The sequence below is a fragment of the Heterodontus francisci genome, chromosome 13 (genome assembly GCF_036365525.1).
Source record: "Heterodontus francisci isolate sHetFra1 chromosome 13, sHetFra1.hap1, whole genome shotgun sequence".
In the NCBI taxonomy this organism is placed as follows: Eukaryota; Metazoa; Chordata; class Chondrichthyes; order Heterodontiformes; family Heterodontidae; genus Heterodontus; species Heterodontus francisci.
The window spans coordinates 40538598-40610686 of NC_090383.1; positions in this window are offsets into that span (position 1 = coordinate 40538598).

Below are 72089 nucleotides of genomic sequence, written 5' to 3' on the forward strand. Positions count from 1 at the left end.
GCAAACGCGACATGAAATCGTGTGACATTGATCACAAGTCGTGGGAGTCAGTTGCCAGCATTCGCCAGAGCTGGCGGGCAGCCATAAAGACAGGGCTAAATTGTGGCGAGTCGAAGAGACTTAGTAGTTGGCAGGAAAAAAAGACAGAGGCGTAAGGGGAGAGCCAACTGTGCAACAGCCCCAACAAACAAATTTCTCTGCAGCACCTGTGGAAGAGCCTGTCACTCCAGAATTGGCCTTTATAGCCACTCCAGGCGCTGCTTCACAAACCACTGACCACCTCCAGGCGCGTATCCATTGTCTCTCGAGATAAGGAGGCCCAAAAGAAAGAAAGAAAGAAGAAATCTACAAGATGGATACAGATAAAGAGAGAGCTAAAGAATCTTTTAAGTCCAGGGATAATGTTACTTGAAACACCAGTACTTACAACATGCCAAGAAAGAATCAAGGAAGGAGAAGGGTTGGGTATCAGTCTAGCTGTCACTATTGCAGCCTGGAATAGAAAGGACCAGCACCTCACAGAAACACTTAGTAAAAATGATGTGGAAAAATGACTGCAGAATGCCGGAAATTCAACGGCTAGGCAAACACCAATGATGGGAGACTCTACATAATATAGACCAACACCCATGGCTCCAGACTTTGTCCATGCTTACAATATTAACCGAGGCCATAATACTATTAGTAAGAATCTTCATGCTTTGCTGTTTGAGGTGCCTTGTGCGACAAGTGCATTACAAGACATGAAGATTAGAGCTTGTGGCTTTTCTCAAATAGTAAAATAGTCAATGAGGGGTTGATAAGAATATTGTTATGAACACATGGTGTGACATGGGTGGTTCCCACTATTCAACACCCCACCTGACCTCAGCAAGTGTATTTGTATTGGGGTTTAGCCCTTTGGTGTTTTTTTATTTTTCAGCTAAACAGACAGTGACAGGTTTTCTTGTAGGTTTTAAAAATAGAAAGTCAATTGCTTATTGATCAATACGCCTTATCCCAAAATTGTTGCAACTGCATCCACTCACGCATTCGCTCACGTGCACACACACACAAGAAGAAGAAAGAGATAAAGAAGGGAAAAAGGAAGGTGGCTTTCAGTGGTGGGAAAGATTATGATAAAGCTGTTGAATTCTCTTGAGAATCAAGTTCCAGATGGATGCAGGCCTGAGATGATTGTAGATTTCTCTTTTGATTAAAGGTTCTGCTGAAGACAGTGGGTTACTTCTATCTCTACTGCTGTATAATTTAGATGTTGGATTTTTTCAGCAGGGCATGTGCTTTCTGGCTTACAGGAATGCCAGTTGTTAAATATTGCTTCTCTCCTGGATGAGTCTCTCTCTCTCTCTCTGGCTGTCTCTTTTTTTAAGGAAAAGCTGTATCTCTCACCTCCTTTTTGGATGCACTCTGGTTTCTTTCCTATGGTGATCACACAATGGCCCAGGACATGGCTACTTCACACCTCCTTTGATTCAGAAGAAGACATTCAGTTCAGGAATGTTTTAGGATAGGTGAAGGTTGGGTTCCATTAATACCTTTTAGCTTTGAAGATTTATCCTTTGTCTTTGTCAGACAATTTGAATACACAAAAAGCTAATCTCCTTTTTGTTCAGTGACCATTTTGGACTTTGTTTACCTTTTAAAATTAAGGTTATTTTTTTAAAGACAAAGTCTGTTTTTCAAAACTCTTCAGAGTTAGTCCATGATTGTTGTGTCATCGCACTTCAAATTTTGTGCATGACACGTCCCCCAAAAGGGACAAAATGAAATTCCTTGGATATCATTTTATGTTGTTGTTTTGGGGGGTTGAGAAATAGGGAAAAAAGAAACAGTCAGAAAGTTTAGTGTCACACCACTGTACACATTCATTTCATTCGTGCCTCCATCTTACAATTGTTGTGGTTGACATTATTTGTCGAAACCATTTGAGGTTCAAGTTTTTCTCATCCTCCTTTCATCATCCCAACCTCTGCATTTTTTCGGCCCCTCCCCCCAGAGCGTATAGTCCTTTTTTTGGGGTCAAAATTTCAGGAGGCGGGATCCTGTCCCTTTAAAGAATTATAGGGCCCCTGCCTCCAAGAGCAGCCAGCCAATCAGAGGGCCGGTAGCTCAGCAGTATCAACAGCGCCACCGGGAGTGGTGACCACTGCCGGTACTGCAGAGGTCCAGGTCCAGTGCTTGCACCCCAGAACACAGGTGGGTAAGGTGGGTCACCAAGGCCAGTGGTCATTTGGTCCAGGAGGATGGTTATCCCAGGGGGTACAGTTATTCCCGGTGGGGTGCCTCCATGGGCTACAAATTGCCCCCTGTGGCAGAGGCCCCCCCACTGAGGGTAAGATCCCAGCGGCGGCAGGAAGAGGCCCTTAACTGACTGTTAATAGGCCATTAAGGGCCTCAATTGGCACCTGGGTAGGAGGTTCGTGGTCAGCCTATCCCACCCCCGGGAAGATCAGAACTGGGAATCCCGGCATTGGGTTCCTTGGCGGGGCGTTCTTCTCCGATTCTCTGGATCCCCTCCCCCCTCCCCACCCCTCTCCCCCCACCCCGGCCATGAAACCTGCCTTCTGGAAAAGCATAAGATCTGGTCCGTGTTGTCAAATGGGGTTGTAATTTCTTTCACACCAGTTTGTACGGCTTTAGAAATGTTCATCTCCAGGACCATGTGGCTATTGGTGAAGCTTGTAGTATACAAATTTCTGTTACTGCCTGTTGTGAGGTTCCCTGTTTGTAGAAGCTTTCACCCCTTAACTACTGCTTCCACAAGACATGGGGTTAGCCATTCAGATGCTGGCACATTGATAGTTCTTATTTTTATGGTGATAGTGGGTGATAGATTCACATCTTCACATCTGTCTTCACCCAAGAGAATGAGGATGTAGATATGGAACTTGGAGAGAGAGACTATGAGCTTCTTGAGCAAATTGTCATAGGGAGTGACAAGGTTTTGAAAGGCTTAAAAGTGGACAAATCTCCAGGTCCGGACGATTTGTGTCCCAGGATGCTGTGGGAGGTGAGGGTGGAGATTGCAGGGGCTCTGACCCTAATTTTTAGTTCCTCTCTTGCCACAGGGGAGGTGCCAGAAGACTGGAGAACAGTTAATGTGGACCCACTATTTAAGAAAGGTTGTAGAGATAAGCCAGGGAACTACAGACCAGTGAGTCTCATGTCAGTGATAGGGAAACTATTGGAGAAAATTCTGAAGGAGACAATCTATCTCCACTTGGAGAGGCAAAATTTGATTAGGAATAGTCAGCATGGCTTTGTCAGAAGGAGGTCATGCCTAACAAATTTGATTGAATTTTTTGAGCATGTGACCAGGTGTGTAGATGAGGGTAGTGCAGTTGGTGTAGTTGACATGGATTTCAGCAAAGCCTTTGACAAGGTCCCACATGGGAGACTTATCAAGAAAGCTAATGCACATGGGATACAGGGTAACTTGATAAGGTGGATTCAAAATTGGCTTAGCTGTAGGAGACAGAAAGTGATGACAGACGGCTGTTTCAGTGACTGGAAGCCAGTGTCCAGTGGCGTACCACAGGGATCTGTGCTGGGTCCCCTATTGTTTGTCATTTATATAAACGACATAGATGACTATATGGGGGGTAGGATCAGTAAGTTCACGGATGACACAAAGATTGGCCAAGTGGTTAACAGTGAGGTGGAGTGTCTTAGGTTACAGGAAGATATAGACGGGATGGTCAAATGGGCAGAAAAGTGGCAGATGGAATTTAACGCTGAAAAGTGTGAGGTGATACATTTTGGAAGGAGTAATGTGACATGGAAGTATTCAATGAATGGCCTGACACTGGGAAGTTCCGAGGAACAAAGGGACTTTGGTGTGTTTGTCCATAGATCTCTGAAGGCAGAAGGGCAGGTTAATAGGGTGGTGAAAAAGGCAGATGGGACACTTGCCTTTATCAATCGAGGCATAGATTACAAAGGCAGGGAGGTCATGTTAGAGTTGTACAGAACTTTGGTAAGGCCACAGCTGGAGTACTGTGTGCAATTCTGGTCGCCACATTATAGGAAGGATGTGATTGCACTGGAGGGGGTGCAGAGACGATTCACTAGGGGATGTTGCCTGGGATGGAACATTTAAGCTATGAAGAGAGGTTGGATAGGCTTGGGTTGTTTTCGCTGGAGCAGAGAAGACTGAGGGGTGACCTGATCGAGGTGTACAAGATTATGAGGGGCATGGACAGGGTGGATAGGGAGCAGCTGTTCCCCTTAGTTGAAGGGTCAGTTACAAGGGGTCACAAGTTTAAGGTGAGGGAAGGAAGGTTTAAGGGGGATTTGAGGAAGAACTTTTTTACCCAGAGGGTGGTGACGCTCTGGAATGCCCTGCCTGGGAGGGTGGTAGAGGCGGGTTGCCTCACATCCATTAAAAAGTACCTGGATGAGCACTTGGCACATCATAACATTCATGGCTATGGGCAAAGTGCTGGCAAATGTGATGAGGTAGACAGGTCAGGTGCCTTTAATGCATCGCTGCAGACTCGATGGGCCGAAGGGCCTCTTCTGCACAGTATTATTCTGTGATTCTGTGCTTGATGGCCGGCACAGACGCGATCGGCCGAAGGACCTGTTTCTGTGCTGTATAACTTTCTATGACTACATTGTTTTTTTAGCCCCTGCAAGGGGCTGGGATTTCTTCCTTCCCCTTGTTCTTGCTGAGATATGCCTATAAATTGTTGGGTTTGATAGTTTTGGATTTGGAACCTGATCGGGTGATTCTTCAGTGGCCTCACTTTTAGTTTTCTTGTGATTTTCACAAGTGTAATTCACTCTTATGTACGTTACCTTCCTTTGCCCTTTTACTTCAGGGATAGGTGTTTCCCTGATCTGCCCCATGTCCTCTGGGACTCTGCTGCTCCCCAGGTGGTTCCCCAGCTTCCATTGCACTTCCTTGTGACATTTCAACTAGGTGAGGCATCTCCCTCACACTTGGCTTTCCTGTTTGGGAACTTTCCTCCTCCCTATTTAAAACTTTAAAAAAGTTTTCAGGTAACCATATCTCAGTTGATTTTCTTTCAGCTTTTGCGGTTATTATCTTAGCTTCTTTCAATCTTTTTTTGGCTCTACCTGGGCCCTTTTAAATTCTTCTGGCTCTATTGACCCTTGTGCGACTTCCAGAGCCCTCTGCAGTTGTGCAGAGATTTGTTTTCTCCCTTCAGTTTCTCCAGTCTCTGTGGACTGCTTTGTACTCTCTGGGTACAATACTGTGCTTCCTGCCAAGTCTTTGGCCAGTAATAGGTTTACCCCCTGCATGGGTAAGCTCAAAATGATTCTGACTGTCACTACTCCAGTGACCAACTTCCTCTGCAGGCAAATTTTAACAAAGGGAACTTTCAAACATTTGCCAGTAAGCCCTTTTACTAATACCATGCTATTTGTTCTGCTTTCTGGTGGCATTTCTGTCAGTTTGGATGCCAGTAGGGTTTGAAAACAACCAGTATCCCTGAAGATGGTTAGATCCTTGTCTGGTGCCTGGGACACAAAAGAGTAATTTTGCCTTTGTGCAAAAAGTTTTAATATGTGCTTCACTCTTGCATTATAATAAAACACAGGCTTATCAATTACAAAGCCACAGACACAGGCTTGACTGCAACACCTCCTGCTGGTTTTTGGCACACCAACAACTGGCCTGGACATGCCCAGATTTGTCACATTGGAAACATGTCGGGCAGACTCCTACTGGTTTATCCCTTCAGTTCCTTTTTTTATAAGTTGGAGACTGGTTGGGTTTTCCTTCCCTGCTCTCCTTGTCTCTCATGCCTATTTTGCATCCTTTGTATCCCTGCTATCTCTCCCTAGCTTGTATGAGTTACTAGACCCAAATTTATTTGGAGTTAGAGATTTGTGAATTAATTCATAGTCATCGGCCATTTTAGCTGCTTCCCTTACTCTTCTGACTCTTTCTTCTTTGATGCGGGCTCTTACACTACGTGGGATGCTATTTTTAAACTTTTTCAGCAACATCAAATTTTCATATGAGGGTTCTATCTTGAGAGAATCTATCCAACAATCAACAGCCATATTCTTTCAAATTCATCATAAGTCTGTGTGGGTCTTTTCCAGGTGTGTCAGAATTTCTGTCCATACGCTTCTGGTACCAGCTCATGTTCATTTAGAATTACAGTTTTAATTCGCTCATAAGCAGAGGAACTTTATTTTGATAACAGGGAAAACATTCACAAGCCCTGCCCACAAACCCACCTTTTAAGAGGAGAGTCCAAAATTCTTTCAGCCATGTAAGCCTGGTAGCTATTTTCTCAAATGAGATAAAATATGACTCAACCTCCTCCTCATTACATTTTGGTACTAGTCTTGAGTATCTCAGCACATCAAAGTTTTGCTCTGAACTGGGGGGTAATGTCTGAATGGCTGGCAGCATTTTAATTTTGGGTTTACGGCCTCTGTAACGGAAAACCTTCTTGCTGCTTCCTCTCTTTGCATCTCCCTTTCCTCTTTTTTCTTCTGAAATTGCATCTCTTCCCTTTTCAACTGTATCTCTCCCTTTCCTCTTTTTCCTTCTGAAGATCCATTTCTTTCTTTTTCATCTGTCACTGTATTTTAGCTAATTTTTTTTCAGACTCTAATACTACGCTTTCTTCTTCTTGTTCAGGGGTAAGTTTAAAATGGTTGACTAGACTTTTCACCAGTTCAGAATCTTTTGCTTTTTGTCTGAAACTGATTCCCACCTCTGTAGCTAAGCGTTTTCAATCTCCAACACTTAATTTGTTTGACTTATCATGGGATATCTCACCGCACTCTACAAACTCCTTAGCATTAAATGTGAACATCTGTTTTGTTTCTCGCACTGTTGAGACAATACAGAATAACAAAGAAAACTGTTTATTATTCCACAATTTTGTCGGTCAATTTTCCTCCTGTTTTCCAAATCTCTTATTTATCTGGCAGTTCAGATCCTGGCTTCAAGCCCCCAATTTTTTACATCCACCTGGTGTGACAATGGTGGATCCCAAAGTTAAACCTGACTGCAGCAAATGTATTTGTACTAGAGTTTAGCCCCTTTGTGTTTTATTTTTCACATAAACAGGCAGCAACAGGTTTTTTTGTAGGTTTTAAAAATAGAAAGTCAATTGTTTATTGATCAAAATGCCTTAACCTGAAATTGTCGCAACGGCATCCACTCACGCATTTGATAGTGCACAGACACACACAAGAAGATGGGATAGAGAAGGGACACTGATAGAGAAGGGAAAAAGGAAGGTTGCTTTCAGTGGGGGAAAGGTATGACTAACCTGTTGAATTCATTTGAGAATCAAGTTCTAGATGAATGCAGGCCTGATATGATTGTAGATTTCGCTTTTGTTTGAAGGTTCTGTTGAAGACGATGGGTTACTTCTAGCTCTCACTGCTGTATCATGTCAATGTCAGATTTTTTTCAGCAGGGCTTGTACTTTCTGGCTTGCTGGAATGCTTCTCTCCTGGGTGAGTCCCCCCCCTCTCTCTCTGTGGCTGTCTCTTTGTTTGAGGAAAAGCTGCTATCTCTCACCTCCTGTTAGGAGAAACTTTGGTTTATTTCCCATGGCGATTGCACAGCAGCCCAGGACATGGCTACTTCACACCTCCTTTGTTTCAGAAGAAGACATTTAATTATGGAATGTTTTAGGTTTGGTTTCGGATGGGTTCGATTAACACCTTTTGACTTTGAAGATTTGTCCTTTGTCTTTGTCAGACAGTTTGAATTCACAAAAGGCCAATCCCCTTTTTCTTCAATGGCCATTTTGGGCCATTGTTTACTTTCTAAAATAAAGGTTCATTTTTTTAAGACAAAGTCTGTTTTTCATAACTCTTCAGAATTAATCCATGATTGTTGTGTCATCGTACTTCTGGTGTGTATGGCAACACCTTCCCCTCAATTTAAGATTCTAAGATTACTAACCAGAATACTAATTGTTAAAATTTAGTTATTATAAACTAACAACTAACTTATTATCATAAAGTAACAATTAACCTTATTAGAACCCTTTTTTGTTGTATGGTAAAATGGGACAACTTAGGAAATAGGGTACAATATAGACAAGATGCCAAGGTAGAGGGATTCTGGGATTTTATGTCAAGTCTTAATAGGTCTACTTACTGTAAAATGGATGAGACCTTGAAGGCAGTCAATGCGAACAACTTCTGTAAGAATGAAATAAAGATTTGTCTCCAAATGAGATAAGGGAACCACGGAATGTAAAAGCATGGAGATACACTAGTCAACATAAAGGGCATTACTTTTGCAAATCGGAAAGGTTAGCAACAGCCACAAAATAATTTGCCAGTTCTGATGAAGGGTCACAGACTGAAATGTTAACTCTGTTTCTCTCATGCCGGACCTGCATATTATTTACAGCACATACTGTTCTCATTTCAGCCACAAAATAATTTGTTGGTTAAGGAAAGTGTGCTTGAACATGGGGCTAAAGATAATTGGGGAAAGGGAGGGATTAATTGGATAGTAGCCAGAATAAAAGATGCATTGTCTTTGTCTCTGTACAGCTGAGAGAACCTTTGAACAAACAAGACAAAAAAGAGAGTCAGAGAGAAAAAGCTTGAAGACCAAAAGCTGCTAGAGAAACTAGTCGTGCACTCTAGCTGTCCAATTCCTGACACAGGTAGTATATTCCATGTTAGTCTGTTAATCACTGCCTGAGTTTATGACTATAATTTATCTGAAAACTTAATAAACTTGTTCTTACCTTGTCTCAATAAAGTCGATTCAGAACAAAGCTTTGCTGCCAAGTATGTTCCTGCTTTAGAAGGGGGCATAAACCCCCGCTATCTTACAAACTTCATAATTTCTACAGTCACTGTGCCTATTGCATGCAGGTGTAAAGAAAAAAACTTACATTTGTAAAGCACCTTTCACGACGTCCCAAGTCACTTTACAGCCAATTAAGTATCTTTGATTTGTAGGAAATGTGACAGCCAATGTGCATACAGCAAGGTCTCACAAACAGCAATGAGATAATGAGCAGATAGTCTGTTTTAGTGCTGGTGGGTAAGGGATAAATGTTGACCATGGAGAAACTCATAGTTGTTTTGCAAATAGTGCCAAAGGATAGGACAAATGGAACCTCAGTTTAATGACTCATCCAAAAAAATGGCACCTCTGACAGGGCAGCATGGCCTCATTACTGCAATGGAGTATCAACCTAGATTACAGTGTGGGATTTGAACCCCCAGCATCCTGAATTAGAAGCAATAGTGCAACCATCAAGCTACAGCTGGCACCACTGTATACTTCACTTGGGCCACAGTTTCGGTGGAACTAGTTGGATTTCCTGTAGCAAGATGTAATTCTAACAGTCCCATTTCTTGATTGATATCAAGACGGATGGGGGCACAAGTCCAAGAATACCCTCTCAACACCTCCTTTGGAATTTCGCAACATTTAGCGAAAAGCAGGGAGATCCGGAGGAACTTGGTCTCATCTCAAGTTCTGACTGCCGTCACCTAACTTTCATCCTCGTTAATCCCTCCAGGCCAGGAATTCTGGGCTCTTTTTTATACCTTTATCGGTGGAACGGTATTTAATGTCTCTGTTGTTTTAAGCCTAATCTCGATCACCACCTTGATATCAAGTTATCCATCTATTGCATGCAATGGTTTTACTGAATGGTAGTTGATTAATAGCTTATATTATTTCTATCTACAAATATATTTTAATGTGCATTTTGATGTCAAATGTGAAAATATCACATATTTTTCTTCAAATAAAGAAATCATTTTGAAAAATGATTGAAAATGGAGAATGCCATAGAACTCTATTACCTGAAAGAATCTTTTCTCTCTTCTCAGGCTGATGTCCTTCAGCAACTTGTAATGATCACTCACTCTGTGCTGTTCTACTGCATTGCAGAATTAGAGCAGCTCCCTGGAGGGTAGTTAGAATGGATGTCATCATTTTGTGATATAATAATCCATCTAATGACCTTGCCGGCAACCTGTAGATATCAGCCCAAGTGTTAGTACTTTCTGTAATGCATGATGGGATATTAGCCTTGTTCAGAAATAAATAGTACAGTTAATCTATCTGCGTTTTTGAGTATGAGCCACCAATTCAACAGTTGTGTTTCCATCAGCTAGACTTATGCTCAAAAATTCAATAATCTCACTCGGCAAAAACTAGCTAATCAGCAGATTTCTGTGCTGATGATCATTTTCATATGCTTTCAAGTTGTGAACTGTTAAAATTCATTGCTCAATGATTCATTCACAAAAATGGGAGAAAAGCACAGTGCTAATGGAACTCTTATGTACATTCTAGTTTACTTAGAACATAGAACATAGAACATACAGCACAGAACAGGCCCTTCGGCCCACAATGTTGTGCCGATCCTTTGTCCTCTGTCAAGGACAATTTAATCTATACCCCATCATTCTCCTTTATCCATATACCTATCCAAAAGCCTTTTGAAAGTCCCTAAAGTTTCTGACTCAACAACTTCCCCGGGCAAGGCATTCCATGCCTCGACCACTCTCTGGGTAAAGAACCTTCCCCTGACATCCCCCTTATATCTCCCACCCTTCACCTTAAATTTATGACCCCTTGTAACGCTTTGCTCCACCCGGGGAAAAAGTTTCTGACTGTCTACCCTATCTATTCCCCTGATCATCTTATAAACCTCTATCATGTCACCCCTCATCCTTCTCCTTTCTAATGAGAAGAGGCCTAGAATGTTCAGCCTTTCCTCGTAAGACTTATTCTCCATTCCAGGCAACATCCTGGTAAATCTCCTCTGCACCCTCTCCAAGGCTTCCACATCCTTCCTAAAATGAGGCGACCAGAACTGCACACAGTACTCCAAATGAGGCCTTACCAAGGTCCTGTACAGCTGCATCATCACCTCACGGCTCTTAAATTCAATCCCTCTGCTAATGAACGCTAACACCCCATATGCCTTCTTCACAGCCCTATCCACTTGAGTTGCAACTTTCAATGATCTATGCACATAGACCCCAAGGTCTCTCTGCTCCTCCACATGCCCAAGAACCCTACCGTTAACCCAGTATTTTGCATTCATGTTTGTCCTTCCAAAATGGACGACCTCACACTTTTCAGGGTTAAACTCCATCTGCCACTTTTCAGCCCAGCACTGCAACCTATCCAAGTCCCTTTGCAGACGACAATAGCCCTCCTCGGTATCCACAACTCCACCAACCTTTGTATCATCTGCAAATTTACTGACCCACCCTTCGACTTCCTCATCCAAGTCGTTAATAAAAATCACAAACAGGAGAGGACCCAGAACTGATCCCTGCGGCACGCCACTGGTAACTGGGCTCCAGGCTGAGTATTTACCATCTAAGACCACTCTCTGCCTTCTATCAGTTAGCCAATTCTTAATCCAACTGGCCACATTCCCCACTATCCCATGCCTCCTGACTTTCTCCATAAGTCTACCATGGGGGACCTTATCAAATGCCTTACTAAAATCCATGTACACCACATCCACTGGTTTACCCTCATCCACTTGCTTGGTCACCTGCTCAAAGAATTCAATCAGGCTTGTGAGGCAAGACCTACCCCTCACAAAACCGTGCTGACTGTCCCGAATCAAGCAGTGTCTTTCCAGATGCTCAGAAATCCTATCCCTCAGCACCTTTTCCATCAACTTGCCTACCACCGAAGTAAGACTAACTGGCCTGTAATTCCCAGGGTTGTTCCTATTCCCTTTCTTGAACAGGGGCACAACATTTGCCACCCTCCAATCACCTGGTACCACCCCCGTCAGCAGAGAAGATGAAAAGATCATTGCCAGCGGCTCTGCAATTTCATCCCTTGCTTCCCATAACATCCTTGGATATACCCCGTCAGGCCCGGGAGACTTGTCTATCTTCAAGTTATTCAAAAACCCCAACACATCTTCCCTCCTAACGAGCACTTCCTCGAGCTTACCAGTCTGTTTCACACCGTCCTCTTCAGTAATACACCCCTTCTCATTCGTAAATACCGAAGAGAAGTACTCATTCAAAACCTCACTTATCTCTTCCGGCTCAACACACAGTCTCCCGCTATTGTCCTTGACCGGACCTACGGCCCCCCTGGTCATCCTCATATTTCTGACATACGCGTAAAAGGCCTTGGGGTTTTCTTTTATCCTACCGGCCAAGCATTTTTCATGCCCTCTCTTAGCTCTCCTAATCCCTTTCTTCAGATCCTTCCTGGCCATCTTGTATCCCTCCAGAGCTATGCCTGTGCCCTTTTTCCTCAACTTTATATACGCATCCTTCTTCTTCCTAACAAGACTCTCAACCTCTCTTGTCAACCACGGTTCCCTCACATGACCATCCCTTCCCTGTCTGACAGGGACATGCTTATCAATGGCCCCTACTATCTGCTCCTTGAAAAAGTTCCACATTTCGACCGTGCCCTTCCCTGCCAGCATATGCTCCCAACTTATGCTCCTCAGTTCCTGCCTGACAGCATCATATCTACCCTTCCCCCAATTGTAAACCTTGCCCTGTTGCACATACCTATCCCTCTCCATTACCACAGTGAATGCTACAGAATTGTGATCACTATCTCCAAAGTGCTCGCCCACCAACAGCTCTATCACTTGCCCTGGTTCATTACCTAGTACCAAATCCAATATTGCCTCCCCTCTGGTCGGGCAGTCTACATACTGAGTCAGAAAAGCTTCCTGGACATACTGCACAAACACTACCCCATCCAAACTATTCGATCTAAAGAGTTGCCAATCAATATTTGGGAAGTTGAAATCCCCCATAATTACTACCCTGTGACTTCTGCTCCTTTCCAAAATCTGTTTCCCAATCTGCTCTTCCACCTCCCTGCTGCTATTGGGGGGCCTATAGAAAACTCCCATCAAGGTGACTGCTCCTTTCCTGTTCCTGACCTCAACCCACAGTGCCTCAGTCGGCACATCCTCCTCGAAAATTCTTTCAGCAGTTGTTACACTATTTCTAACTAACAATGCCACCCCCCCCACCTCTTTTACCACCATTCCTAATCTTATGAAAACATCTATAACCAGGTACCTCCAAAAACCATTCCTCCCCCTCACCTATCCACGTTTCAGTGATGGCCACAACATCGTAGTCCCAAGTGCCCATCCACGCCTTCAATTCACTCACCTTATTCCTGATGCTTCTTGCGTTGAAGTATACGCACTTTAACCCTTCTCCGTGCCCATCTGTCCTCTGTGACAGTGCTACCTTCCCCAATACCTCACTACACTCTTTGTCTTTCTGAGTGGACCCACTGGTCCCTGGATTACAAGTCCGGTTCCCATCCCCCTCCCAAACTAGTTTAAACCCTCCCGAACAGTACTAGCAAACCTCCCTCCCAGGATATTGGTGCCCCTCTGGTTCAGATGCAGCCCGTCCTGTTTGAACAGGTCCCATCTTCCCCAGAATGCAGTCCAATTATCCAAGAACTGGAAGCCCTCCCTCCTACACCATTCCTGCAGCCACGTGTTCAGCTGTGCTCTCTCCCTATTCCTAGCCTCACTATCACGTGGCGCCGGCAACAAACCAGAGATAACAACTCTGTCCGTCCGAGCTTTCAGCTTCCAGCCTAACTCCCTAAACTCACTTCTAACATCTGTGCCACCCTTCCTTCCTACGTCGTTGGTGCCAATGTGCACCACGACCTCTGGCTGCTCCCCCTCCCCTTTAAGGATCCTGAAGACGCGATCACAAACATCACGGACCCTGGCACCAGGGAGGCAACAAACCATCCGTGCGTCTCGCCTGCGCCCACAGAACCGCCTGTCCGTACTCCTCACCATCGAGTCCCCGATGACTAGTGCTCTCCCATTTTCCCTCCTTCCCTTCTGAGCCACAGTGCAGGACCCCGTGCCAGAGGCCCGGTCACTGCAGCCTGCCCCCGATAGGCCGTCCCCCCCAACAGTATCTAAAACTGTATACTTGTTGTTGAGGGGAACGACCACAGGAGATCCCTGCACTGACTTCTTCCCACCTCTAACTGTTACCCAGCTGCCTTTGATTTGTGGAGTAACGACCTCCGTGTAGCTTCTATCTATCAACCTCTCAGCTTCCCGAATGATCCTCAGTTCATCCAGCGATAACAGGAAGTGGCATCGAGACGGTCATCAATGTATCGAAAGAAGAGGTGAGGGATGGGGTCTAAGTAGGACTGGAACAAGGAATGTTCCATATATCCCACAAAAGGCAGGCATAGCTAGAAACTCCTTTCTAAATCTTCCCTTTTTGCACCGATTATTATTTTCGTTGTTCTCAGGACAAGCACGTCTTCTTCGGGTAACTACTTGTCGCCTTCACCTAACGCTCAAAAGTAGCACTCATATAACCTCTGGCCATTATTACCGAATAGCTCTCCCCACCATTCAAGCCCTCAACAGAAGCCAGTCCTCACACTGAAGTGAATGAAATTATGGTTCAGCCATAAGTGAATTATTTTCTATAGACATGCGTTATTGCTAGTTTCCTGACATTTATATATTTCAGTCCAAACACTTAGGCATGACTTATGTTCACTGAATCCATTTAAAAATCATCAACTTCTCAATTATTAATTCATGGACAAATCAGACATTTTTCATATGGATAAGACTACATTTTATAAGTATTTGTTTCATCCATTTATGGACCTATAATGACTCACACACAAAGAAATAAATAAATGCAGCTGATTTGTCAGCCCCACTTTCATCCATTATGACTGAAGCTAATATTAGAGGTTTTTCTGAGAGTGGGACCTGTGCTGAGTAAAAGTGCAAGGAAAATCGGAAATGGAGCAGAGTGGGAGAGATACAAAGTGACAAAGGAAAACAACGAAAATAATAATCGGTGCAAAAAGGGAAGATTTAGAAAGGAGTTTCTAGCTATGCCTGCCTTTTGTGGGATATATGGAACATTCCTTGTTCCAGTCCTACTTAGACCCCATCCCTCACCTCTTCTTTCGATACATTGATGACCGTCTCGATGCCACTTCCTGTTATCGCCCTGAATTGGAAAATTTCATTGACTGTGTTTCCAATTTCCATCCTTCTCTCACCTTCACATGGTCCATCTTGGACTCTTCCCTTCCCTTCCTGTATTATTCTGTGATTCTGTTAACATTCAAGGCTATGGGCCAAGTGCTGGCAAATGGGATTAGGTAGACAGGTCAGGTGACTTTAATGCATTGGTGCAGACTCGATGGGCCGAAGGGCCTCTTCTGCACTGTATTATTCTGTGATTCTGTGATTCCTCGACTTCTCTGTCTCTAATTCTGTGAACAGACTATCAACCAATATTCATTAGAAGCTCACGGTCTCCCACAGCTACCTGGACTACACTTCCTCTCACCCCACTTCCTGCAAGGAATTGATTCCATTCTCCCAGTTTCTTTATTTCTGTTGTGTCTATTTGGATGATGCAACATTCCATAATAGCGCTTCCGATATGTCTTCCATGTTCCTCAACCAAGGATTCCCCCCCCCCCCCACCATAGTTGACAGAGCTCTCAACCGTGTCGGATCTATTTCACTTCTGCTCTCACCCCTTTCAGTCCCTCCCAGAAACAGGATAGGGTTCCCCTTGTCCTCATCTTCCACTCCACCAGTGTCCGTATTCAATAGATCATCCTCCACCATTTCCGCCATCTCCAGTGTGATGCCACCACCAAACACATTATCCCCTCTCCTCTCCTTTCAGCATTCTGAAGGGACCATTCCCTGCACGACACCCTGGTCCACTCCTCTGTCACCACCAACACCTCCCCGCCCTTCCTACAGCACCTTTCCATGCAAGTGCAGGAGATGCAACACCTGTCCTTTTAACTCCTCTCTTCCCACAATCCAGGGCCCCAAACATTCCTTAGCTGTATTTCTTTCAATTTACTATACTGTATTCGCTGCTCACAATGTGGGATCCTCTGCATTGGGGACACGAATTGCAGACTGGATGACCACTTGGAGGAACACCTCCGCTCAGTCTTCAAGCGTGACCCTGGAGCTCCTGTCACTTGGCATTTTAATTATCCGCCTTGCTCCCACTCTGACCTTTCTATTCTTCGCCTGCTGCAGTGTTCCAATGAAACTTAATGCAAGCTCAAGGAACAGTACCTCATCTTTTGACTGGGCACTTTACAGCCTTGAGGACGCTACATTGAATTCAATAATTTCAGATCATAAGCTTTGCTCCCATTTTATCTTTTTTCGTGTTTTTTCTGCTGGTGTGCTTTTTTTTTTTAGCTCCCCCTCCACCCAATCTGTTTCTTCATGAATCCCTTTTGCTTTGTGTTCAGCCAGATGCTGTCCTGTCATTTACACCTCATCCAGATACATCTGTTGTTTCTTTACTTGGCTTTGTACCATGAAACCTTTTACATTTAATCTCTCCTGCCCTCCACCTCACCACCCTTTTGTTCTTTTTCACCTCTCACCCTTTCACTTGCTCAAAACCTTTCTAACCTTTGCCAGTTCTGATGAAAGGTCATTGACCTGAAATGTTAACTCTGTTTTTTTTATTTGTTTCATGGGATGTGGATGTCGCTGGCTAGGCCAGCCCTAATTGCCCTTGAGAAGGTTGTGGTGAGCTGCCTTCTTGAACCGCTGCAGTCCATCTGGTGTGGGTATACCACAGTGCTGTTAGGGAGGGAGTTCCAGGATTGTGATCCAGCGACAGCGAAGGAACAGCGATATATTTCTAAGTCAGGATGGTGTGTGTCTTGGAGGGGAACTTGCAGATGGTGGTGTTCCCATGTGTCTGCTGCCCTTATCCCTCTAGGTGGAACAGGTTGCGGGTTTGGAAGGTGCTGTCGAAGGTGGCATGGTGAGTTGCTGCAGTGCACCTAGTATATGGTACACACCATTGAAACACACAAGAATTGAAAATAAAAGTAAGGATGTTATGCTTCAGTTATACAGGGCATTGGTGAGACCACATCTCGAATACTGTGTGCAATTTTGGTCTCCTTATTGAAGGAAGGATGTAAATGCTTTGGAGGCCGCTCAGAGGAGGTTTACGAGATTGATACCCGGAATAAGCGGGTTGTCTTGTGAGGAAAGGTTGGACAGACTGGGCTTGTTTTCACTGGATTCAGAAGAGTGAGGAGAGACTTGTTTGAAGTTTATAAGATCCTGAACAGTCTAAAGAAGGTGGATGTGGAAAGGACGTTTCCTCTTGTGGGTGAGTCCAGAACTAGGGTGCACTGTTTCAAAATTAGGGGTCACCCTTTTAGGACATTGATGAGGGGAACTTTTTTTCTCTCAGAGGGTTGTGCGACTTTGGTATTCTCTGCCTCAGAAGGTGGTGGAGGCAGAGGTCATTGAATACTTTTAAGGCGGAGGTAGATAGATTCTTGTTTGGCAAGGGAATCAAAGGTTATCGGGGGTAGATGGGCATGTGGAATTCAAGACACAAGCAGATCAGCCATGATCTTATTGAATGGTGGAGCAGGCTGGAGGGGCCAAATGGCCTACTTCTGCTCCTAATTGATATGTTTCTATGTTCGAGTGTTGTTAGAAGTGCACGCATCCAGGCAAATGGAGAGTATTCCATCACACTCCTGACTTGTGCCTTGTAGATGGTGGACAGGCTTTGGGGTGCGAGGAGGTGAGTTATTCACCACAGAATACCCAGCCTCTGACCTGCTTATGTATTTATGTGGCTGGTCCAATTCAGTTTCTGGTCAATGGTAACCCCAGGATGTTCATGGTAGGGGATTCAACGATGGTAATGCCATTGAATGTCAAGGGGAGATGGTTCGATGTTCTCTTGTTGGATTTGGACACCGCCTGGCTCTTGTGTGCCATGAATGTTACTTGCCACTTATCAGATCAAGCCTGAATGTTGTCCATATCTTGCTGCATGTGGGCACGGACTGATTCAGTATCTGAGGAGTTGCAAATGGTACTGAACATCGCACAATCAGCAGCAAACATCCCCACTTCTGACCTTATGATGGAGGGAAGGTCATTGATGAAGGAGCTGAAGATGGTTGATCCAAGGACACTACCCTGAAGAACTCCTGCAGCAATATCATGGGGCTGAGATGATTGGCCTCCAACCACCACAAAAATCTTTCTTTGTGCTGGGTCTGACCCCAACCAATGGAGAGTTTCTCCTGATTCCCATTGACTTCAATTTGGCTAAGGCTCCTTGATGTCACACTTGGTCAAATGGTGCTTTGATATCACCTCACATGTTCAGCTCTTTTTTCCATGAGTCGGCAAAGTCTGTAATGAGGTTAGGAGCCAAGTGGCCCTGGCAGAACCCAAATTGAGCATAAATGAGCAGGTTGCTGCTCTTTAATTGGAGCTTGATAGCACTGTCGAAGACCTCTTTTATCACTTTGCTGATGACCGAGAGTAGACTGATAGGGGCGGTAATTGTACGGATTGGATTTGTCCCGGTTTTTGTGGGCAGGACATACCTGGGCAATTTTCCACATTGCTGGGTAGATGCCAGTGTTGTAGCTGTACTGGAATAGCTTGGCTAGGGGCATGGGTAGTTCTGCAGCACAAGTCTTCAGTACTACAGCAGGGATGTTTATTTATTTAACGACACAGCACTGAAACAGGTCCTTCAGCCCACCGAGTCTGTGTCGACCAACAGCCACCCATTTATACTAACCCTACGGTAATCCCATATTCCCTACCTACACTAGGGGCAATTTACAATGGCCAATTGACCTATCAACCTGCAAGTCTTTGGCTGTGGGAGGAAACCGGAGCACCCTGGCAAAAACCCACGCGGTCACAGGGAGAACTTGCAAACTCCGCACAGGCAGTACCCAGAATCGAACCCGGGTCCCTAGAGCTGTGAGGCTGCGGTGCTAACCACTGTGCCACTGCATCCTGTTGTCAGGACCTTTGCAGTGTCCAGTGCCTTTATCCATTTCTTGGTATTACCTGGAGTGAAGCAAATCGGCTGAAGACTGGCATCTGTGATGCTGGGCAATTCAGGAAGAGGACAAGATGGATCGTCCACTTGGTACTTCTGGTTGAAGATGGTTGCAAATGCTTCAGCCTTTTCTTTTGCACTGATGTGCTGGGCTCCTCCATCATTGAAGTTGGAGATATTTGTGGGGCCTCTTCCTCCAGTTACAGACCAGTGAATCTTACATCAGTAGTGGTGGAAATGCTAGAGTCTATTATAAAGGATGTGATAGCATCCATAACACCTGGAAAGCATAAATGGGATTGGACAAAGTCAGCATGGGTTTACGAAAGGGAAATGCTTAACAAATCTACTGGAGTTTTGAGGATGTAACTAGTAGAATAGATAAGGGTGAACCAGTGGATGTGGTGAATTTGGGTTTTCAGACAGCTTTTGCTAAGGTCCCACTTAAGAGGTTAGTGAGCAAAGTTAAAGCACATGGGATTGGGGGTAATATACTGGCATGGATTGAGAATTGGTTGACAGACAGGAAACAGAGAGTAGGAATAAATGGGTCTTTTTCCAGGTGGCAGGCAGTGACTAGTGGGGTACCGCAGGGATCAGTGCTTGGGCCTCAGCTATTCACAATACATATTAATGACTTGGGTGAGGGAACTAAATACATTTCCAAATTTGCAGACGACACAAAGCTGGGGGTAAAGTGAGCTGTGAGGAGGATGCAAAGAGGCTCCAATGTGATTTGGACAAGTTGGGTGAGTGGGCAAATGCATGGCAGATGCAGTATAACATGGATAAATGTGAGGTTATCCACTTTGCTTGTAAAAACAGAAAGGCAGATTATTATCTGAATGGTGATAGATTGGGAAAGGGGGAGTTGCAACGAGACCTGGGTGTCCTTGTACACCAGTCACTGAAAGCAAGCATTCAGGTGCAGCAAGCAATTAGGAAGGAAAAGAGTATGTTGGCCTTCATTGCAAGAGGACTTGAGTTCAGGAGCAAGGATGTCTTACTGCAGTTATACAGGGCCTTGGTGAGACCACATCTGGAGTTTTGGTCTCCTTATCTGAGGAAGGATGTTCTTGCCATGGTGGGACTGCAAAGAAGATTTACTAGGCTGATTCCTGGGATGGCAGGATTAATGTATGAGGAGAGATTGAGTCGACTAGGCCTTTATTCACGAGAGTTTAGAAGAATGAGAGGGGATCTCATAGAAACCGATAAAATTCTAACACAACTAGACAGGTTAGATGCAGGGAGGATGTTCCCGATGGCTGGGGAGTCCAGAACCAGGGGTTACAGTCTCAGGATACGGGGTATGCCATTTAGAACCGAGTTGAGGAGAACATTCTTCACTCAGAGGGTGGTGTACCTGTGGAATTCTCTACGGTACCGCAGAAGGCAGTGGAGGCCAAATCATTAAATATATTCAAGAGGGAGATAGATATATTCCTTAATGCCAAAGGGATCAAGGTATTTGGAGAAAAAGCGGGAACAGGGTACTGAATTAGACGTCAGCCAAGATCTTTTTGAATGGTGGAGCAGGCCCGAAGGGCCGAATGGCCTACTCCTGCTCCTCTTTTCGATGTTTCTATGTTAAGCACTGATTCATTCGCTCAGGGTGGGCAGTAGGTGGTAATCAGCAGGATGTTTCCTTGCCCATGTTTAACCTGATGCCATGAGACTTTGTGGGTCTGGCATCAATGTTGAGGACTCCCTGGGCAACTGTGGCTACTATGGGCTACTATGCTGCCACCTCTGGTGTGTCTGTCCTGCTGGTGGGCAAGACATACCCAGGAGTGATGATGGTGGTGTCTGGGACATTGGATATAAGATATGTTTCCGTGAGTATGACTATGTCAGGTTGTTGTTTGACTAGTCTGTGTGATAGCTCTCCCAATTTTGGCACAAGAAGTTAGTAAGGAAGACTTCACATGGTCAACGGGACTGTGTTTGCCATTGTTATTTCCAGTGCCTAGGTTAATGCTGGGTGTTCCGTCCTGTTTTATTCCTTTTCAACTTTTGAATATTTTGTGCAACTGAATGGCTTACTAGGGCTTTTCAGAGGGCAGTTAAGAGTCAACCATTGCGTGGGTCCAGAGTCACATGTAGGCCAGACCAGATAAAGACAGCAGATTTCCTTCTCTAAAGGACATTAGTGAACCAGATGGGTTTTTACGACAATCGATGGTAGTTTCATGGTCACCATTACCAAGCTAAGCTTTCATTTCGAGATTTTTGTTAATTAGTTGAATTGACTAATTAATTGAATTTAAATTCCACCAACTGCCATGGTGAGATTTGAACCCTTGTCCCTAGAGTGTTGATCTGGGTCTCTGGATTAACAATGATATTACCACAATGCCACTGTAGCCACAGATGCTACCTGACCTGCTGAGTATTTCCAGCATTTTCTATTTGTGTTTCAGATTTCCAACATCCACAGTATTTTGCAGTCACTGACTGACTTTACGATCTCCCTATTCTGTAAACTTTCAGTGCACACAACCAATGCCTGCGCTAGCAACCTGTCCAAAATGGCATCTGGCATGACCAGCACCAGAAAAGTGCATGTGCAACATAAACACTATTTTGGACTGGAAATAGCATCCATAGCGCCAAAAATATAACCGCTACGCAATCAAATTTTGCAGCCATATAGTATAAACTAGGGAAGAGGTTGGGCCCACTCTTACCTTTCAGGAGTGGAGCGGACCTGTGGGGAAAACGCCGAGAGCGGAGCCTATAAATCGAGCCCGAGGATCGAGGCCCAGTCTCTTACATTCCAGGAGCGGAACAGTGATGTAAGAGGAGAGCTGCAAGGTGGTTGGTTGGGTGAGTCACTGCTGTTAGTGCATTTAAATATCAGAAAAAAATAAGGGGAAAGCTTTTTTTGTTGAAAAATAAAACCTCTGGTGACAAGGTGAGTACTACTAAAGTGTTTTTTTTTAAATTCGGTGTAGTTTATTAAGGACTTTAGATTGGAGTGGGGAGAACAAGGCCCCTAGTGTAATTAGTATTTTTTAATTAAGGGAGTAACTAATTAATCTAAGGGTCAGTCATGGCAGGAGAGCTCAGCCCCGTGATATGCTATGTGAGAAATCAGGGATGCTTCCAGCGTCCCTGGCGACCATGTGTGCAGGAAGTGTATCCATCTGCAGCTACTGGCTACCTGCATTACGGAGCTGGAGCTGCGGGTGGATTCACTGGAGCATCCGCGATGCTGAGGACATCATGGATAGCATGTTTACTGAGGTGGTCACACCGCAGGTAATGGCTGCACAAGCAGAAAAGGGATGAGTGACCACCAGACGGAGTAGTAGGCGCAGGCAGGTAGTGCAGGAGTCCCCTGTGGCCATCCCCCTCTCAAACAGATATACCGCTTTGAATACTGTTGGGGGGATGACCTCCCAGGGGAAAGCAGCAACAGCCAGGTTCGTGGCACCATGGACGGCTCTGCTGCACAGAAGGGGAGGAAAAGAGGTGGAAGAGCTTCAGTGATAAGGGTTTCTATCATAAGGGGTGCAGATAGGCATTTCTGTGGCTGCAAACGAGGCTCCAGGATGGTATGTTGCCTCCCTGGTGCTCGGGTCAAGGATGTCTCTGAGCGGCTGCAGGACATTCTGAAAGGGGAGGGTGAGCAGCCAGAGGTCGTGGTCAATATTGGTACTAACGACATAGGCAGGAAGAGAGATGAGGTCCTGCAAAGTGAATATAGGGAGTTAGGCAGAAGGTTAAAAAGCCGGACCTCTAGGGTTGTAATCTCAGGATTACTCCCTGTGCCAAGTGCTAGTGATTTTAGGAATGGGAGGACAAGGCAAATGAAGGCATGGCTGAAGAGTTGGTGTAGGCGGGAGGGCTTCAGCTACTTGGATCACTGGGATCTCTTCTGGTGCAGTGGTGACCTGGACAAGAGGGACGGGTTGCAGCTGAACTGGAAAGGGACCAATATCCTTGTGGGGAGCTTTGCTAGTACTACTAGGGAGCGTTTAAACTAGTGTGGAAGAGGGGTGGGACCCAAAGTAGTAGTCTCTCCAATGAGATAGTTGAGGCAAATATGGAGTCGAAAGCAAGCAAGTCCAGTAGGTAGGCTGGGCAGGGGTAGGACAGGGTGCGTGGAAGGTCTGGTAGGCTAAACTGCATTTACTTTAATGCAAGAAGCCAAATAGGTAAGGCAGATGAACTCAGAGCATGGATCGGTACATGGGATTGTGATATTATAGCTATTACAGAAACGTGGTTGAGGGATGGGCAGGACTGGCAGCTCAATGTTCCGGGGTACCGATGCTTCTGGCGTGGCAGAGGTGGAGGTAAGAGAGGAGGGGGAGTTGCACTATTGATTAGGGAGGACATCATGGCAGTACTCAGAGGATATCCCAGGGGGAACGTCCAGCGAGGCCATATGGGTAGAACTTGGAAATAAGAAAGGGGTGGTCACTTTGATGGGATTATACTATAGGCCCCCCAGTAGTCAGAGGGAATTGGAGGAGCATATATGTAGGAAAATCACAGATAGGTGTAGGAATTATAGGGTTGTAATAGTAGGTGATTTTAACTTCCCTAACATTGACTGGGACGACCTTAGTGCTAAGGGATCAGCTGGGGAAGAATTTGTTAAGTGTGTCCAGGATAGTTTTCTGAAGCAGTATGTGGATGGCCCTATGAGAGAAGGGGCTACACTTGACCTCCTCTTAGGAAATGAGGATGGGTAGGTGGTTGATGTGTCAGTGGGAGAGCACTTTCGGACTAGTGACCATAACTCTATTAGTTTCAAGATAGTTATGGAAAAGGATAGGACTGGTCTTCAGGTTGAAGTCCTAAATTGGGGGAAGGCTAATTTCAATGGCATCAGACAGGAACTCTCAAAAGTTGAATGGGAGTGGCTGTTTACAGGTAAAGGGACATCTGGCAAGTGGGAGGCTTTTAAAAGTGAGATAGGAAGAATTCAGGGCCGGCATATTCCTGTTAGATTGAAGGGCAAGGCTGGCAGGTTTAGGGAACCTTGGTTGACGAGGGATATTGAGGGTCTGATCAGGACAAAGAAGGAGGCATATGTCAGGTATAGGCAGCTGGGATCAAGCGAGTCCCTCGAGGAGTATAGGGGATGCAGAAGTTCACTTAAGAAGGAAATTAGGAGGGCGAAAAGGGGCCATAAGATTTCCCTGGCAGTTAAGACAAAGGAGAATCCTAAAAGATTCTATAAGTATATTAAGAGTAAAAGGGTCGCAAGGGAGAGAGTAGGTCCCCTTAACGATCAGTGTGGCAATCTATGTGTGGAGCCATGGGAAATGGGCGAGGTCTTAAATGAATACTTCTCGTCTGCATTTACCGTGGAGAAGGTCATGGAATCTCGCGCATTCAAGGAAGGGAACAGCGATATCCTGGAGCATATCAACATTACAAAGGAGGTGTTGTTGGAGATTTTGGAGTGCATTGAAATGGATAAATCCCCAGGACCTGACCAGGTGTATCCGAGGATGCTATGGGAAGCAATGGAGGAGATTGCTGGGGCCCTGGCAGAGGTTTTTGTATCAACGTTAGCCATAGGTGAGGTACCAGAAGACTGGAGGATAGCTAATGTTCTGCCTTTGTTGAAGAAGGGCAGCAGAGATAAGAACAAAGAACAAAGAAAATTACAGCACAGGAACAGGCCCTTCGGCCCTCCAAGCCAACGCCGATCCAAATCCTCCATCGAAACCTGTCGCCTATTTTCTAAGGGTCTGTATCTCTTTACTTCCTGCCCATTCATGTATCTGTCTAGATACATCTTAAAAGACGCTATCGTGCCCGTGTCTACCACCGCCACTGGCAATGCGTTCCAGGCACCCACCACCCTCTGCGTAAAGAACTTTCTACGCATATCCCCCGCTAAACTTTTCCCCTTTCACTTTGAACTCGTGTCCCCTTGTAATTGAATCCCCCACTCTGGGAAAAAGCTTCTTGCTATCTGTCTATACCTCTCATGATTTTGTACACCTCAATCAGGTCCCCCCTCAACCTCCTTCTTTCTAATGAAAATAATCCTAATCTACTCAAGCTCTCTTCATAGCTAGCGCCCTCCATACCAGGCAACATCCTGGTGAATCTCCTCTGCACCCTCTCCAAAGCATCCACATCCTTTTGGTAATGTGGCGACCAGAACTGCACGCAGTATTCCAAATGTGGCCGAACCAAAGTCCTATACAACTGTAACATGACCTGCCAACTCTGGTACTCAATACCCCGTCCGATGAAGGAAAGTATGCCGTCTGCCTTCTTGACCACTCTATTGACCTGCGTTGCCACCTTCAGGGAACAATGGACCTGAACACCCAAATCTCTCTGTACATCAATTTTCCCCTGGACTTTTCCATTTACTGCATAGTTCACTCTTGAATTGGATCTTCCAAAATGCATCACCTCGCATTTGACCTGATTGAACTCCATCCGCCATTTCTCTGCCCAACTCTCCAGTCTATCTATATTCTGCTGTATTCTCTGACAGTCCCCTTCACTATCTGCAACTCCACCAATCTTACTGTCGTCTGCAAACTTGCTAATCAGACCACCTATACTTTCCTCCAAATCATTTATGTATATCACAAACAGTGGTCCCAGCACGGATCCCTGTGGAACACCACTGGTCACACGTCTCCATTTTGAGAAACTCCCTTCCACTGCTACTCTCTGTCTCCTGTTGCCCAGCCAGTTCTTTATCCATCTAGCTAGTACACCTTGGACCCCATGCGCCTTCACTTTCTCCATCAGCCTACCATGGGGAACCTTATCAAACGCCTTACTGAAGTCCAATGTATACGACATCTACAGCCCTTCCCTCATCAATCAACTTTGTGCTGTATCTCTGAACTAAACTAAACCTGGATTAGTATAAATGGGTGGTTGATGGTCGGCACAAACTCGGTGCGCCGAAGGGCCTGTTTCAGTGCTGTATCTCTAAACTAAACTTTGTCACTTCCTCAAAGAATTCTATTAAGTTGGTAAGACATGACCTTCCCTGCACAAAACCATGTTGCCTATCACTGATAAGCCCATTTTCTTCCAAATGGGAATAGATCCTATCCCTCAGTATCTTCTCCAGCAGCTTCCCTACCACTGACGTCAGGCTCACCGGTCTATAATTACCTGGATTATCCCTGCTACCCTTCTTAAACAAGGGGACAACATTAGCAATTCTCCAGTCCTCCGGGACCTCACCCATGTTTAAGGATGCTGCAAAGATATCTGTTAAGGCCCCAGCTATTTCCTCTCTCGCTTCCCTCAGTAACCTGGGATAGATCCCATCCGGAACTGGGGACTTTTCCACCTTAATGCCTTTTAGAATACCCAACACTTCCTCCCTCCTTATGCCGACTTGACCTAAAGTAATCAAACATCTGTCCCTAACCTCAACATCAGTCATGTCCCTCTCCTCGGTGAATACCGATGCAAAGTACTCGTTTAGAATCTCACCCATTTTCTCTGACTCCACGCATAATTTTCCTCCTTTGTCCTTGAGTGAGCCAATCCTTTCTCTAGTTACCCTCTTGCTCCTTATATATGAATAAAAGGCTTTGGGATTTTCCTTAACCCTGTTTGCTAAAGATATTTCATGACCCCTTTTAGCCCTCTTAATTCTTCGTTTCAGATTGCGCCTACAATCCCGATATTCTTTCAAAGCTTCGTCTTTCTTCAGCCGCCTCGACCTTATGTATGCTTCCTTTTTCCTCTTAGCTAGTCTCACAATTTCACCTGTCATCCATGGCTCCCTAATCTTGCCATTTCTATCCCTCATTTTCACAGGAACATGTCTCTCCTGCACGCTAATCAACCGCTCTTTAAAAGCCTCCCACATATCAAATGTGGATTTACCTTCAAACAGCTGCTCCCAATCTACATTCCCCAGCTCCTGCCGAATTTTGGTATAGTTGGCCTTCCCCCAATTTAGCACTCTTCCTTTAGGACCACTCTCGTCTTTGTCCATGAGTATTCTAAAACTTACGGAATTGTGATCACTCTTCCCAAAGTAGTCCCCTACTGAAACGTGAACCACCTGGCCCGGCTCATTCCCCAACACCAGTTCCAGTATGACCCCTTCCCGAGTAGAACTATTAACATACTGCTTGAGAAAAGCCTCCTGGATGCTCCTTACAAATTCTGCTCCATCTAGACCTCTAACACTGAGTGAATCCCAGTCAATGTTGGGAAAATTAAAATCTCCTATCACCACCACCCTGTTGCTCCTACATCTTTCCATAATCTGTTTACATATTTGTACCTCTATCTCACGCTCACTGTTGGGAGGCCTGCAGTACAGCCCCAACATTGTTACCGCACCCTTCCTATTTCTGAGTTCTGCCCCTATTGCCTCACAGCTCGAGTCCTCCATAGTGCCTTCCTTCAGCACAGCTGTGATATCCTCTTTGACCAGTAATGCAACTCCTCCACCCCTTTTACCTCCCTCTCTCTCCCGCCTGAAGCATCGGTATCCTGAGATATTTAGTTGCCAATCATGCCCTTTCCTTAACCAAGTCTCAGTAATAGCAATAACATCATACTCCCAGGTACTAATCCAAGCCCTAAGTTCATCTGCCTTACCTACTACACTTCTTGCATTAAAACAAATACACCTCAGACCACCAGTCCCTTTGCGTCCATCATCTGCTCGCTGCCTACTCTTTCCCTTAGTCACATTGACTTCATTATCTAGTTCCTTACAGGCTTTCGTTCCTACCTCCTTACTCTCCACTGACCTCATTTGGTTCCCATCCCCCTGCCACATTAGTTTAAACCCTCCCCAACAGCGTTAGCAAAAGCAACCCCAAGGACATTGGTTCCAGTCCGGCCCAGGTGTAGACCGTCCAATTTGTAATAGTCCCACCTCCCCCAGAACCGGTCCCAATGTCCCAAAAATCTGAACCCCTCCCTCCTGCACCATCTCTCAAGCCACGCATTCATCCTGACTATTCTTTCATTTCTACTCTGACTATCACGTGGCACTGGTAGCAATCCTGAGATTACTACCTCTGAGGTCCTACTTTTTAACTTGGCTCTTTACTCCCTACATTCTGCTTGTAGGACCTCATCCCGTTTTTTACCTATATCATTGGTGCCTATGTGCACAACGACAACTGGCTGTTCACCCTCCCCCTTCAGAATGTTCTGCAGCCGAACTGTGACATCGCTGACCCGTGCACCTGGGAGACAACATACCATTCGGGAGTCTCGTTTTCGACCACAGAACCGCCTATCTGCTCCCCTTACAATCGAATCCCCTATGACTATAGCCCTTCCACTCTTTTTCCCGCCCTGCTGAACAGCAGAGCCAGCCACGGTGCTATGAACCTGGCTACTGCTGCCTTCCCCTGGTGAGCCATCTCCCTCAACAGTATCCAAAACCTGTTGTGGAGGGAGATGACCACAGGGGACACCTGCGCTGCCTTCCTGCTCTTTCTCTGCCTTTTGGTCACCCATTCCCTTTCTCCCTCAGCAATCCTAATCTGCGGTGTGACCAATTCGCTAAATATGCTATCCATGACCTCCTCAGCATCGCGGATGCTCTAAAGTGAGTCCATCCGCAGCTCCAGAGCCGTCATGTGGTCTGACAAGAGCTGCAGCTGGACACACTTCCAGCACGTGAAGGAGTCAGGGACATCAGCCGTGTCCCTGAGTTCCCACATTGAGCAAGAGGAGCATGTCATGGGTCTGAGATCTCCTGCCATATTTAATCTTAAGATTAAACTTAGTTAAATGAAAAAGGAACGAAAAGTTTTTAACCAATCGCACGTTAAAAAAAAAAGAGAAATAGAAAAAGCATTACCTTATCTACACACCACTGAGTCCTTTTTTTTTGGTTTGAGGAGGAGGGCAGGTGGGAGACACTACAGGTGTCGTGTCTCGGGTTCAGAAACAGCCCAAATATAATAGGGTTTTACTTACCCAGCAGCCCCCTGGTCTCCGCCGAAAACAAAAAGAAATTAAGTTTACTTTAAACTGACCTTCCTAGCTGCTCACTCGCTCGCACTCTCTGCTCCCGAAAAAGCTGCTGCAATGAAAGGCAAGTTATTTTAAACGGCCCCAATATATAGGGTTTTACTTACCCAGCTGCCCCCTGGTCTCCGCCGAAAACAAAAAGAAATTAAGTTTACTTTAAACTGACCTTCCCAGCTGCTCACTCGCTCGCACTCTCTGCTCCCGAAAAAGCTGCTGCAATGAAAGGCAAGTTATTTTAAACGGCCCAAATATATTGGGTTTTACTTACCCAGCAGCCCCCTGGTCTCCGCCAAAAACAAAAAGAAATTAAGTTTACTTTAAACTGACCTTCCCAGCTGCTCACTGGCTCGCACTCTCTGCTCCAGAAAAAGCTGCTGCAATGAAAGGCAAGTTATTTTAAACAGCCCAAATATATAGGGTTTTACTTACCCAGCAGCCCCCTGGTCTCTGCCGAAAACAAAAAGAAATTAAGTTTACTTTAAACTGACCTTCCCAGCTGCTCACTCACTCACACTCTCTGCTCCCGAAAAAGCTGCTGCAATGAAAATTTGGATAAGCCAGGGAACTACTGGCTGGAGAGTCTTCCATCAGTGGTGGGAAATTTATTGGAAGGGATTCTGAGAGACAGGATTTTTATGCATTTGTAAAGGCAAGTTCTGATTAGGGATAGTCAGCATGGCTTTGTGCGTGGGAAATCATGTCTGATGAATTTGATTGAGTTTTTTGAGGAGGTGACCAAGAGGATTGACGAGGGCAGGGCGGTGAACGTTGTCTACATGGACTTTAGCAAGGCCTTTGACAAGGTGCCACATGGTAGGCTGGTCCAGAAGGTTCAAACACATGGGACCAAGGGTGAGCTGCCGCAGGGATCGGTGCTGGGCCCTCTGTTATTTGTCATATATATTAATTGGATGTGAATGTAGGGGCTTTGATTGGTAAGTTTGCAGATGACACCAAAATTGGTGGAATAGTGGACAGTGAAGAAGGTTGTCTAAGGTTACAACAGGATATAGATCAACTGGGAAAGTGGGCAAGGGAGTGGCAAATTGAATTTAACGCAGGCAAGTGTGAAATGATGCATTTTGGGAAGTTAAACCAGGGCAGGACATATACAGTGAATGGCAGGGCCCTGGGGAGTGTTGTTGAGCAGGGAGACCTTGAGGTGCAAGTACATAGTTCCCTGAAAGTGGCAACACATGTAGACAGGGTGGTGAAGAAGGCATGCTTGCCTTCATTGGCCGAGGCATTGAGTACAAAAGTTTGGACGTCATGTTACAGTTGTACGTAACGTTGGTTAGGCCGAACTTGGAGTACTGTGTGCAGTTCTGGTCACCGCACGACAGGAAAGATGTGATTAAGCTAGAGAGGGTGCAGCAAAGATTCACAAGGATGTTGCCTGGTTTGGAGGGCTTGAGTTACAAAGAGAGATTGGAGAGGCTGGGTGTGTTTTCTCTGCAGTGAAGGAGGCTGAGAGGGGACATGATAGAGGTATATAAAATTATGAGAGGCATAGATAGGGTAGATAGCCAGAGTCTGTTTCCCATGGTAGGGTTGACGAAAACTGGAGGGCATAGATTTAAGGTGAGAGAGAGGAAATTTAAAGGAGATCAAAGAAGTAAATTTTTCACACAAAGAATAATGGGTATCTGGAATGAGCTGCCAGAGGAGGTGGTGGAGGCAGGAACAGTAGTAACATTTAAGAGGCATCTGGACAGGTACTTGAATGAGCAAGGCATAGAGGGATATGGAATTAATGCAAACAGGTGGATTAGTATAGATAGGCATAATCATGGGTGGCACAGTTGTGCAGTGGTTAGCACCGCAGCCTCACAGCTCGTGACCCGGGTTCGGTTTTGGGTACTGCCTGTGCCGAGTTTGCTAGTTTTTTTTTAGAGATACAGCACTGAAACAGGCCCTTTGGCCCTCCGAGTCTGTGCCAACCACCCCTTTATACTAATCCTACACTAATCCCATATTCCTACCACATCCTCACCTGTCCCTATATTTCCCTACCACCTACCTATACTAGGGGCAATTTATAATGGCCAATTTACCTATCAACCTGCAAGTCTTTTGGCTTGTGGGAGGAAACCGGAGCACCCGGAGAAAACCCACGCAGACACAGGGAGAACTTGCAAACTCCACACAGGCAGTGCCCAGAATTGAACCCGGGTCACTGGAGCTGTGAGGCTGCGGTGCTAACCACTGCGCCACTGTGCCGCCCAAAGTTCTCCCTGTGACCGCGTGGGTTTCCGCCTGGTGTTCCGGTTTCCTCCCACAGCCAAAGACTTGCAGGTTGATAGGTAAATTGGCCATTGTAAATTGCTGCTTGTGTTGGTAGGTGGTAGGAGATTGGTGGGGATATGGTCGGGAATATGGGATTAATGTAGGATTAGTCTAAATGGGTGTTTGTTGGTCGGCACAGACCCGTTGGGCCAAAGGCCCTGTTTCTATGCTGTACAACTCTATGAGTAGGACCAAAGGGAAATATTCAGATAGAGGCAGAGGACATAGCTAAAGTACTAAATGACCACTTTGCACCTGTCTTTACACAGTCAGTGGATGATTTAAAGGTTACACTAAATAAGGAGACAGAGGTTGGTATAGGATAGTAATAGAGAAGATGTGATTACATTTGTGGATGTAGACGTGGATGAGCTTTCCGGACGTCGATGGTGGGCACTGAGGAAATGGCTTATTACCTGCACCAGCTTCCCCCCCCCGCCTCTTTACCCCCCTTCCAACACCCCCCACCCCCGTCCCCTTCCCTGCTCCACCCTCTCAGCTCACCCCCTCACAAGCCCGTCCCAGCCCGCTCCCCCCTCGCACCATCTTCACCCCGCACCCCCTTCCCCTGCACCCCCCCCCACCCCCTCCCTCTACCCCTCCCCCTTGCATCCCCTCCTCCCACCGGCACCATCCTACACCTGTGTAGGGGCCCCAACAACCCCACTGCCTTGTGGGCGTCTCGGGAGAGACCAAGGCTAAGGGAGTAAACCCTAACAGAAAATCCGGAGCGGAATCCCGTAGGCGGTCATGTGTCACCTTTGGCATATTTCCGGCAGTTCCTGCAGCCATACTGGTGCCAAACGTCGTGTCCTGCACTCCTTTGGACCCCACCAGAAAGGCCGAGAGGGGGGTTTTGACGACTGGGCAACTCTCAACCTCCATAAATTTGCCCAGGCATGCGCCATGGAGAGGTCACTCCATAGTTGCCTCACAGCGACTAAAACAACACGGAAGGCAGCAGTTACGGGTTATAAGTCCAGATAAATTGGCGTAGAAACTGGGCGCCACGGGTTGCCTTTGTCGGTGGGAGAGGTCATTGCACCTCACTGGACAGCTACCGCCCGCCTCAAACCGGGCAGCCCCCGGTCAATAAGGTTCTGTCCCGCCACAGTCCACCTGCTTCAATGGGTGCTTGGAGCTCAGGGTCATTGCCCGAAAGGTGGACTGATACACCGCACCAAACAACATGAAAAAAGGAAAGAAGGTACCAGCCCTTCGCTTTGCAAGCTGGAACGTCAGAACTATGTGTCCTGGCCTGTCGGAAGACCTTACACAAATCAACGATTCTCAGAAGACCGCCATCATTAACAACGAGCTCAGTAGACTCAATGTGGACATTGCAGCACTTCAGGAGACTCGCCTCCCCGCGAGTGGCTCTCTAGCAGAGCAAGACTACACCTTCTTCTGGCAGGGCAGGGATCCTGAAGAACCAAGACAGCATGGAGTGGGCTTCGCCATCAGAAACTCCTTGCTCAGCATGATAGAGCCTCCCTCAAATGGCTCGGAACGCATACTGTCCATCCGACTGCTCACCACCTCTGGTCCAGTACACCTACTCAGCATCTATGCTCCAACACTCTGCTCCCCACCTGAAGCTAAAGACCAGTTCTATGAACAACTCCATAACATCATTAGCAGCATCCCCAACACCGAACACCTATTCCTGCTGGGGGACTTTAATGCCAGGGTTGGGGCCGACCATGACTCATGGCCCTCCTGCCTTGGGCGCTATGGCGTTGGAAGGATGAATGAGAACGGGCAGAGACTGCTTGAGTTGTGTACCTATCATAACCTCTGCATCACCAACTCGTTCTTTGACACTAAACCCTGTCACCAGGTTTCATGGAGGCACACAAGATCGCATCGTTGGCACCAGCGAGACCTCATTGTCACAAGGCGAGCCGCCTTAAACAGTGTTCAAATCACACGCAGCTTCCACAGTGTTGAATTCGACACCGACCACTCCCTGGTGTGCAGCAAGGTTAGACTCAGACCAAAGAAGTTGCATCATTCCAAGCAGAAGGGCCACCCGCGCATCAACACGAGCAGAATTTCTCACCCACAGCTGTTACAAAAATTTCTAAATTCACTTGTAACAGCCCTTCAAAACACTCCCACAGGGGATGCTGAGACCAAGTGGGCCCACATCAGAGACGCCATCGATGAGTCAGCTTTGACCACCTACGGCAAAAGCGCGAAGAGAAATGCAGACTGGTTTCAATCTCATAATGAAGAGCTGGAACCTGTCATAGCCGCTAAGCGCATTGCACTGTTGAACTACAAGAAAGCCCCCAGCGATTTAACATCCGCAGCACTTAAAGCAGCCAGAAGTACTGCACAAAGAACAGCTAGGCGTTGCGCAAACGACTACTGGCAACACCTATGCAGTCATATTCAGCTGGCCTCAGACACCGGAAACATCAGAGGAATGTATGATGGCATGAAGAGAGCTCTTGGGCCAACCATCAAGAAGATCGCCCCCCTCAAATCTAAATCGGGGGACATAATCACTGACCAACGCAAACAGATGGACCGCTGGGTTGAGCACTACCGAGAACTGTACTCCAGGGAGAATGCTGTCACTGAGACTGCCCTCAATGCAGCCCAGCCTCTGCCAGTCATGGATGAGCTGAACATACAGCCAACCAAATCGGAACTCAGTGATGCCATTGATTCCCTAGCCAGTGGAAAAGCCCCTGGGAAGGACAGCATTACCCCTGAAATAATCAAGAGTGCCAAGCCTGCTATACTCTCAGCACTACATGAACTGCTATGCCTGTGCTGGGACGAGGGAGCAGTACCCCAGGACATGCGCGATGCCAACATCATCACCCTCTATAAAAACAAAGGTGACCGCGGTGACTGCAACAACTACCGTGGAATCTCCCTGCTCAACATAGTGGGGAAAGTCTTTGCTCGAGTCGCTCTGAACAGGCTCCAGAAGCTGGCCGAGCGCGTCGACCCTGAGGCACAGTGTGGCTTTCGTGCAGAGAGATCGACCATTGACATGCTGTTCTCCCTTCGTCAGATACAGGAGAAATGCCGTGAACAACAGATGCCCCTCTATATTGCTTTCATTGATCTCACCAAAGCCTTTGACCTCGTCAGCAGACGTAGTCTCTTCAGACTACTAGAAAAGATCGGATGTCCACCAAAGTTACTAAGTATCATCACCTCATTCCATGACAATATGAAAGGCACAATTCAACATGGTGGCTCCTCATCAGAGCCCTTTCCTATCCTGAGTGGTGTGAAACAGGGCTGTGTTCTCGCACCCACACTTTTTGGGATTTTCTTCTCCCTGCTGCTTTCACATGCGTTCAAATCCTCTGAAGAAGGAATTTTCCTCCACACAAGATCAAGGGGCAGGTTGTTCAACCTTGCCCGTCTAAGAGCCAAGTCCAAAGTACGGAAAGTCCTCATCAGAGAACTCCTCTTTGCTGACAATGCTGCTTTAACATCTCACACTGAAGAGTGCCTGCAGAGTCTCATCGACAGGTTTGCGTCTGCCTGCAATGAATTTGGCCTAACCATCAGCCTCAAGAAAACGATCATCATGGGACAGGACGTCAGAAATGCCCCATCTATCAATATCGGCGACCACACTCTGGAAGTGGTTCAAGAGTTCACCTACCTGGGCTCAACTATCACCAGTAACCTGTCTCTCGATGCAGAATTAAACAAGCGCATGGGAAAGGCTTCCTCTGCTATGTCCAGACTGGCCAAGAGAGTATGGGAAAATGGCGCACTGACGCAGAACACAAAAGTCCAAGTGTATCAAGCCTGTGTCCTCAGTACCTTGCTCTGCGGCAGCGAGGCCTGGACAATGTATGTCAGCCAAGAGCGACGTTTCAATTCATTCCATCTTCGCTGCCTCCGGAGAATCCTTGGCATCAGGTGGCAGGACCGTATCTCCAACACAGAAGTCCTCGAGGCGGCCAACATCCCCAGCATATACACCCGACTGAGCCAGCGGCGCCTGAGATGGCTTGGCCATGTGAGCCGCATGGAAGATGGCAGGATCCCCAAGGACACATTGTACAGCGAGCTCGTCACTGGTACCACCATGTCTCCGCTTTAAAGACGTCTGCAAACGCGACATGAAGTCCTGTGACATTGATTACAAGTCGTGGGAGTCAGTTGCCAGCGATCGCCAGAGCGCTGATTCACAAACCACTGACCACCTCCACGCGCTTACCTATTGTCTCTCGAGACAAGGAGGCCAAAGAAGAAGAAGAAGAAGAAGAAGATGAAAAGTGTAGATGAGCGGAGAGACTTTGGTGCCCATTTTTCAAATTCTTAACAGTGGCAGGGCAAGTTGATAAGGTATATAAAAAGTATATGCATTACTCCTTTGCCAGCATCTACCAAACCTGTGACCTTTACCACCTAGAAGAACAAGGCTAGCAAATACATAGGAACATCATCACTTGCAAGTTCCCCTCCCTATCACCCCTGTGCTCGCTGATTTACACGCCCAGTTAAACAACACCTTGATTTTAAAATTCTCATCCTTGTTTTCAAATGCCCCCATTGGCTCACCCCTCCCTATCTCTGTAATCTCCTCCGGCCCCACAAACCTCCAAGATATCTGTGCTTATCTAATTCTGGCCTCTAGATCATCCCCGATTTTAATCACTCTACCATTAATGGCCGTGCCTTCAGCTGCCTCAGTCTTATGCTCTGGAAATCCCTCCCTAAACATCTCTGTCTCTCCACCTCACTTTCCTCCTTTAAGACATTCCTTAAAACCTACCTCTTTGACCAAGTGTCTCCTTGTGTAGCTTTGTGTTATATGTTGTTTTATAATATATATATGAAACATATAGGATCCTGAGGGGTCTTGACAGTGTGGATGTGGAAAGGATGTTTCCTCTTGTGGGAGAATCTAGAACCAGGGGTCACTGTTTAAAAATAAGGGGTTGCCCATTTAAGACAGAGATGAGGAGAATGGTTTTCTCTCAGAGAGTCGTGAGTCTTTGGAACTCTCTCCCTCAAAAGGCGGTGGAAGCAGAGTATTTGAATATGTTTAAGGCAAAGATAGATAGATAGGTTCTGAAGAAGGGTCACTGACCTGAAATGTTAACTCTGCTTCTCTCTCCACAGATGCTGCCAGACCAGCTGAGTATTTCCAGCGTTGCTTGTTTTTATTTCAGATTTCCAGCATCCGCAGTGTTTTGCTTTTATTATTGTAGATAGATTATTGATAAGCAGGGGGTGAAAGGTTATCAGGGGTAAGTGGTATTGTGGAGAAATCAGTTCAGCCATGAACTTATTGAATGGCGGAGCAGGCGCGAGGGGCCGCGTGGACAACTCCTGCTCCTAATTCGTATGTTCGTATAATACCCCTGTGAAGCACCTTGGGATGTTTTATTACATTAAAGGTGCTATATAAATGCAAGTTGTTGTTGTTGTTGATCAGAATGTTCCATCTATGGAGGAAGGATTGCTCTAGTTGTTACCTGTAACAAAATCATAAGCAAGTTCTTTGCAATGTCGCTACACAAAGCAAACCCATTTTTCCCCATCGGTTTAAAAAGGGTTTTCAGAAGGCGTTATAACTGTTCAATATGTAAAAATGATGGGGACTAAATTTAACATCATTAAACCCATTTTGTAGGCCTGAAATGGGTGCAACAATAACCCATCCAGGGGCCACATCCAAGTCTTTGGCCACTGCTAAATTGGTTGAGAGCCTATTTTCAGGTGGTCCTGGCAGATGCCTGTAATGAACATTATTCACTATTGATATTAGATTCCTGTGCTCATAACATACCTGGACTCCTAAATTTGTTTGCTCCAGTTAAAACTTGCTATGAACAAGTTCCAATAAGCATTCCTGGGTCTTCAGCAATCTCACTAGTAGTCTTGGAGATCTTTAAAGGAAACACTATCTCAAAATGACCCAAAAACTTGGAAATTATTTAATATTTTGTGGAGGGAGCAGGAGCAGCTCCATAAAAGAACTGTGAGACGCTCCTGGCCAGCACTACCTTAAACATTCAGTTCCTTCACCACTGGAAAACAGTGGCAGCAGTGTGTACCATCTACCAGACACACTGCAGCAACTGGTCAAGGTTCCTTCAGCAACATCTTCCAAAGCTAGAACTCTACCACCTAGAAGAACAAGGGCCGCAGACGCATAGGAACACCACCATTTGCAACTTCCCCTGCAAGTCACACACTATCCTGACCTGGAACAATATCGACGTTCCTTCACTGTCGCTGGGAACTCCCTCCCTAACAGCACTGTGGTTGTACCTACACCACATGAACAGCAGTGGTTCAAGAAGGCAGCTCACCACCACCTTCTCAAAGGTAATTAGAATCATAGAGCCATTACAGCACAGAAGGAGGCCATTTGGCCTGTTTTGTCCACACCGGCTCTCGACAAGAAAAATTCAGCTTGCCCCATTCCCCGACCCTTTCTCCATAGCCCTGCAAGTTTTTGCTCTTCAGGTGCTTATCCAATTTCCTTTTGAAAGCCACGATTGAATCTGTCACCAACAAACTCTCAGGCCGTGCATTTCAGATACTATCCACTCGCTGTGTGAAAAAGTTTTTCCTCATGTCGTGGTTGATTTTTTGCCAATCACCTTAAATTGGTGTCCTCTGGTTCTTAACCATTTTGCCAACGGGAATAATTTCTCTCTATCTGCTCTGTCCAGATCTTTCTTGATTTTGAACATTTCTATCAAATCTCCACTCAACCATCGAGAACAAAGGACAAAGAACAAAGAAAATTACAGCACAGGAACAGGCCCTTCGGCCCTCCAAGCCTACGCCGATCCAAATCCTCTATCTAAACCTGTCGCCTATTTTCTAAGGGTCTGTATCTCTTTACTTCCTGCCCATTCATGTATCTGTCTAGATACATCTTAAAAGACGCTATCGTGCCCGCGTCTACCACCTCCGCTGGCAAAGCGTTCCATGCACCCACCACCCTCTGCGTAAAGAAATTTCCACGCATATCCCCCCTAAACTTTTCCCCTTTCACTTTGAACTCGTGTCCCCTTGTAATTGAATCCCCCACTCTGGGAAAAAGCTTCTTGCTATCCACTCTGTCTATACCTCTCATGATTTTGTACACCTCAATCAGGTCCCCCCTCAACCTCCGTCTTTCTAATGAAAATAATCCTAATCTACCCAAGCTCTCTTCATAGCTAGCACCCTCCATACCAGGCAACATCCTGGTGAATCTCCTCTGCACCCTCTCCAAAGCATCCACATCCTTTTGGTAATGTGGCGACCAGAACTGCACGCAGTATTCCAAATGTGGCCGAACCAAAGTCCTATACAACTGTAACATGACCTGCCAACTCTTGTACTCAATACCCCGTCCGATGAAGGAAAGCATGCCGTATGCCTTCTTGACCACTCTATTGACCTGCGTTTCCACCTTCAGGGAACAATGGACCTGAACACCCAAATCTCTCTGGACATCAATTTTCCCCAGGACTTTTCCATTTACTGTATAGTTCACTCTTGAATTGGATCTTCCAAAATGCATCACCTCGCATTTGCCCTGATTGAACTCCATCTGCCATTTCTCTGCCCAACTCTCCAATCTATCTATATTCTGCTGTATTCTCTGACAGTCCCCTTCAGTATCTGCTACTCCAGCAATCTTAGTGTCGTCTGCAAACTTGCTAATCAGACCACCTATATATCTCTTCTCTAAGGAGGAAAACCCCAGCTTCTCCAATCTATCCATGTAACTGAAGTCCCTCATACCTGGAACCATTCTCACAAATACTTTCTGCACCCTCTCCAAAGCTTTCACATCCTTCCTAAAGTGTGATTGGAATTGGACCTAATGCTCCAGTTGAGGCCAAACCAGAATTTTGTAAAGCTTCATCATAAGTTCCTTGCTTTTGTACTCTATGGCTCTATTTATAAAGCCCAGGATCCAGTATGCCTTTTTAACCAGTTTCTCAACTGCCCTGTCATGTTCAACTGTTTGTGTACATATACCCCCAGGTCCCTCTGCTCCTGCACCCGCTTGAGAATTGTGCCCTTTATTTTGTATTGCCTCTCTTCATTCTTTCCACCAAGATGTACCACTTCACACTTTTTTTTTAGAGATACAGCACTGAAACAGGCCCTTCGGCCCACCGAGTCTGTGCCGACCATCAACCACCCATTTATACTAATCCTACACTAATGCCATATTCCTACCACATCCCCACCTGTCCCTATATTTCCCTACCACCTACCTATACTAGGGGCAATTTGTAATGGCCAATTTACCTATCAACCTGCAAGTCTTTGGCATGTGGGAGGAAACCGGAGGAAACCCACGCAGACACAGGGAGAACTTGCAAACTCCACACAGGCAGCACCCAGAATTAAACCTGGGTCGCTGGAGCTGTGAGGCTGCGGTGCTAACCACTGCGCCACTGTGCCGCCTGCACAGTGCATTAAATTTCATTTGCCACATGTCTGCCCATTCCACTGGCTTATCTATGTCCTTTGGAAGTCTATCTCTATCCTTCTCACAGTTCACAATACTTTCAAGTTTTGTTGCATCTGCAAATTTTGAATTTGTGCCCTACAAACCCAAGTCTAGCTCATTAACATAGATCAAGAAAAACAGTGGTCCTAGTACTGACCCCTGGGGATCATCACTGTATATCTTCCTCGAGTCCAAGAAACAACTGTTCACCACCACCCTCTGTCAATCAGCCAACTTCGTATCCATACTTCCATTGTCCCTTTTATTCCATGCGCTTCAAATTTGCTGACAAATCTATAATGTGGCACTTTATCAAATGCATTTTGGAAAACCATGTACTCCAACCGTATTATCCTCAGCAACCATCTCTGTTACTTCATCAAGAAATTCAATCCAGCTAGTTAATTAAACATGATTTGCCTTTAACATATCCATGCTGGCTTTCCATAATTAATCCTCACTTGTCCAAGTGACTGTTAATTTTGTCCCAGAGTATCGTCTCCAAAATCTTTCCCACCACCAAGGCTAAACTGACTGGCCTGTAGTGGCTGGGTTTATCCTGACACCCTTATTTGAATAACAGTGCAACATTTGAAATTCTCCAGTCCTCTGGCACCACCCCCGTATCTAAAGAGAATTGGAAGATGATGGTCAGTGTCTCCTCAATTACCACCCTTATTTCCCTCAGCATCTTCAGATGCATCCCATCCGGTCCTGGTGACTTATCAACTTTAAGTCCAGCCAGACTTTCTAATGCCAGCTCCCTAGCAATTTTTAGCCCATCCAGCATCTCAACTATCTCCTCCTTCATTATGAGCTTGGCAGCATCTTCTTCCATGGTAAAGATAAGAACAAAGAACAGCACAGCACAGGAACAGGCCATTCGGCCCTCCAAGCCTGCGCCGATTTTGATGCCTGCCTAAACTAAAACTTTCTGCACTTCCGGGGCCCATATCCCTCTATTCCCATCCTATTCATGTATTTGTCAAGATGTCTCTTAAACGTCGCTATCGTATCTGCTTCCACCACCTCCCCTGGCAGCAAGTTCCAGGCACTCACCACCCTCTGTGTAAAAAACTTGCCTCGCACATCCCCTCTAAACTTTGCCCCTCACACCTTAAACCTATGTCCCCTAGTAACTGACTCTTCCACCCTGGGAAAAAACTTCTGACTATCCACTCTGTCCATGCTGCTCATAACTTTGTAAACCTTTATCATGTCGCTCCTCCACCTCCGTCGTTCCAGTGAAAACAATCCGAGTTTATCCAACCTCTCCTCATAGCTAATGTCCTCCAGACCAGGCAACATCCTGGTAAACCTCCTCTGTACCCTCTCCAAAGCCTCCACGTCCTTCTGGTAGTGTGGCGACCAGAATTGCACGCAATATTCTAAGTGTGGCCTAACTAAGGTTCTGTACAGCTGCAACATGACTTGCCAATTTTTATACTCTATGCCCCGACCGATGAAGGCAAGCATGCCGTATGCCTTCTTAACTACCTTATCCACCTGCGTTGCCACTTTCAGTGACCTGTGGACCTGTACGCCCAGATCTCTCTGCCTGTCAATACTCCTAAGGGTTCTGCCATTTACTGTATACTTCTCACCTGCATTATACCTTCCAAAATGCATTACCTCACATTTGTCCGGATTAAACTCCATCTGCCATTTCTCCGCCCAAGTCTCCAACCAATCTATATCCTGCTGTATCCTTTGACAATCCTCATCATTATCCGCAACTCCACCAACCTTTGTGTCGTCCGCAAACGTACTAATCAGACCAGCTACATTTTCCTCCAAATCATTTATATATACTACAAAGAGTAAAGGTCCCAGCACTGATCCCTGCGGAACACCACTAGTCACATCCCTCCATTCAGAAAAGCACCCTTCCACTGCTACCCTCTGTCTTCTATGACCGAGCCAGTTCTTTAGATTTAGAGATACAGCACTGAAACAGGCCCTTCGGCCCACCGAGTCTGTGCCGACCATTAACCACCCATTTATACGAATCCGACACGAATCCCATATTTCTACCACATCCTCACCTGTCCCTATATTCCCCCACCGCCTACCTATGCTAGGGGCAATTTATAATGGCCAATTTACCTATCAACCTGCAAGTCTTTTGGCTGTGGGAGGAAACCGGAGCACCCGGAGGAAACCCACGCAGACACAGGGAGAACTTGCAAAATCCATTCAGGCAGTACCCAGAATTGAACCCGGGTCGCTGGAGCTGTGAGGCTGCGGTGCTAACCACTGCGCCACTGTGCCCATCTCTGTATCCATCTTGCCAGCTTCCCTCTGATCCCATGTGACTTCACCTTTTGCACCAGTCTACCATGCGGGACCTTGTCAAAGGCTTTACTAAAGTCCATATAGACAAGGCATCAGGAGCTGTGTTTTAAAAGTAAGTACTTACTGTTTTACTTACTGTTTTCCTTGTCTTTGAGTTTCTTTTGGCGCCGGAGGAACCGGAAGCTGGTCGGCAGCGAGGACTCCTGGGTAGGTATTTTCCTTAAAGGTGCGGAGCTCCGTGGACTCGGCCTCATTTCCCGGCGGAGCAGCAGGAGAAGGTAGCGACTCTTCGGTGGGTGAGTGAAGGCATCAGGAGCTGTGTTTTAAAAGTAAGTACTTACTGTTTTACTTACTGTTTTCCTTGTCTTTGAGTTTCTTTTGGCGCCGGAGGAACCGGAAGCTGGTCGGCAGCGAGGACTCCTGGGTAGGTATTTTCCTTAAAGGTGCGGAGCTCCGTGGACTCGGCCTCATTTCCCGGCGGAGCAGCAGGAGAAGGTAGCGACTCTTCGGTGGGTGAGTGAAGGCATCAGGAGCTGTGTTTTAAAAGTAAGTACTTACTGTTTTACTTACTGTTTTCCTTGTCTTTGAGTTTCTTTTGGCGCCGGAGGAACCGGAAGCTGGTCGGCAGCGAGGACTCCTGGGTAGGTATTTTCCTTAAAGGTGCGGAGCTCCGTGGACTCGGCCTCATTTCCCGGCGGAGCAGCAGGAGAAGGTAGCGACTCTTCGGTGGGTGAGTGAAGGCATCAGGAGCTGTGTTTTAAAAGTAAGTACTTACTGTTTTACTTACTGTTTTCCTTGTCTTTGAGTTTCTTTTGGCGCCGGAGGAACCGGAAGCTGGTCGGCAGCGAGGACTCCTGGGTAGGTATTTTCCTTAAAGGTGCGGAGCTGAGTAAACCCGAGCCACTACACATGTAGTGTCTCCCACCCATCCTCCTCCTCTAACCTAATAATAAGACCCTTTTTACCCTCCTCCTCTAACCAAAAAGGACTGAACAGGTAAGCTATTTACTGTTTTTGTTAATATCTATAGTTGTACTTAACTAAGGGGTAATTGAATAAAAGAAATGGCAGCCAGTGTAGTGTTTTGCTCCTCCTGCAGAATGTTCGAGGTGAGGGAAACCTCCGGTGGCCCTGCCGACTTCACCTGCTGGAAGTGCATCCGTCTCCAGCTCCTATCAGACCGTGTTAGGGAATTGGAGCTGGAGCTGGATGAACTGAGGATCATTCGGGAAGCTGAGGGGTTGATAGATAGAAGCTACACGGAGGTCGTTACTCCACAAATCAAAGGCAGCTGGGTAACAGTTAGAGGTGGGAAGAGGTCAGTGCAGGGATCTCCTGTGGTCGTTCCCCTCAACAACAAGTATACAGTTTTAGATACTGTTGGGGGGGACGGCCTATCGGGGGCAGGCTGCAGTGACCGGGCCTCTGGCACGGGGTCCTGCACTGTGGCTCAGAAGGGAAGGAGGGAGAATGGGAGAGCACTAGTCATCGGGGACTCGATGGTGAGGAGTACGGACAGGCGGTTCTGTGGGCGCAGGCGAGACGCACGGATGGTTTGTTGCCTCCCTGGTGCCAGGGTCCGTGATGTTTGTGATCGCGTCTTCAGGATCCTTAAAGGGGAGGGGGAGCAGCCAGAGGTCGTGGTGCACATTGGCACCAACGACGTAGGAAGGAAGGGTGGCACAGATGTTAGAAGTGAGTTTAGGGAGTTAGGCTGGAAGCTGAAAGCTCGGACGGACAGAGTTGTTATCTCTGGTTTGTTGCCGGCGCCACGTGATAGTGAGGCTAGGAATAGGGAGAGAGCACAGCTGAACACGTGGCTGCAGGAATGGTGTAGGAGGGAGGGCTTCCAGTTCTTGGATAATTGGACTGCATTCTGGGGAAGATGGGACCTGTTCAAACAGGACGGGCTGCATCTGAACCAGAGGGGCACCAATATCCTGGGAGGGAGGTTTGCTAGTACTGTTCGGGAGGGTTTAAACTAGTTTGGGAGGGGGATGGGAACCGGACTTGTAATCCAGGGACCAGTGGGTCCACTCAGAAAGACAAAGAGTGTAGTGAGGTATTGGGGAAGGTAGCACTGTCACAGAGGACAGATGGGCACGGAGAAGGGTTAAAGTGCGTATACTTCAACGCAAGAAGCATCAGGAATAAGGTGAGTGAATTGAAGGCGTGGATGGGCACTTGGGACTACGATGTTGTGGCCATCACTGAAACGTGGATAGGTGAGGGGGAGGAATGGTTTTTGGAGGTACCTGGTTATAGATGTTTTCATAAGATTAGGAATGGTGGTAAAAGAGGTGGGGGGGTGGCATTGTTAGTTAGAAATAGTGTAACAACTGCTGAAAGAATTTTCGAGGAGGATCTGCCGACTGAGGCACTGTGGGTTGAGGTCAGGAACAGGAAAGGAGCAGTCACCTTGATGGGAGTTTTCTATAGGCCCCCCAATAGCAGCAGGGAGGTGGAAGAGCAGATTGGGAAACAGATTTTGGAAAGGAGCAGAAGTCACAGGGTAGTAATTATGGGGGATTTCAACTTCCCAAATATTGATTGGCAACTCTTTAGATCGAATAGTTTGGATGGGGTAGTGTTTGTGCAGTATGTCCAGGAAGCTTTTCTGACTCAGTATGTAGACTGCCCGACCAGAGGGGAGGCAATATTGGATTTGGTACTAGGTAATGAACCAGGGCAAGTGATAGAGCTGTTGGTGGGCGAGCACTTTGGAGATAGTGATCACAATTCTGTAGCATTCACTGTGGTAATGGAGAGGGATAGGTATGTGCAACAGGGCAAGGTTTACAATTGGGGGAAGGGTAGATATGATGCTGTCAGGCAGGAACTGAGGAGCATAAGTTGGGAGCATATGCTGGCAGGGAAGGGCACGGTCGAAATGTGGAACTTTTTCAAGGAGCAGATAGTAGGGGCCATTGATAAGCATGTCCCTGTCAGACAGGGAAGGGATGGTCATGTGAGGGAACCGTGGTTGACAAGAGAGGTTGAGAGTCTTGTTAGGAAGAAGAAGGATGCGTATATAAAGTTGAGGAAAAAGGGCACAGGCATAGCTCTGGAGGGATACAAGATGGCCAGGAAGGATCTGAAGAAAGGGATTAGGAGAGCTAAGAGAGGGCATGAAAAATGCTTGGCGGGTAGGATAAAAGAAAACCCCAAGGCCTTTTACGCGTATGTCAGAAATATGAGGATGACTAGGGGGACCGTAGGTCCGGTCAAGGACAATAGCGGGAGACTGTGTGTTGAGCCGGAAGAGATAAGTGAGGTTTTGAATGAGTACTTCTCTTCGGTATTTACGAATGAGAAGGGGTGTATTACTGAAGAGGACGGTGTGAAACAGACTGGTAAGCTCGAGGAAGTGCTCGTTAGGAGGGAAGATGTGTTGCGGTTTTTGAATAACTTGAAGATAGACAAGTCTCCCGGGCCTGACGGGGTATATCCAAGGATGTTATGGGAAGCAAGGGATGAAATTGCAGAGCCGCTGGCAATGATCTTTTCATCTTCTCTGCTGACGGGGGTGGTACCAGGTGATTGGAGGGTGGCAAATGTTGTGCCCCTGTTCAAGAAAGGGAATAGGAACAACCCTGGGAATTACAGGCCAGTTAGTCTTACTTCGGTGGTAGGCAAGTTGATGGAAAAGGTGCTGAGGGATAGGATTTCTGAGCATCTGGAAAGACACTGCTTGATTCGGGACAGTCAGCACGGTTTTGTGAGGGGTAGGTCTTGCCTCACAAGCCTGATTGAATTCTTTGAGCAGGTGACCAAGCAAGTGGATGAGGGTAAACCAGTGGATGTGGTGTACATGGATTTTAGTAAGGCATTTGATAAGGTCCCCCATGGTAGACTTATGGAGAAAGTCAGGAGGCATGGGATAGTGGGGAATGTGGCCAGTTGGATTAAGAATTGGCTAACTGATAGAAGGCAGAGAGTGGTCTTAGATGGTAAATACTCAGCCTGGAGCCCAGTTACCAGTGGCGTGCCGCAGGGATCAGTTCTGGGTCCTCTCCTGTTTGTGATTTTTATTAACGACTTGGATGAGGAAGTCGAAGGGTGGGTCAGTAAATTTGCAGATGATACAAAGGTTGGTGGAGTTGTGGATACCGAGGAGGGCTATTGTCGTCTGCAAAGGGACTTGGATAGGTTGCAGTGCTGGGCTGAAAAGTGGCAGATGGAGTTTAACCCTGAAAAGTGTGAGGTCGTCCATTTTGGAAGGACAAACATGAATGCAAAATACTGGGTTAACGGTAGGGTTCTTGGGCATGTGGAGGAGCAGAGAGACCTTGGGGTCTATGTGCATAGATCGTTGAAAGTTGCAACTCAAGTGGATAGGGCTGTGAAGAAGGCATATGGGGTGTTAGCGTTCATTAGCAGAGGGATTGAATTTAAGAGCCGTGAGGTGATGATGCAGCTGTACAGGACCTTGGTAAGGCCTCATTTGGAGTACTGTGTGCAGTTCTGGTCGCCTCATTTTAGGAAGGATGTGGAAGCCTTGGAGAGGGTGCAGAGGAGATTTACCAGGATGTTGCCTGGAATGGAGAATAAGTCTTACGAGGAAAGGCTGAACATTCTAGGCCTCTTCTCATTAGAAAGGAGAAGGATGAGGGGTGACATGATAGAGGTTTATAAGATGATCAGGGGAATAGATAGGGTAGACAGTCAGAAACTTTTTCCCCGGGTGGAGCAAAGCGTTACAAGGGGTCATAAATTTAAGGTGAAGGGTGGGAGATATAAGGGGGATGTCAGGGGAAGGTTCTTTACCCAGAGAGTGGTCGAGGCATGGAATGCCTTGCCCGGGGAAGTTGTTGAGTCAGAAACTTTAGGGACTTTCAAAAGGCTTTTGGATAGGTATATGGATAAAGGAGAATGATGGGGTATAGATTAAATTGTCCTTGACAGAGGACAAAGGATCGGCACAACATTGTGGGCCGAAGGGCCTGTTCTGTGCTGTATGTTCTATGTTCTATGTTTAACATCCACCGCCCTTCCCTCATCAATCATCTTCGTCACTTCCTCAAAAAACTCAATCAAATTAGTAAGACATGACCTCCCCTTCACAAAACCATGCTGTCTCTCACTAATAAATTCGTTTGTTTCCAAATGGGAGTAAATCCTGTCCCAAATAATCCTCTGTAATAGTTTCCCTGCCACTGACGTAAGGCTCACCAGCCTATAATTTCCTGGATTATCCTTGCAACCCTTCTTAAACAAAGGCACAACATTGGCTATTCTCCAGTCCTCTGGGACCTCACCTGTACCCAATGAGGATGCAAAGATTTCTGTCAAGGCCCTCGCAATTTCTTCCCTTGCCTCCCTCAGTATTCTAGGGTAGCTCCCATCAGGCTCTGGGGACTTATCTACCTTAATGCTTTGCAAGGTACCCAACGCCTCCTCCTTTTTGAAAATGAGATGACTGAGACTATCTGCGCTCCCTTCCCTCGGCTCATCATCCACCAAATCCTTCTCTTTGGTGAATACTGATGCAAAGTACTCATTTAGTACCTCGCCCATTTCCTCTGGCTCCATGCATAGATTCCTATCTCTGTCCTTGATTTGGCCAACCCTTTCCCTGGTTACCCTCTTGCTCTTTATATATGGATAAAAAGCTTTGGGATTTTCCTTAATCCTGTTTGCCAATGACTTTTCATGACCCCTTTTAGCCCGCCTAACTCCTTGCTTAAGTTCCTTCCTACTGTCTTTATATTCCTCAAGTGCTTCATCTGTTCCTAGCCTTCCAGCCCTTACAAATGCTTCCTTTTTCTTTTTGACTAGGCTCACAATATCCCGTGTTATCCAAGCTTCTCGAAACTTGCCAAACTTGTCTTTCTTCCTCACAGGAACATGCTGGTCCTGGATTCTAATCAGCTGACATTTGAAAGACTCCCACATGTCAGATGTTGATTTACCCTCAAAAAGCCCCCAATCTAAATTCTTCAGTTCCTGCCTAATATTGTTATAATTAGCCTTCCCCCAGTTTAGCACCTTCACCCAAGGACTACTCTTATCCTTATCCACAAGTACCTTAAAACTGATGGAATTATGGTCACTGCTCCCAAAATCTTCCCCCACTGAAACTTCGACCACCTGGCCGGGCTCATTCCCCAATACCAGGTCCAGAATGGCCCCATCCCTAGTTGGACTATCTACATACTGTTTCAAGAAGCCCTCCTGGATGCTCCTCACAAATTCTGCCCCATCCAAGCCCCTAGCACTAAGTGAGCCCCAGTCAATATTGGGGAAGTTAAAATCACCCACCACCACAACCCTGTTACCTTTACATCTTTCCAAAATCTGTCTACATATCTGCTCCTCTACCACCCGCTGGCTGTTGGGAGGCCTGTAGTAACACAGTGGCGCAGTGGTTAGCACTGCAGCCTCACAGCTGCAGGGACCCGGGTTCGATTCTGGGTACTGCCTGTGTGGAGTTTGCAAGTTCTCCCTGTGTCTGCGTGGGTTTTCTCTGTGTGCTCCGGTTTCCTCCCACAAGCCAAAAGACTTGCAGGTTGGTAGGTAAATTGGCCATTATAAATTGTCACTAGTATAGGTAGGTGGTAGGGAAATATAGGGACAGGTGGGGATGTTTGGTAGGAATATGGGATTAGTGTAGGATTAGTATAAATGGGTGGTTCGATGGTCGGCACAGACTCGGTGGGCCGAAGGGCCTGTTTCAGTGCTGTATCTCTAATCTAAACCCCCAACATCGTGACTACACCCTTCCTATTCCTGAGCTCCACCCATATTGCCTCGCTGCATGACCCCTCTCAGGTGTCCTCCCACAGTACAGCTGTGATATTCTCCTTAACCAGTAATGCAACTTCCCCACCCCTTTTACATCCCCCTCTATCCCGCCTGAAGCTTCTAAAGCCTGGAACATTTAGCTGCCAATCCTGCCCTTCCCTCAACCAAGTCTCTGTAATACCAACAACATCATATTTCCAAGTACTAATCCAAGCTCTAAGTTCATCTGCCTTACCTGTTATACTTCTCGCATTGAAACAAATGCACTTCAGACTACCAGTCCCGCTGTGCTCAGCAACATCTCCCTGCCTGCTCTTCCTCTTAGTGCTGCTGGCCTTATTTACTATGTCCTCCTCATTTACTTCACTGGCTGTCCTACTGCTCTGGTTCCCACCCCCCCGCCACACTAGTTTAAACCCTCCCGAGTGACGCTAGCAAACCTTGCAGCCAGGATATTAGTGCCCTTCCAGTTTAGATGCAACCCATCCTTCTTGTACAGGTCCCATCTGTCCCTGAAGAGAGCCCAATGGTCCAGATATCTGAAACCCTCCCTTCTACATCAGCTGCTCAGCCACGTGTTTAGCTGCACTATCTTCCTACTTCTAGCCTCACTGGCTCGTGGCACAGGGAGTAATCCAGAGATTACAACCCTCGAGGTCCTGTTTTTTAACTTCCTACCTAATTCCCTAAACTCCCCCTGCAGGACCTCATCACTCTTCCTGCCTATGTCATTGGTACCACAACCTCTGGCTGTTCACCCTCCCCCTTCAGAATGCCCCCTGTCCGTTCAAAGACATCCTTGACCCTGGCACCAGGGAAGCAACATACCATCCTGGAGTCTCTTTCACGTCCACAGAAGCGCCTATCTGTGCCCCTGACTATAGAGTCCCCTATAACTATTGCTCTTCTGCGCTTTGTCCCTCCCTGCTGAACAACAGTGCCAGCCGTGGTGCCACTGCTCTGGCTGCTGCTGTTTTCCCCTGATAGACCATCCCCCCCAACAGTACTGTTCTGTGTCCTGTGTTCTGATGTGATCTACATGGATTTTAGCAAAGCTTTTGACAAGGTCCCACATGGCAGACTGGTAAGAAAAAAGTAAAATCCCATGGGATCCAGGGAAATGCAGCAAGGTGGATACAAAATTGGCACCCCTGGTGAAAGATCTGTGATGCCTGCTGTAGTCAAATTGCCTTGAATGCCTACCCATCTAAGACTGTTCATCAACCTCGCCTGGAGAGACTGTGAGTGGCATCCGGCTATTCGACTCTGGGACATCTCACCCAACTAAACATTTCCTACCAGACTGATTTATTTTTATTATTCCTTCCATTCCTCAGAAACAGCTGTAAACCAAACTCCTTTTCCCCAGTTAACTGTTCTTTTTATATATGTGTGTGTGCATTAGGGCTAAGGAACTTAGTACCTTTTCATATATATAGATTTATCTCGTTAGTAGTTAAGACTTATTTATTTCCTAATAAATAGTTAATGTTGTTCAGTTCAGTGATACAGCACTGAAACAGGCCCTTCGGCCCACCGAGTCTGTGCCGACCATCAACCACCCATTTATACTAATCCTGCACTAATCCCATATTCCTACCACATCCCCACCTGTCCCTATATTTCCCTACCACCTACCTATACTCAGGGCAATTTATACTGGGTAAAGTATACTAGAACCTGAAGAAAAACATGTCAATGGTACAGCTGACTGATGCATCAAAGGAAATGTGATGCATTGCATATGTTCAGACTACACAATCTAAATTCAGCTCACAGAGTCAGAGCTCTGGGCAAAAATAAGAAGCCCAACCCTAAGCTTTTGAAAGAAGTTGAGGGCTTTGTCACAAAACATGTTTTATGTCAAACGATTTTTAATCCATTGGCTGGAAACACATTGAATTTTTTTAAAAAGCAGAGACTAAAGGTGACTCAATGCTTGCAGCTAAAGTTGTCTACCCCAATTTGCATCACTGTACCTTCCACATTTCAATACATTGAGATAGAGACACAGGCAATGAGCTTCAAAGATGGTAGGGCGCGCACGTGGGATTCACTCTGCGGAACCGTCGAGATATTATACATTCATTTACATTGCTGGGGCGGACCACTCCCCCCAATGATGTGGGATGGAGCGGGCGACCCATCCTTGGCAATGGCATCTGGCACCAGCTCCTGTGCGCTGGCGCCATTTTTAAAGGGCTTCCAGCCCGAACATTGAATTTCAATATTTAAAGGAACAGGCACATTAAAATTTATTCGAACAATGAAAGAAATGTTTCCATCCCCTCTCCCAACACTCCCCAATATCTATTTACTTCATTCCATGTCCTCTCACCCCCTAAAATACTTACCTTGAGTACCTGACCCTCCCCCCCAACCCAAAGTTCAGTAACTTTTACCTTCAACCCCTTCCCACCATCCCCTCCACCAATCGGAATCATTTTCCCCATCCCCCCACCTCCCGCCCTGAAATATTTTCCATGCTCCCCCCTCCCCACCACTGTCCTGCATCGGATCTCCGAACAGAGATCCGATGGCACAGGAGTGACGGCCACCACCACCAATAAGGCAACAGAATGGATGGCAGGAGCAGATTTAATTCAATCATTTTCATACATTTAAATTTTGGCCCCGTCGTCGAGCGGCGTGGGGGCCGCTACAAGGCTTCCCCGCCGGCAGCAACATGGGGCGGGACCTTCCCAGTGTTGAGGCCCATGGCAGGCCTCTCCTGTGGCCTCCCCTCCATGACCCCTGACGTCGGGGGGCTGGTAAAATTCAGCCCACCATGTCTGCAAAGATCCATCAAGGAAAATGACCTGGGGAATTTGAGTGAACCACATGTCATGTTCCCATTAGCAAGGTATCGAGACAATCACCTGAGATATTCAACTAGTGGAGACGACCAACTAAAGTTATTCACTTGAACAATGGGACCATAGCTGTGAGGAGATTCCTAGACATGGACTAATTAAGTTGCAAAGTAGTAACAACTAGTAGCAACCATGGGTGACAGTCATGTGACAGGCCCACCCTTCATGTCCATAAACTTCTGTTTTCTCTGTTGTAAGGAGACAAGCAGCTAAATGCTGATGAGAGAAGACCCGAGTGGGATCCCAACTTCCTCTTTCTCTCTCCAACCCACCTTGCAAGCTTCAAACCCTGTTTGCTGACCGTGACCACCCAGAGGCGCCCCTGCTTCAAACAGAGACTCCTTCAAGGAAATCACTCCCGCACTACTGTCTCCAGGAGAACAGCCAAATCAGATGTCCACATCTTCAAACTGGAAGCCTCAGGATTAAAGAGGGAAAGTTGCCTGACCATTGAATTCAGCTTGAAGCCAGCCGAGTCACCAACCTCCACAGACTGTAGCCCCTTTTATTTCTCTGGACTCTAATTTGATCAATCTATCCTTCTGCACTCTGTAACCTATTTGGGTGCGTGTGTGAACTTTGAGAGTATGTGTCTGCGTGTGTATATGGAAGTCAGAGCATGTTTTATTGTTTTACTGAGATCAGTTTAAGCTAACGTCAGCGGAGGTGGTAGACGCAGGCACGATAGCGTCTTTTAAGATGTATATAGACAGATACATGAATGGGCAGGAAGCAAAGAGATACAGACGCTTAGAAAATAGGCGACAGGTTTAGATAGAGGATCTGGATCGGCGCAGGCTTGGAGGGTCGAAGGGCCTGTTCCTGTGCTGTAATTTTCTTTGTTCTTTGTTCTTTATTAAACTCAAGAAAACCTGTCCGATTGGTTCCTTTATGATACAGCACACAAACAGTTAAACACTCACTGAATTGGTAAGTATATCCTTTTCAAAAAAGAAGCAAACTTGTTGCGGTCAAACAAAGAGAGGAAAAGAAGGGAACCATTCGACCCTTCCTCACCTTATCGTAACAGGCACAAATAAAAACTATAATTATGGCATTAAGATACAAAAAGCAATTTAAAGGAACAAATGTAGTCATGTTATTGTGACATATGTGATTTATTTATGTTTTTTTCCCCTTTGCTTTTAACCATTGTTTTGGATTTTCAAAGTGTTGATTACTGAGAAAAAATGGCAAATAGAATAGTTTTCAGAAAACAATTAGGGCTATTTCTGAGAACCCAGTGGCCAGGCTGCCCAATCACAGTGATTAGTTTAATAGACAAATTATGAACATATTGAACATATACATAGGAACATGCATTGGCAAAAGGTTCACATAAAAAGTGTCAGAAAAATGTGACAACAGAATGTCATATCAAGTTGTGCAGATAGGAAGTGTGCACAGATATAAGAGATTTAATATATCATTGATATTGACATTGTGGGATTACTATTCCCTACCAGGGTCCTTTCCTTTATGATCTTAGATGTTTGTCAAGCAGGCCTCCCACCTGCCAAGAATGAGACACATTAATTTTTTTTCAGAGAGATACAGCAGTGAAACAGGCCCTTCTGCCCACTGAGTCTGTGCTGACCATCAACCACCCATTTATACTAATCCTACATTAATCCCATATTCCCTACCATATCCCCACCTTCCCTCAATTCTCCTACCACCCACCTACACTAGGGGCAATTTACAATGGCCAATTTACCTATCAACCTGCAAGTCTTTGACTGTGGGAGGAAACCAGAGCACCCGACAGAAACCCACATGGTCACAGGGAGAACTTGCAAACTCCGCACAGGCAATACCCATAACCAAACCTGGGTTACTGGAGCTGTGAGGCTGTGGTGCTAACCACTGCGCCACTGTGCCGCCCACATTTCACCACATGAACTTTGATTTTTAAACTGTTACTGGAGTAAAGAAAGATCTTGTTTGAGAAAAAACACCAGACCCTTGACTGGAAAAACATTTGCATAGGAACGGACAGTACTTGGAAAGGACAAAAGGGCCACTCGCTGCTCCAATTTAATTCACAATGGATTGTTGATTACCAGATGTTGAAGGTGGAGAAGCTAGCATTCTAGGTAAACTGGTAAGATGGCCGAATACACAATCAGACATGGTCAGACCAGTTTAGTCACTAACTAGCTGTTGGAGTTTTTTGAATTTGAACTTGCTATAGAGAATTTGAATTCAGAAAGCTGTTTGCTCCTGGACTAGAAAAGACCTCTCTCCTGTCTGCTCTTCTCTTTCTCACCAGCTTTGGAATCCATTAAAGACACAGGAACCCCAAGAGAGAAAAATCTCCTACAGTGAACAAGGTTTAAGAAGAATACTGGGCCCCAATGAAAAGCAAGAATTACCGACAAGCAAAAACTACCTACAAAAGGACTACAGTGAGCTCTAAGCACAGTAACAAGAAACTCTTCTGATAATGCCTCAAACCTCTCCACTTTATTTTTCTTCTGCTCTTTTCTGTCTCTATTTGCACGTGCGTATCGCGTATGCATGCTAGCGTGGAGCATGGCGTGTATCCGTGAGCGTTAACCAAATTGGAGTTTAAGTTTAAGTTTTAATAAATTTCACGTTTCTTCTTTAAACCTAAGAAGGCCTGTTCATGCTCATTTCTTTGCTTTATATTTGGAACATGGTGAACAAGGATTCACCAAGGGAGAGCTCAAAACACAGTGTGTTTAAAAACATAAACCCCGTTACAATAAGACCAGGTGAAGGCTAAAAGGGACCCCTGGACACCTTTCTCACCTGGTTGTAACGTGATGTTTATCTACTTAATCTACTGCTATGATTCTACGTATGTGGTTACCAATTTTTGTTTCCACTTCATTCTGGGAATAGGAGAAAAGATATGTTACTGTAGGTTCAAGATTGAATGCCTTGTAACAAAGACATAGGATATATTGTGTGCCATACTATTTTGTTCAATATATGATTGTTTTACTAAGTGAGATAGTGAGTAAGGACAACAATGAAAGAAAGAAAATGAAGATGTTTGCGAGTCAAGGTAACACTCCTTCAAACTATCCCTCTCCTACGCCTTCCATTATTTCAGAGCCAAATATGTTGGAGGTCATCTCAGCAATTTTAGGTGGGGTGGGCAATTGCCTTTGCCACTTCACTTATGGTGAATCATACATGATTATCAGCAGCCTTTTCCTGGAAGCATACATAGGACAGCTAGATAGTAGAAACTGGCAGATGACCCAGGATGCCAGTTATGTGATCTTTTTGTGAGTATGCATGTGGGCTGTACTCACAGTGCAAACTGAGAGTAGGCATTGTAACATTTAGATGTTAGTGGACCAACCAGTTGCACGTCATGCTTTAATTGTGGCCTAGAGCTTTTGTGCAATAATACAGAAAAAGGAAAGCTTGATTGGTTGCTTTGCATGATACCTTCCTGAGGGTGTAGCATCTCATTGTTTTGGTTTGCATCATGTGTACGAAGCTGTAATATTAAGAAATTATACAAAAGTCAGTGCACTGCTTTGGAACTCCTCTTGATGAAAATAAACTTTTCCCTTTTTTGAATCGAGATCCGGCAAGCCTGGTAAAGTTTATTCACTTACTCTTCTATCTCCACCTAGCTTGTGCCTCTGCTTTTATGGACTGTTTGTCCCTCCAAACAGCGGCATCATCTTTTGTTGCATCTCCCACATTAGAATCACTAATGCCTTTTCTTGAAAAGAAACTGTTCTTCCCACATATTCCATTGACTCCATTGCAGCTTTCAACAAAATATATTTCCCAAATTCAAGAAAAAGCATTTCCTTAATAAGGGTGCATAGCAAGGGTGAGAACTGATGCCTTATCAAAGATTGTCCAAACATGCTCCCAGCCTAGCTCCCTACACCTGTTTTCACTGGTACTATTAAAGAATTTTAACTAGGGGTGGGGCTAGTTTTACAATTTACAGCAAGAGCTGTAAAGATTCTTTCACACAAAGAATAATGGGTATCTGGAATGAGTTGCCAGAGGAGGTGGTGGAGGCAGGAACAGTAGTGACATTTAAGAGGCATCTGGACAGGTACTTGAATGAGCAAGGCATAGAGGGAAATGGAATTAATGCAGGCAGGTGGGATTAGGACGGATGGGCATTATGGTCGGCATGGACGCGGTGGGCTGAAGGGCCTCTTTCTATGCTGTACGACTCTTTGACTCCATGACTCTATCCCTGCTCCTGTACTCGATCCTCTCGCTATGAAGGCCATTTGCCTTTTTTACCCCCTGTTGGACCTGCATGCTTACCTTCAGTGACTGGTGTACGAGAACACCCAGGTCTCACTGCATATTCCCCTCTCTCAGTTTATAGCCGTTCAGATAATAATCTGCCTTCCTGTTATTGCTACCAAAGTGCATAACCTCACATTTATCCACAGAAGGTGGAATTTGAATTTAATTAACAAATCTGGAATTAAAAATGTGAATTTAATTAATAAATCTGGAATTAAAAAGCTAGTCTAATGATGGCCCTGAAACCATTGTCGATTGTTGTAAAAACCCATCTGGTTCACTAGTGTCCTTTAGGGAAGGAAATCTGTTGTCCTTACCTGGTCTGGTCTACATGTGACTCCAGACCCACTGCAATGTGGTTAACTCTTACATGCCCTCTGAAATGGCCTAGCGAGCCACTCAGTTGTACGTAACCGCTACCAAGTCAATAAAAAGGAATGAAACCGGATGGACATAGGCACCGGAAATGACAACGGCAAATCGAGCCCAGTTGACCCTGCAAAGTCCTCCGTACTAACATCTGTGCCAAAGTTGGGAGAGCTGTCCCACAGACTAGTCAAGCAACAGCCTGACATAGTCATACTCACGGAATCATACCTTACAATGTCACAGACACTGCAATCATTATCCCTGGGTATGTCCTGTCCCACCGGCAGGACACACCCGGCAGAGGTAACGGGACAGTGGTACACAGTAGGGAGGGAGTTGCCCTGGGAGTCCTCAACATCAACTCCAGACCCCATGAAGTTTCATGGTATCAGGTCAAACATGGGCAAGGTAACCTCCTACTGATTACCACCTACTGCCCTCCCTCAGTTGATGAATCAGTACTCCTCCATGTTGAACACCACTTGGAGGAAGCACTGAGGGCGGCAAGGGCACAAAAGGTATTCTGGGTGGGGGACTTCAACGTCCATCACCAGGAGTGGCTCAGTAGCACCACTAATGACCAAGCTGGCCGAGTCCTAAAGGACATGGCTGCTAGACTGGGTCTGCGGCAGGTGGTGGGGGAACCAACACGAGGGAACAACATACTCGATCTCGTCCTCACCAATCTGCCTGCCGCACATGCATCTGTCCATGACAGTATTGGTAGGAGTGACCATCGCACAGTCCTTGTGGAGACGAAGTCCCACCTTCACATTGAGGATACCGTCCATCATGTTGTGTGGCACTATCACCGTGCTGAATGGGATAGAATTCGAATGGGGATCTAGCAATGCAAAACTGGGCATCCATGAGGCGCTGTGGGCCATCAGCAGCAGCAGAATTGTACTCAACCACAATCTGTAACCTCATGGCCCGGAATATCCCCCACTCTACCATTACCATCAAGCCAGGAGACAAACCCTGGTTCAATGTCGAGTGCAGGAGGGCATCCCAGGAGCAGCACCAGGCATACCTCAAGATGAGGTGTCAACCTGATGAAGCTACAACCCAGGATTACTTGCATGCCAAACTGCGTAAGCAGCATGTGATAGACAGAGCTAAGCGATCCCATAACCAACGGATCAGATCTAAGCTGTGCAGTCCTGTCACATCCAGCCGTGAATGGTGGTGGACAATTAAACAAGTAATTGGAGGAGGTGGCTCCACAAATATCCCCATCCTCAATGATGGGGGATAAGACTGAAGCATTTGCAATAATCTTCAGCCAGAAGTGCCGAGTTGATGATCCATCTCGGCCTCCTCCTGAAGTCCCCAGCATCACAGGTGCCAAACTTCAGCCAATTTGATTCACTCCACGTGATATCAAGAAACGACTGAAGGCACTGGATACTGCAAAAGCTGTGGGGCCTGACAACATTCCGGCAATAGTACTGAAGACCTGCGCTCCAGAACTTGCCGTGCCCCTAGCCAAGCTGTTCCAGTACAGTGACAACACTTGCATCTACCCTGCAATGTGGAAAATTGCCCAGGTATGTCCTGTACACAAAAAGCAGGACAAATCCAACCCGGCCAACTACCGCCACATTAGCCTCCTCTCAATCATCAATAAAGTGATGGAAGGTGTCATCAACAGTGCCATCAAGCGACACTTGCTTAGCAACAACCTGCTCAGTGATGCTCAGTTTGGGTTCCGCCAGGGCCACTCAGCTCCTGACCTCATTACAGCCTTGGTTCAAACTTGGACAAAAGAGCTGAACTCAAGAGGTGAGGTGAGGGTGACTGCCCTTGACATCAAGGCAGCATTTGACCGAGTATGGCATCAAGGAGCCCTAGCAAAACTGAGGTCAATGGGAATCAGGGGCAAAACCCTCAGCTGGCTGGAGTCATACCTAGCGCAAAGGAAGATGGTTGTGGTTGTTAGAGGTCAATCAGCTGAGCTGCAGGACATCGCTGCAGGAGTACCTCAGGGTAGTGTCCTAGGCCCAACCATCTTCAGCTGCTTCATCAATGACCTTCCTTCAATCATAAAGTCAGAAGTGGGGATGTTCGCTGATGATTGCACAATGTTCAGCACCATTCGAGACTCCTCAGATACTGAAGCATTCTGTGTAGAAATGCAGCAACACCTGGACAATATCCAGGCTTGGGCTGATAGGTGGCAAGTAACATTCACGCCACACAAGTGCCAGGCAATGACCATCTCCAACAAGAGAGAATCTTACCATCTCTCCTTGACATTCAACGGCATTACCATCGCTGAATCTCCCACGATCAACATCCTAGGGGCTACCATTGACCGAAAACCGAACTGGAGTAGCCATATAAATACCGTGGCTACAAGAGCAGGTCAGAGGCTAGGAATCCTGAGGCGAGTAACTCACCTCCTGACTCCCCAAAGCCTCTCCACAATCTACAAGGCACAAGTCAGGAGTGTGATGGAATACTCTCCACTTGCCTGGATGGGTGCAGCTCCAACAACACTCAAGAAGCTCAACACCATCCAGGACAAAGCAGCCCGCTTGATTGGCACCCCATCTACAAACATACAAACGGCACAGTGGCGCAGTGGTTAGCACCGCAGCCTCACAGCTCCAGCGACCCGGGTTCAATTCTAGGTACTGCCTGTGTGGAGTTTGCAAGTTCTCCCTGTGTCTGCGTGGGTTTCCTCCGGGTGCTCCGGTTTCCTCCCACAAGCCAAAAGACTTGCAGGTTGATAGGTAAATTGGCCATTATAAATTGTCCCTAGTGTAGGTAGGTGGTAGGGAAATGTAGAGACAGGTGGGGATGTGGTAGGAATATGGGATTAGTGTAGGATTAGTATAAGTGGGTGGTTGATGGTCGGCACAGACTCGGTGGGCCGAAGGGCCTGTTTCAGTGCTGTATCTCTAAACTAAACACTCCCTCCACCACCGACGCACAGTGGCAGCAGTGTGTACCATCTACAAGATGCACTGCAGCAATGCACCAAGCCGAGCAACAACCACACCAGCGGCCCAGAGTCAACGCTGATGCTGTTGCTTCCCTGCTCCTAATAAACTTGAAGGTACTGGTCAGCAGGAAGGATAAGCAGATGGTAAAAGCAGTCCTGATACCTGCAGTCTCTCAAGACTGTTCCAGGGCAATGTGGCCTGGCAGCAGCTACTTGTAGGAACGTTTACATCAGACCTGTGGGACTCATTCAAAAAGGAAATAGTGAGAGTTCAACATGTTCCCGTAAAGGTGAAGGGTAGGACCAATAGGTCCAGGGAACCCTGGTTGTCATGGGATATAGAAGATTGGAGAAGGAAAAAAAAGGAGGCTTATGGCAGATTCAGAGTGCTGAAAGCAGCAGAGACCCGAGAGATGTATAGAAAGTGCAGGGGTGTACTTAAAAAAGTAATTAGGAGATCAAAGAGGGGGCATGAAAAAACACTGACGGGCAAGATAAAGGAAAATCCCAAGATGTTTCCTCAGTATTTTAAGGGCAAGAGGATAACCAGGGAAAGAGTAGGGCCCATTAAGGACCAAAGTGGCAATCTGTTTATGGAGCCGGAGGATGTAGGTGAGGTTTTAAATGATTACTTTTCATCTGTGTTCACTATGGAGAAGGACGATGTAGGTGCAGAGATCAGGGAGGGATATTATGACATAGTTGAACAAATTAGCATTGAAAGAGAGTAGGTATTAACAGTTTTAGTGGGCTTAAAAGTGGATCAATTCCCAGGCCCAGATGAGATATATCCCAGGCTGCTATGTGAGGCAAGGGAGGAGATTGCAGGCGCTCTGACACAAATTTTCAAATCTTCTCTGGCCACAGGACAAGTGTCAGAGGACTGGAACAGCAAATGTGGTACCATTATTCAAGAAGGATAGTAGGGATAAACCAGGTAATTACAGGCCAGTGAGTCGAACATCAGTGGTTGGGAAACTATTGGAAAAAATTCCGAGGGACAGGATTAATCTCCACTTGGAGAGGCAGGGATTAATCAGGGATAGTCAGCATGGCTTTGTCAGGGGGAGATCATGTCAAACAAATTTGATTGAATTTTTCAAGGAGGTGACTAGGTGTGTAGATGAGGGTAAAGCAGTTGATGTAGTCTACATGGACTTCAGTCAGGCATTTGATAAGGTCCCGCATGAGAGATTGGTCAAGAAGGTAAGAGCCCATGGGATCCAGGGCAATTTGGCAAATTGGATCCAAAATTGGCTCAGTGGCAGGAGGCAGAGGGTGATGGTTGAGGGTTGTTTTTGCGATTGGAAACCTGTGACCAATGGTGTACCAAAGGGATCGGTGCTGGGACCCTTGCTGTTTGTAGTGTATATTAATGATTTAGACATGAATATAGGAGGTATGATTAGTAAGTTCGCAGATGACACGAAAATTGCTGGTGTCGTAAATAGTGAGGAGGAAAGCCTTAGATTACAGGACGAAATAGATGGGCTGGTAAGATGGGCAGAGCAGTGGCAAATGGAATTTAATCCTGAGAAGTGTGAGGTGATGAATTTTGGGAGGACTAACAAGGCAAGGGAATATACAATGGATGGTAGGACCATAGGAAGTACAGAGGGACCTTGGTGTACTTGCCCATAGATCACTGAAGGCAGCAGCACAGGTAGATAAGGTGGTTAGGAAGGCATAAGGGATACTTGCCTTTATTAGCTGAGGCATAGGATATAAGAGCAGGGAGGTTATGATGGAGTTGTATAAACTGCTAGTTATGCTCCAGCTGGAGTACTGTGTACAGTTCTGGTCGCCACACGATAGGAAGGATGTGATTTCACTGGAGAGGGTGCAGAGGGCATTCACCAGGATGTTGCCTGGGCTGGAGAATTTCAGCTAGGAAGAGAGACTGGATAGGCTAAGGTTGTTTTCCTGAGAGCAGAGAAGGCTGAGTGGGGGCCTCATTGAGGTATACAAAATTATGAGGGACATAGATAGGATAGATAGGAAGAAACTTTTCCCCTTAGCGGAGGTGTCAATAACCAGGGGGCATAGATTTACGATAAGGGGCAGGAGGTTTAGAGGGGATTTGAGGAATACGTTTTTCACCCAGAGGGTGGTTGGAATCTGGAACACACTGCCTGAAGGGGTGGTAGAGGCAGGAACCCTCACAGCATTTAAGAAGTATTTAGATGAGCACTTGAAATGCCATAACATACAAGGCTATGGGCCAAGTGCTGGAAAATGGGATTAGAATAGATAGGCTTGATTGCCAGCATGAACACGGTGGGCTGAAGGGCCTGTTTCTGTGCTGCATAACTCTATGAATCTGGGGCAGACACTTCTCAAGCCATTTTGATTTGGAGGAAAGTATAGGTGGTCTGATTAGCAAGTTTGCAGACGACACTAAGATTGGTGGAGTAGCAGATAGTGAAGGGGACTGTCAGAGAATGCAGCAGAATATAGATAGATTGGAGAGTTGGGCAGAGAAATGGCAGATGGAGTTCAATCCGGGCAAATGCGAGGTGATGCATTTTGGAAGATCCAATTCAAGAGTCAGCTATACAGTAAATGGAAAAGTCCTGGGGAAAATTGATGTACAGAGAGGTTTGGGTGTTCAGGTCCATTGTTCCCTTGAAGGTAGCAATGTAGGTCAATAGAGTGGTCAAGAAGGCATACGGCATGCTTTCCTTCATCGGACGGGGTATCTAGTACAAGGGTTGGCAGGTCATGTGACAGTTGTATAAGACTTTGGTTCGGCCACATTTGGAATACTGCGTGCAGTTCTGATCGCCACATTACAAAAAGGATGTAGATGCTTTGGGGAGGGTGCAGAGGAGGTTCACCAGGATGTTGCCTGGTATGGAGGGCGCTAGCTATGAAGAGAGGTTGAGTAGATTAGGATTATTTTCATTAAAAAGACGGAGGTTGAGGGGGGACCTTATTGAGGTGAACAAAATCATGAGAGGTATAGACAGGGTGGATAGCAAGAAGCTTTTTCCCAGAGTGGGGGATTCAATTACTAGGGGTCACGAGTTCAAAGTGAGAGGGGAAAAGTTTAGGGGGGATATGCGTGGAAAGTTCTTTACGCTGAGGGTGGTGGGTGCCTGGAACGCGTTGCCAGCGGAGGTGGTAGACGCGGGCACGATAGCGTCTTTTAAGATGTATCTAGACAGATACATGAATGGGCAGGAAGCAAAGAGATACAGACCCTTAGAAAATAGGCGACATGTTTAGATAGAGGATCTGGATCAGCGCAGGCTTGGAGGGCCGAAGGGCCTGTTCCTGTGCTGTAATTTTCTTTGCTCTTTGTTCTTTGTTCCTTACACACAAGAGAAAGTGCACAGCGCCCTGTCGGCAAAGCAGCAGCAATCTATGGGATTTGCCCAGAATTCCTGAAGAACATCAGATCACAGGGAAGGAAATGGCTTGCAAAGCTGTTTCCCAACATCCATAGCACAGGCACCATCCAAATGTCTAATGCCAATCTAAGATATTGGCCATTGCTTAGCCAGGGAAACCACTTGACGACCCACGCAGCTCCTGCCCCATCGCACTGCTCTCAATAGCATACAAGGTCTTGGAATGCCTCCTGTCCCATCCTGGAAGCAGCGATGTCCCCCCGACCAACAGGCAAGTTTTTGCACAGGCTGCAACTGCTCTATAGAGGTCCTTACACTGACCTTACATATTGAGTCCGGTTTTCAGAAAAGTCTGGAAACAGGAACTGCCTTTGATAGCTTATCCTGTGCCGATGACAGGGTGGCATATAGGCATGCTGCTGGAACTCTCCAAAATCATCTGCTGTGTGAAAACCCTGCAACTAATCAACCCCATGATCAAAAACTAACAATTCCATGTGCACCTTGGAGGTCAAATCAGCCACCCACATAGAACTAACAATGGGCTCCCACAGGGATCAGTTCTTGCACTGGCCCTCTTCAATATACACACCAGTGAACTCCTTCCTACAAAGGCATGGCTCTGCATCTACACTGATGATTTGGCCCTGGCTTTCCAGGCTAAAGAACTTCAGGACATGGAGAAAACACGCACTGAAGATCCATGTTCTCTGGAAGCCTACTTCAGAAAATGGAGACTCTGACCAAACGCCGCCAAGACTGTAATTTCAGCCTTCCTCCTGAACAACTTGAAGTCCAGGGAAGGACTTCACGTCCAGTTCTGCGGCCAACCCCTCACCCACAACGCAATGCCAAACTATCTTGGCATCACTGTTGACTGTACATGACCTATCAGCAATACATCCAGAACACCAGAGCCAAGGTCAAATTGAGAGTGAATCTAATAAGGAAACAGGAGGGTAGCACCTAGGGCAGCAGAGCCAACACATTACACACTGCTTCACTTGCCCTGGTCTACCCAACAGCAGAGTACAAAGAACAAAGAAAAAAGAACAAAGAACAGTACAGCACAGGAACAGGCCATTCGGCCCTCCAAGCCTGCGCCAATCTTGATGCCTGTCTAAATAAAAACCTTCTGCACCTCTGGGGACCGTATCCCTCTATTCCCATCCTATTCATGTATTTGTCAAGATGCTTCCACCACCTCCTCCGGCAGGAAGTTCCAGGCACTCACCACCCTCTGTGTAAAGAACTTACCTCGCGCATCCCCTCTACACTTTGCCCCTCGCACCTTAAACCTATGTGCCCTAGTAACTGATTCTTCCACCCTGGGAAAAAGCTTCTGACTATCAACTCTGTCCATGCCACTCATAACTTTGTAAACCTCTATCATGTCGCCCCTCCACCTCCGTCGTTCCAGTGAAAACAATCCGAGTTTATCCAGACTCCCCTCATAGCTAATGCCCTCCAGACCAGGCAACATCCTAGTAAACCTCTTCTGTACCCTCTCCAAAGCCTCCACGTCCTTCTGGTAATGTGGCGACCAGAATTGCACGCAATATTCCAAGTGCGGCTTAACTAAGGTTCTGTACAGCTGCAGCATGACTTGCCAATTTTTATACTCTATGCCCTGACCGATGAAGGCAAGCATGCCGTATGCCTTCTTGACTACCTTTGCCACATGTGTTGCCTCTTTCAGTGAACTGTGGACCTGTACGCCCAGATCTCTCTGCCTGTCAATACTCCTAAGGTTTCTGCCATTTACTGCATACTTCCCACCTGTATTCGATCTTCCAAAATGTATTACCTCACATTTGTCCGGAATAAATTCCATCTGCCATTTCTCCGCCCAAGTCTCCAACCGATCTATATCCTGCTGCATCCTCTGACAATCCTCATCACTATCCGCAACTCCACCAACCTTTGTGTCGTCCGCAAACTTACTAATCAGACCAGCTACATTTTCCTCCGAATCATTTATATCTACGACAAACAGCAAAGATCCCAGCACTGATCCTTGCGGAACACCACTAGTCACAGCCCTCCATTCAGAAAAGCACCCTTCCACTGCTACCCTCTGTCTTCTATGACCGAGCCAGTTCTGTATCCATCTTGCCAGCTCACCTCTGATCCCGTGTGACTTCACCTTTTGTAGCAGTCTGCCATGAGGGACCTTGTCAAAGGCTTTACTGAAGTCCACATAGACAACATCCACTGCCTTTCCTTCATCAATCATCTTCGTCATTTCCTCAAAAAACTCAATCAAGTTAGTGAGACACGACCTCCCCTTCACAAAACCATGTTGCCTCTCGTTGATAAGTTCATTTGTTTCCATGTGGGAGTACATCCTGTCCCGAAGAATCCTCTCTAATATTTTCCCGACCACTGACGTTAGGCTCACTGGTCTATAATTTCCTGGATTATCCTTGCTACCCTTCTTAAACAAAGGAACAACATTGACTATTCTCCAGTCCTCTGGGACCTCACCTGTAGCCAATGAGGATACAACGATTTCTGTCAAGGCCCCATCAATTTCTTCCCTTGCCTCCCTCAGTATTCTGGGGTAGATCCCATCAGGCCCTGGGGACTTATCTACCTTAATGCTTTGCAAGACGCCCAACACCTCCTCCTTTTTGATATCGACATGACCCAGACTATCTACACTCCCTTCCCGAGACTCATCATCCACCAAGTCCTTCTCTTTGGTGAATACTGATGCAAAGTACTCATTTAGTACCTCGCCCATTTCCTCTGGCTCCACGCATAGATTCCCTCCTCTGTCCTTGAGTGGGCCAACCCTTTCCCTGGTTCCCCTCTTGCTCTTTATAAACGTATAAAAAGCCTTGGGATTCTCCTTAATCCTGTTTGCAAATGTCTTTTCATGACCCCTTTTAGCCCTCCTGACTCCTTGCTTAAGTTCCTTCCTACTTTCTTTATATTCCTCAAGGGATTCGTCTGTTCCCAGCCTTCTAGCCCTTACGAATGCTTCCTTTTTCTTTTGGACTAGGCTCACAATATCCCTCGTTATCCAAGGTTCCCAAAACTTGCCAAACTTATCCTTCTTCCTCACAGGAACATGACGGTCCTGGATTGTAATCAACTGACGTTTGAAAGACTCCCACATGTCAGATGTTGATTAACCCTCAAACAGCCGCCCCCAATCTAAATTCTTCAGTTCCTGCCTAATATTGTTAGAATTAGCCTTCCCCCAATTTAGCACCTTCACCCGAGGACTACTCTTATCCTTATACACAAGCACCTTAAAACTTATGGAATTATGGTCACTGTTCCCGAAATGCGCCCCTACTGAGACTTCAACCACTTGGCTGGGCTCATTCCCCAATACCAGGTCCAGTATGGCCCCTTCCCAAGTTGAACTATCTACATATTGTTTCAAGAAGCTCTCCTGGATGCTCCTTACAAATTCTGCCCCATCCAAGCCCCTAGCACTAAGTGAGTCCCAGTCAATATAGGACAAGTTAAAATCACCCACCACTACAACTCTGTTACTTTTACATCTTTCCAAAATCTGTCTACATATCTGCTCCTCTACCTCCCGCTGGTTGTTGGGAGGCCTGTAGTAAACCCCCAACATCATGACTACACCCTTCCTATTCCTTAGCTCCACCCATACTGCCTCGCTGCATGACCCCTCCGAGGTGTCCTCCCGCAGTACAGCTGTGATATTCTCCTTAACCAGTAATGCAACTCCTCCACCCCTTTTACATCCCCCTCTATCCCGCCTGAAGCTTCTAAATCCCGGAACATTTAGCTGCCAATCCTGTCCTTCCCTCAACCAAGTCTCTGTAATAGCAACAACATCATAGTTCCAAATACTAATCCAAGCTCCAAGTTCATCTGCCTTACCTGTTATACATCTTGCATTGAAACAAATGCACTTCAGACTACCAGTCCCACTGTGCTCAGCAACATCTCCCTGCCTGCTCTTCCTCTTAGTCTTACTAGCCTTATTTACTGGTCCCCCCTCAGTTATTACACCTGCTGTCCTACTGCTCTTGTTCCCACCCCACTGCCACACTCGTTTAAACCCTCCCGAGTAACGCTCGCAATCCTCGCAGCCAGAATATTTGTGCCCCTCCAGTTTCGATGCAGCCCATCCTTCCCGTACAGGTCCCACCTGTTCCGAAAGAGATCCCAATGATCCAGATATCTGAAACCCTCCGTCCTACACCAGCTGTTCAGCCACGTGTTTAGCTGCACTATCTTCTTATTTCTAGCCTCACTGGCACATGGCACAGGGAGTACTCCCGAGATTACAACCCTCAAGGTCCTGTCTTTTAACTTTCTACCTAACTCCCTGAACTCCCCCTGCAGGACCTTGTCACTCTTCCTGCCTATGCCGTTAGTACCCATGTGTACCACAACCTCTGGCTGTTCACCCTCCCCCTTCAGAATGCCCCCTGTCCGTTCAGAGACATCCTTGACCCTGGCACCAGGGAGGCAACATACCATCCTGGAGTCTCTTTCACGTCCACAGAAGCGCCTATCTGTGCCCCTGACTATAGAGTCCCCTATAACTATTGCTCTTCTGCGCTTTCCCCCTCCCTGCTGAACAACAGTGCCAGCCATGGCGCCACTGCTCTGGCTGCTGCTGTTGTTTTCCCCTGCTAGGCCATCCTCGCCAACAGTATCCAAAACGGTATACTTGTTAGAGAGGGGGATAGCCACAGAAGATTCCTGAACTGACTGCTTGCCCCTTCTCGCAGTCACCCATCTATCTGCCTGCACCTTGGGTGTAACCACTTCTCTAAAACTCCTGTCTATGATGCTTTCTGCCATCTGCATGCTCCAAAGTGCATCCAATTGCTGCTCCAACCGATCAATGCGGTCTGTGAGGAGCTGCAACTGGGTATACTTCCTGCAGATGTAGTCGTCCGGAACGTTGAAAGCGTCACGGACCTCCCACATCTCGCAGATGAAGCACTTTACCCCTCTAACTGACATTTCTAGCACAACTTAATAAATTAATTTCAAATAAATAATTAAATACTTATTAAATCCTTACTGAATTATGTTACAATTAACTATATGGTCCCTAGTGCGAGATTTCTACTAGAAATATTGAATGCTAAATACAGTAATCTCCTCCCTCTGATTTAGTTACTCATCTACTTATTAATTAATTAGCTAATTAGGGTTTTAATCAATTTTTATCAATCTTTTGTTTTCAAATTCAGTACAGATTCCCTACCAACCAATCAGGTCACAGCTTTCCTGTGATGTCACTTTTTTAGATTTTTTTTCAGTTTTTTTCCACCCGAGGTAACTTACCAGTCCGGAACTCCGCCCTCCGAGTCTTCTCCCTGGATGAAGGCCGCAAATCCCCGAGGTACGTTTTTTATACTGACCGGTCCGGAACTGTTGCTCAACCTGGCTCAAGAGCTGCCACACAAATATGGTAGATATCCACCTCTGGGAAATCATGAGGATTATTTCTGGAATGTTGAGACCTACACTGCTTGAGTGGCTTCCTGTGCTAGCACATGTTGAACTGCCTGATGTCCACAAGGAAAACACTTTCCTCAAAGAACACCATCAGCTGACAGCTAACAAAGTACTCCCATTTATACAGGACCTCAAAGAAAACCCAAACGCTCGCCTGAAATCTTGTAGCACATACTGGAACACATTCCACACCCTACAAACCGACAATAGGCCTACCTCTCGCTGGCGCACCTCCTGGTTGACTGCTAACACTACCAACTGCAATCTGGTAACTGACCCAAGTGGTGAAGTCCCAGGTTTCAACTTCCCACGGAAAGTCTGGACAACCCTCAACTGCTTGAGGACTGGCCAAGGAAGATGTGGCTATTTGCTCCATAAGTGGAACATGAGGACCAGCTCAAATTGTGACTGTGGGCATCCAAGTCAGACTTGCCCACTTACTGAACTCTTGCCCTAAGAGATCCATTCCTGGTGGCATTACAACCATTCACAATGCATCAGCTGAAGCCATTGAATGGATTGTTAACTTTGATATCAAAGTATAACTACTTCTCCAATCTTATTTGAATGGAGGGCTGTGACTAGTGGTGTTCCGCAGGGATAAGTGCTGCCACACTTGGAATATTGCATGCAATTCATTGCCCAGCATTGCCCAGCTTCATTTCTAAAACAAAGTCCAGAACCATTCACTCTCTTGTTAGGCTTGCTAGGTACTGGCTAAAAAAGTTCTCCTGAATAGATTTTATGAACGCTGCTCCCTCTGTGCCTTTCACACTAATTCTATCCCAGTTAATATTTGGGTAGTTGAAATCCCCAACTATTACTGTCCTATTGTTTTTGGCCCACATATTTGCTCTTCTATCACCCTCTGACTATTTGTGGGTCAAGAATACACTTCTAATAGTGTGATTGCCCTTTTTGTTCTCCAGTTCAATCCATACGGCCTAATTTGATGGTCCTCCTACCATTTCATTCCTCCTCACAGATATAATTATTTCTTGAATCAATATTGCGCACCCCCCCCCCCCTCCTTTCTTATCCCCCTCTCTATCTTGTCTGAAAACCCTGTAACCAGGAAATTTGAGCTGCCATTCCTGTTCTTCTTTCTGCCATGTATCAGCAATAACTATAACATGTGGTGGATGTGGTGCATTTGGATTTTCAGAAGGCTTTTGATAAGGTCCCACACAGGAGATTAGTAAACAAAATTAGAGCACATGGGATTGGGAGTAATATACTGCTATTACTGAGATTTGGTTAACAGACAGAAAGCAGAGAGTAGGAATAAACAGGCCATTCTCAGGATGGCAGGTTGCTTCTAGTGGGGTACTGCAAAGATCAGTGCTTGGGCCCCAGCTAGTCATAATCTATATCAATGATTTATATGTGGAGATTAAATGTAATATTGCCAAGTTTGCAGATGACACAGGTGGGAATGTAAGTTGTGAGGAGGATGCAAGGAGGCTTCAAGGGGATTTGGACAAGCTAAGTGATTGGGCAAGAACATGACAGATGGAATATAATGTGAATAAGTGTGAAGTGATCAACTTTGGTAGGAAGAAAAAGTGAATGGTGAGAGGTTGGGAAGCGTTGATGTCCAAAGGGACCTGGGTGTCCTTATTCGTGAGTCACGAAAAGCTAGTATGCAGGTGCAGCAAGCAATTAGGAAGGCAATTATGTTAGCGTTCATTGCATGGGGATTTGACTACAGGAGTAAAGATGTATTGCTTCAATTGTATAAAGCCTTGGTGAGGCCACACCTGGAGTATTGTGTCCAATTTTGGTCTCCTTAGCTCAGGAAGTACATACTTGTCACGGAGAGAGTGCAACAGCGGTTCACCAGACAAATCCCTGGGATGGCGGGATTGTCTTATGAGGAGAGAATGCAGAAACTGTGTCTGTATTCTCTAGAGTTTCAAACAATGAGAGGTAGTCTCATTGAAACTTATAAAATTCTTACAGGGAGTGACAGGGTAGATGTGGAGAGGATGGTTCCTCTGGCTGGTGAGTCTAGAACCAGGGGACATAGTCTCAGAATAAAGAATTAGAACATTACAGCGCAGTACAGGCCCTTCGGCCCTCGATGTTGCGCCGACCTGTGAAACCATCTGACCTACACTATTCCATTTTCATCCATATGTCTATCCAATGACCACTTAAATGCCCTTAAAGTTGGCGAGTCTACTACTGTTGCAGGCAGGGCGTTCTACGCCCCTACTACTCTCTGAGTAAAGAAACTACCTCTAACATCTGTCCTATATCTATCACCCCTCAACTTAAAGCTATGTCCCCTCGTGTTTGCCATCACCATCCGAGGAAAAAGACTCTCACTATCCACCCTATCTAACCCTCTGATTATCTTATATGTCTCTATTAAGTCACCTCTCCTCCTCCTTCTCTCTAACGAAAACAACCTCAAGTCCCTCAGCCTTTCCTCATAAGACCTTCCCTCCATACCAGGCAACATCCTAGTAAATCTCCTCTGCACCCTTTCCAAAGCTTCCACATCCTTCCTATAATGCGGTGACCAGAACTGCACGCAATACTCCAGGTGCGGTCTCACCAGAGTTTTGTACAGCTGCAGCATGACCTCGTGGCTCCGAAACCCGATCCCCCTACTAATAAAAGCTAACACACCATATGCATTCTTAACAGCCCTATTAACCTGGGTAGCAACTTTCAGGGATTTACGTACCTGGACACCAAGATCTCTCTGTTCATCGACACTACCAAGAATCTTCCCATTAGCCCAGTACTCTGCATTCCTGTTACTCCTTCCAAAGTGAATCACCTCACACTTTTCCGCATTAAACTCCATTTGCCATCTCTCAGCCCAGCTCTGCAGCCTATCTATGTCCCTCTGTACCCTACAACATCCTTCGGCACTATCCACAACTCCACCGACCTTCGTGTCATCCGCAAATTTACTAACCCACCCTTCTACACCCTCTTCCAGGTCATTTATAAAAATGACAAACAGCAGTGGCCCCAAAACAGATCCTTGCGGTACACCACTAGTAACTAAACTCCAGGATGAACATTTGCCATCAACCAGCACCCTCTGTCTTCTTTCAGCTAGCCAATTTCTGATCCAAAGCTCTAAATCACCTTCAACCCCATACTTTCGTATTTTCTGCAATAGCCTACCGTGGGGAAACTTATCAAACGCCTTACTGAAATCCATATACACCACATCCACTGCTTTACCCTCATCCACCTGTTTGGTCACCTTCTCGAAAAACTCAATAAGGTTTGTGAGGCACGACCTACCCTTCACAAAACCGTGCTGACTATCGCTAATGAACTTATTCTTTTCAAGATGATTATAAATCCTGTCTCTTATAATCTTTTCCAACATTTTACCCACAACCGAAGTAAGGATCACAGGTCTATAATTACCAGGGCTGTCTCTACTCCCCTTCTTGAACAAGGGGACAACATTTGCTATCCTCCAGTCTTCCGGCACTATTCCTGTTGACAATGACAACATAAAGATCAAGGACAAAGGCTCTGCAATCTCCTCCCTGGCTTCCCAGAGTATCCTCGGATAAATCCCATCTGGCCCAGGGGACTTATCTATTTTCACACTTTCCAAAATTTCTAACAACTCCTCCTTGTGAACCTCAATCCCATCTAGCCTAGTAGTCTGAATCTCAGTATTCTCCTCGACAACATTTTCTTTCTCTACTGTAAATACTGACGAAAAATATTCATTTAACGCTTCCCCTATCTCCTCTGATTCCACACACAACTTCCCACTACTATCCTTGATTGGCCCTAATCTAACTCTAGTCATTCTTTTATTCCTGGTATACCTATAGAAAGCCTTAGGGTTTTCCTTGATCCTATCCGCCAATGACTTCTCATGTCCTCTCCTTGCTCTTCTTAGCTCTCCCTTTAGATCCTTCCTGGCTAGCTTGTAACTCTCAAGCGCCCTAACTGAGCCTTCACATCTCATCCTAACATAAGCCTTCTTCTTCCTCTTGACAAGCGCTTCAACGTCCTTAGTCAACCACGGCTGTCTCGCTCGACAACTTCCTCCCTGCCTGACAGGTACATACTTATCAAGGACACGCAGTAGCTGCTCCTTGAATAAGCTCCACATTTCGATTGTGCCCATCCCCTGCAGTTTCCTTCCCCATCCTACGCATCCTAAATCTTGCCTAATCGCATCATAATTTCCTTTCCCCCAGCTATAATTCTTGCCCTGCGGTATA